Source organism: Gambusia affinis, linkage group LG02 (genome assembly GCF_019740435.1).
Source record: "Gambusia affinis linkage group LG02, SWU_Gaff_1.0, whole genome shotgun sequence".
NCBI lineage: Eukaryota > Metazoa > Chordata > Actinopteri > Cyprinodontiformes > Poeciliidae > Gambusia > Gambusia affinis.
Genome location: NC_057869.1, coordinates 23,151,736 through 23,223,824, shown reverse-complemented (window position 1 = coordinate 23,223,824; position 72,089 = coordinate 23,151,736). Strand labels below are relative to the sequence as shown.

General features: G+C 39.6%; 1 long non-coding RNA gene across 1 annotated transcript; it reads left to right on the top strand.

The window, feature by feature from the left end:
• Positions 1 to 33,443: 33,443 nt before the first annotated feature.
• LOC122841387 lies at positions 33,444 to 55,216 on the top strand. Its single transcript, XR_006372382.1, has 7 exons — positions 33,444 to 33,560; positions 36,441 to 36,518; positions 51,512 to 51,579; positions 52,903 to 52,966; positions 53,563 to 53,648; positions 53,755 to 54,108; positions 54,317 to 55,216. It is a non-coding gene; the product is annotated as an uncharacterized LOC122841387 (long non-coding RNA).
• The last annotated feature ends 16,873 nt before the right edge of the window (positions 55,217 to 72,089 follow it).

Sequence of the window (72,089 nt, the reverse complement as noted above, 5' to 3'; positions counted from 1 at the left end):
TAGAAGGGCTGGGACAATACAGGTCGCCTTTCATTAAACAGTAAAAATGTTCATAGAGACGATGCTACTGGCATTGCACCTTGAGTGTTTTTCTCTTTCTTTTTCAGAAGAGACAGATACCCATTCAGATTGTATGGAGAGTGCATGAGAATAGCTGTTTTCTCAATTTGATCCAGTTAGATCAATGAATAATCATTGATCTAAACTGGTGGTCTGGTTTAGTTCAAAGAGCTGATGCCTGGGGACTTTCAGGTCTATTTCTGTTTCAACACAATTGAACAAAACATTTAAATCTGTAACTCCAGAGTTACCGTTCCACTGTAACCCTGACTCTAGGGTCATTGTCCTGATGAAAGGGAAAACAAAGCACCTTATGTTGTACCATTGGTTCACCAGGAAGTCCAAAGAGCTTTACAGAACATCGAGAAGACGCTACAGTGCAGTTTTTAAAGGCATAAAAGAAACAAACGTATCAAACAGTTCATTTGTTAGATTGTCTGTCAAATGCTTCTGTAAATCAAAATGTTTTCAGTCCAGATTAGTCCAGAGTAGTTTCTTCACATATCAAGTTTTCCGGGTGTTTGTTCGGTTGTGGTCTGAGGCTCATTGAGTAAGCAGGTCTACAGACCTGACAGGTCGAAATGCTTCAAATCAGAAATGTACATTGACCCAAGATTATTCAGTGTTTTCTAGATCAGAGGCAAAACATTGAAATCTCATGGACAGGGACCCAGAGCAGTGAACAAATGAGGAAAACGTCAAAGAATATAAACATGTTTGCTAGGCTCTATGAAGGGTAAAAAAGCTTTACTATCAACTCCTTGGATCTCCACATTTGACTCAAAACAGGACTCCTTGAAAACTTCTTTGCTCAACTTTCAGTCTTTCCAACAGTCCCTCACTTACAGTAAGGACTTTTCTTGCACTGTCTCCATTTTCTCTTTGTTCCTTTGAAACGAGCACCCAAGGTCGGCTGTCTCCTCCTCTGTTAGCGAATAAATGTACTGAGAAACAGCCATTTTGTTGAGAAGGCATTGCCTCCTGCAGCGCCAGATTACAGCTCATTAGTAGTAGCGTCAGAGTGGCAGCCCACACCAAGACACCCCTCTGCTTCTCTCATTGTTTCCTGTTATCCTAGAGCAGCGTGCCACGGTGACAAAAATAGCGTAGGTGGCGATGATGAGGGTTATGTGGTTGGATTGAAGACAAAGGCAGGGAGGCACTTCACAGTTTGTCAGCCGTTGATGAATGTGTGAAAAGGCACTTTTAGGAATGGAACAACACCAAAGTGGAGAAAAATTCAATGGGCAGGTGAAAAAAGTCGGGGTCATTTATTCAACGGGAGCTCCGGTTAATATTATGACGCTGGAGTGTTTTTTATGAACCTTAGTTTTGAGATTTCCCCAGAAAACGGCGGTAGTTTTGTCGGATTTGTGGGGCCATGTAAAGGGCATCAGATGAATAGTCTTTCCTGCTTTGCAGTTCAGCTCTTGGGCATCCGCTAACGTTGTTCTTTTGTCTTTTGTTTGCAAGAATAAAACACATTAAGATCGCTTCTCTCTGTCAGCTGTGCCAGGCACTGCGTGGTAATTGCCGTTGAATGGCTTTGTCTTTCTGCATCACTCTCATTATCTGTTTTTTCATTCTCTTCCTTCCTGCTTCGCAAAAGTTGTAGAACTTGAGCTCATTCCTGCAAGGCTTCAGTGTTCTTAGAAACATGGGATAAGTTTTAGCAAAGTCGCAAAAGAAATCAGATCTTGAAATGAGATTCAACAATGCATGACATCAGTGTTGCTAAGAGAGTAATTTGACCTTTCGTTGTGTAAAATTTCAGAAAATCTATTGCTGAAAACATATTATAATATTCACAGCTACCTCACAATTAGCCTTAATTTAGAATGGCTTTAAATTGAAGCTGCTGTCACAGTGTTTCCTATAGTATCTTGCGCAGACAGGCGACATTTAGAAAAACACGTCATGTAGGTTTAAATGAAGAGGAAAGGAATTTTTATTTGAACAAAAAAATACATCCTGTTATTTATTTTTCATGTGCTCCCGTTCTGAATAATCGGTGTTCAATGGAAATCAACGTTTTCTGCAAAGTCGTGACTGGATATGTCATGTCTCATTTTGTTTCTATAATGGAGAATCAACTGTTCAACTGGGAATTAAACATAGTTTTGTGAGATCAGGTAACGGTATTATCGGGTCGTTGTTTTGGTATTTAATTCTGTGGCAGCAGAGTTAAATGTCTGCTCTTAAAAATCACAGGTGCAGCAGCAGCACATGTGATATTCAAGAGCCAATGTGGTGGAATATTTTGACTTGTTCACTTTAAACTGACTTTTAAAGTGAACAATTTTATGAATAGGAAAGTGGTGTGTGATTTTTTTGTTTTTTCTCTGCCCCTTATGTCAAGTGGCATTAAATTAAAAACTGATATGGTATTCAATACTGTGACTGGACACAACATTTGTTAGCCATTTGCAATTATTTAGACGTTATGATGATGCAAGCCATCCGTCTTTTTTACTCTGATGCATGAGATGCCTCAAAGACTCATGACTGATGCGACGCTGACTCCTTTGAAATTTACTGTATGCTCATATATAATTTTATGTTATCCTTAATTGAAACATTTAGTTGTTTTTAAAGGTTTCAATCATATTTTAATAAATCATATACAACAATATCATAGCAATAAAACTAGAAGAATATATACTATAAGGTCAAATATAATTTTATTTTTTGTGCTGCAGTGTGTAACAATATGTTTTCAGACATTTGTTAAAGCTGTCACCATATCATGATAGCATGTGACCGATAATCTGTGACAAAAAAAAAAAGATCAGACAGATTATTTGATTAGTTATTAAAGGCTTTAAATGAAAAGTAGACTATTTATCTCTTACTGTATGTTCCAGCATTCAGAACATACAGAGGATCTTACTGTGTGTTACACGAAGAGCATACAGTTCATTACACACAGCTGAGGGGAAAGTATGCAGCTGGTCATGATCTGGTTTATGCAGTAGCGCTTTAAAAACAGTGAAAGTTAAGAAAGTCTTAAAGTTTGAATTAAATAACAAAAAATTGTATTAAAACTGTATGTTCACATTGTGCTAGTATAGTATCACAAAAAGACTCTGTATAGCATGAAATTACAAGAAGAACAATTTAGTTGATGCATTGTGTTTATACAGCAATAGTAATTGAAAACAAGGCCACGAGTCAACCTTTGAGAAGGGTTCACTGTGGTGCATCTAACTCCAGCTCCTTAAGGGAAAGCTTTCCATCTTTGCACAGTTGGATGATTTGCTCAACCCCCCCAACCCTATAGCCACCGAGGATCCTACGGACTGAGCAAGCCAGGATGATAACAGTCCTGTGGGCAATTGGGAACAATGAAAACAAAGACAGTGCGTCTTTTTGTCCGCCCACAAACTCGGTCTTGCCTCGAGCTGCTCTCCCTCCACCATCCGTATCCCAACATGGCCTCTGACCTTAATGTGGCGAGCAGAATGGCTGGCAGCTTGTCCACAGCACGGTGGAGCGTGAAGCACGCAATACGTCATTACCGAGATGCTGAGTTTCAGACTGTCAACAGGCATCAAACCCGACATTGCCTTGATTACAATTTTCCATCTTCAACAGTCGGCAGGATGCTGCGGGCGGCTCTCTTCACGCTGCTGCATTCTGTTTTCTGCATTCCTCATGTGATCCGTTTATTTTAAATAAACCGAGCATAAAGTTGATTATTCTACATGTTAATTCAGGAAGAAAAAGCTCAAATAAATCTAATAATTTAGTTTCCACTTGCAGACAAGGGCCATGAAGCGCTCTGCTCGCACCATTTGCCCCTTGGGTCACATTTATTTATAAAAGGATGCATTTCTTTTTCTTTTTGTTTCTCCTCAGGCTGAGCTTAGCTCTCTTTCAGCTTGTGCCTCAGCTGACTGTCAAACGGGGAGCTTTACCCCTGACCGGCTACGAGGCCAACCCATTTGCAACCCTAATGCAGAGAGCAACAATTCTTTGAGGTTTGGGTTTCTTACAGGAGGAGAATTTTTTTTGCGCAAATGCTTCAGGAGCAAGAAGCAGCATCACTTTCCCAATTTTTATGCTGCATTTGTTCATTTCTCTTCTGGCAATCCAACTCGAAGCTATAGCCACCATCCTCTCGGAGCTTTTCTCGGCAGACTCTCCATCTGTGAGGCCCCAAATCCCACACTGTGCGCCGGCATGCCTGGGACCCTCACTCGGTCGCGTCTCCCATCTAAGTATTTCTGTCTTCATTTGTCAAACTTGTCTCTCCATCTCTCCCGCCTGCGTCTGGGACCGACGCTTAGGTGTGAAAGGTCCTGTCACGGCTCACGCGTTTCGTCACACATGCATGCGCTCCGCGTGTGGTTGATAGAGACGAATGCCTTGAGCGTTTGAGCGTTCTCCAAAGTGAGTGCGCTTGACAGACAGTCAATCAGGCTGTGATGAAAGGCAATCCCCACCATGGACGGATCAATTAGTCACTTTCTTAGAAGACAAGCAGAAGAAAAACACCAGTGTTCTCCAGGTAAAAATGATTTGCATTTTAATACACTTTTATCCCCTCCCCCCATTCTTCATGTATGTTTATCTTTCTGTTTTCTCTTCAGCCCTCTCCTCTCTGTGCTTTGAATTTGTCTGTTTGGTTGCTTATCTCTTTCTCCTCTTCCTTCTCTCCCAGGGAGGAAGGTGAAGATCCAACCGATCGAGGCAGATTAATGGCATGAGAGCGCAGCCAGTGAGAAAAGAGAGCTCCACTTGGCTGGATTATTTATGCCGGACTTTGCAGAGAGAGAGAGAAATAAAATGTGTGTCTCAAAGGCATCGGAGATATTCCAAGGCTGGATTTGACAAATAGTCTCAAAAACTAAACGCTTTTGGGGTCTTCAGTGTGCAAACTCCAGCCACCCGTTTGCTGTGTTTAATTTTCAGACATGTGTAGAAGATATAACATGCGGCATGACACGGGGAGGCGAGTCGTTTTTAAAATCTCTATTTTTCTTGTTGTGCCAGCGCGTTTCCTTGTCTCTCATCCAGTCAGTTGAAACTCACATCATCGGCTTTGACTGGAGGAATTAGGACTGGGATGCATGTAGGTCATGCATTGTTTTTTTCTTCTGTTTACTTGCTGAAGCCATTCCCTGAGGTTGCGGAAATGTGGTTCACTCTGAGCTCTCAGTAGAATCGCATTGTCCTTCATGCCCATTTGGACTCAGATTAAAACAGAGAAATCTTTTTTCCCAGAAAACTCCATTTATAGGACTGACTTCCTGCTGAAACCCCACAAACTCACACAGAGGAGATCAGAGAAGGTCATTTTTGTTATTATCGGGAGCGTAATCTAATGACAGAGTTGTTGCTCTGTCTACTGCGTGTTCCTGCCGGTGTTGAGTTGAGCTCAAACGTCACACAAGTGAGCTAAACCGCTGAACAAAAAAGATACAATTTTGAAAATACAAGCAAGTCAACAGATTTGTGTGTGTGTGGGGTGGTGTTTTTTTGTTTCAGATTATTTGAAAAATACAAATGAAGCAAATAATTTTAATCATATTTTGAGGAAGCTAAATTTACGTTACTCTGGATTCAGGCCTGATTGCTGCCTGACATCTAGAACCAACAAATCCTTGCGTTACGGCCTGGGCCTCATGGTCTGGCTTCCAGGTGTTTTTGTTGTCTGCCTTTGTGCTCCTCCCCTTTACAGGTATTGCCAATCTGTTCATTTGGAGCACAGAATATTTCCACCTGGCCGTCTCCACCTTCGGCGTCCACTCTGCCTCTTGAGGTGCTCAGCTTTCCCTCCTCATGCACATTTCAGTTTGTCTTTGTTTTTGCACTTCCTCATGCACTCATTGTGCATGTCGTACTCAGGCATTCACAATCCATTGTAGTTTTTGTTAATCAACATTCATTTTTCTGCACCTTAAACACTGCATGCCTTGTCATAGCACTTGAAATAGAAGATGTCTAACAACTTGCAGTTGCCTGAAATGAAAATACCATGCCCCACTTTTAAGAGATTCATAAACAGGTATGACTGAGTTACATTTCAGACTGACATTTGTTTAAGATGCCATGACACGCCTTAACACTAAATGCTCAAATATGACTGAATTAACAATAATCATCAGAAACAAGAGGGGGGAAAGCCTCCCCTGTTGATGTAAAAGACTAATAAATAGTTATCACAAATGCTTAATGTAAAAAATCATCAGCTGTCACGTATTTTCAAAATCATTGTTTGAAAACCACATTTTTATGCTTACTCGGATTACCTTTGTCTAATATCAAAATTGAAGAAGGTTTATATCTTTTACAATGCGCTCTTACGCATAGATAATGAATAGCCTACAAAAATAAACATTTTATCCAGTATATTTTGTCTTCTACTCCCTCCTGGTTTTCGCTCGTGTTGCCCGCTGATGGTTATCGTGTCTGCCTGTAAGTTTGCTCTTCCTTCATTAAAGCCACTTATCACCGCCTGTTTGCTTCTCTATCTGCCTGCTCCTGTGCCATACTTTAACAAACATGACATTAAGCTGTTTTAGAGCCACAAAACAACAGATGCCAGCCAGAAACAAAAATCCTTTTGAGATGTTAATAATCTATTTCTTCCAGAAGCTGAACGGACTATTCATTATCTGAGGTCTGTGGTCGTTTTGAACTCAACACAGAAAGACATCAAGTCCATTTACATATTTTTTTATTTGTCACAAGTCATATCATTTTGAAGACATTTACCAACATAATTGCATGCTGCATGTTCTCCTAACGTCATAGAGCCCTGGGGAATAAACAGCATTACATCCATTAGACGTTTTGGCCCAGAGCAGTTATTCAGAGAGTGTGCGGTCAGTGCCATTATGATACATGTGTGTGTGGGTTATGATGCGGGTGCCAGGGATTTGTCACATTTTGGTTTTCATCCATCTATCCAGTTTCTGTGCCTGAATATTCATTGTAGGTTGACTGGTGCTTTTCTCTGGCCGTCTTTGGGCAAGAGGTAGTGGACCGAAGGTTGTCCATGGATAGGTTGCATGTTCTTTACACAATTTTTGGGTCCTCTACCCATCTCTGATGTGTGCACACGTAAACCATGCAAAGTCCATTCACACACCCCACTGGTCAGGATTTAAACCCAAGACTGTTTTACTCCAAGACAAAACAGCACCACCTTTCCAAGTTATAAAAACATAAAGTTTCATTTGCCAACATGCATTTCACTGACATACACAAAAACATATGGCTTCTTGTTAGATTTAAAAAGAACAAAAAAAAACCTAAAAAAACACGTGTGGTTAGTTTCTCCAGTGCTGCTGCAGCTGAAACACTCGCACTTCTCCGAAGCTGGCGATTCTTACTTCTTTGCTACTTGTTGACGGGCCCACGTGGTGCTGCCGCTGCCACCAGTTGCCAGAATTTGGATTAACCTACCTAACAATGGTTGAAGGACTGGATCAGTTCCACCACCGAGCCACAGGCAGCAGCTCTGCCTCTTACCCTTCAGAGACTGTGGCCGTCCTCACTGCCCTGCACACATGGATGCATGGCCGCTCTGGGATGACGCTCACCCCCAAGAAACACATTCAAACTGTTAATTAATGCGTCCTTGTTTTTATTGCTTTCTAGTGGCCCACAAGGGAGCTTGTTGGGTCTATGCTTGTGTGCCGTGGCACTTGGAAGCTCATACACACCATCTCATTTGCACACTTAACAAGAGCAGAGTGTGCAAACAGATGAGCTTCAGTGAGTGTAAAAAAGAATAAAATGGGTAATAAAAATGTCAGCACAGAGTAAAAGTGTGTCATTACAGTGCTGTGCACTGAGTATGCGCAGGAAAGTACGTGTGTGCATGTATTTCTGGTCCAATAAAAGTGTAAAATGGACACGTTTGATCCTTTTTCTTCCCACAGCCACTATAACACATACCTTTGTAACTTTTCTCTTTCACGTGGTTTGAGATTTTCACTAATAGATATTTTAAAGTGTGAGCAGACTGGAAGCAAAGTTTTATACAAGCTATAGACATGGCCGTAACTACATATTTTTTAGGTTGATACAAACATCTCACCGGCGCCCCCCACCCTCCCAGGACATAAACTTGTAGAAGTGACCCAAAGAGCCTGTTAGCCTGTGTCTAGAACCTCCTATGAGCTGCAGGTCTGAGGCTTTTTGTTAGCATGTTTTCTATCATTCTTATAGCTTGATAGGAAGCCTTATCCAAACTGGCAACCCACATTAATAAAATGGTGAAATAATATTGACCATAAAACACTATTTATAAAAGATATCTATTTATTTTAATGCCCCTATTAAACTTCACTGTGATTGTTTAGCTTGTGTCTTCCCACTACCGTCTGTATTTTTGCCAGAGATTTTAAGGACTTTAAGGACGGTGTAGTATCGGGTGGACATTTTAAAAAGACACTGGTTGATAGCAGCTCACTGCGGCTGTGTAGTGTCCGCTAGGTAACCATTGTGGAGTCCTCTTTAGGTCCCGCAACAACAATTTAGCTGACCCTAATATTTCGTTAATATTTTGTTTTGGTCATTATTATTACACTTATTGTTGAGATGTGTGTGATCGGTGTGTCTGTCAGACATTTATAGCAATACAGAATAAATCGCGTCCCGTATTGGTTCAAGCTAGCCTGTTATTTTAGGTTAGCTTAAGCTAACCTGAATATTTACAACTCTCTTGTTGATACACTGACATTACTTACCTTCTGTCTTTCAACCACTTTGAAAAGCTCTTCTTCGTCTCTTCAACATCTTTATCTTCCCCCCTCTTCCGTTTTCTGTTTTGTGCCCCGGGGTTTTTTCTGCGCCCCATCTTTAGCTCCCTGTTGTCGAGGCATTACTACAAATTTATAAGGAAAAATCGCGCCTCTCGAAGGGCCGCTGCCCAAGCTACCTGTATGGGAGGGGAGAGCGGCTGGCAGGAAGGGGAGGGGCACCTAATCAGTGCTGTTCCTCTGTTATTGATCATTTCATACACAAACAGCTGTTAAGTACTTAAAATGCTGACTAGAAAAAAATCCCCCTCATCGTTTTGCGCCCCATATAGTGCAGCGCCCCTATGCTGCATGCACTGCATAGCCACCTTTTGCACCACTGACTATAGATGCTACTTCTATCATGCTGCTGGAGAATGCCCATTTCCTGGTGATTAAAAAACCACCAAACAATAGTCAACATCTGAACTACTCACCCGAACTCAGGAGAAAAATGACAGGATTGTTGTCCCATAGTCCAAAGCCTTCACTTTCAGATAGAAGGAAAGAGTGGACTTTATTTTTGGAACCAGTGTTCCCAGAGTCTGGAGGAACACGGCTAGTTTCCTTGAGGTCTAGTGTGGCTTTTCAACAGAAGTGGGTCATTTTGCTGGTGTTGGTTGACTGTGTTCTAACAAGCCCTGAATCAGTGTAGCTGTCTACCAGGAATCTGTAAACGACAAGGCAGAGGTTGTTGCTTCTGGACCAGAACTTCTGAAGGAAACGGCTTAGTTAATCACTTGGAGAGCGTTAAGTTGACCTCTGGTAATAAAGTAAAGACCATCTGTGTTATATTTGACAAAGATATAAATCCCTCATTTAACAAGTTTCTAAGATTTCTTTCTTTTACCTATATAATATTTCAAAAACCTGAAGTATCCTGTCCAGGCACTGAAAAACTATCAGCTGGTCCAAAACACTTCAGCAAGACTTCTGATTGAGTTTTTTTTTTAGGTTCGTATTTCTCCTATTTTAACTTCCTGTCTTCCTTCTCACATATAAAACCATTATTAACAATCAAGCTCCATCATACATCAGAGATCTGATTGCTCCATTTGTTGTTAAGAGAGCACTTTGCTCTCACGCTACAGGTTTGCTGTTGTTTCCTAAAGCAGACTGGGAGGTAGATCCTTTGGTTATCAGGCTCCTGTCCTGTGGAAACAGCTCCCAGTTTTAGTTAGCCAGGCAGACACCCTCTCTACTTTTCCACTTGGGAATCAATAAAGTAGCATAAAGTAAACTATATTCTACTTTTCAGATTAGGCTTAAAACCTTCCTTTTGGATAAAGCTTACAGTCAGAGTGGCTCAGGTTATTCTGAGCTACTCTGTAGTTATGCTGAAATAGACTACAGGAAGACAAACTGACCGCTTTTCCTCACTCTGCTACTTTCTTCCTCTACTTCTTTATAATTTGCATTACTTGGTGCTACTTCAAGAGTTAACCTTATGCTTTCTTTCAGTGATTTTCTCTACAGAGACGAGAAAGAGTGTCCGACACGTCTGGCGTTCTGTTTAGTTGTTATACATTTTATGAACATGGGCTGAGATACTGCTGCCAACAACTAAACTTACCCCTTCTCCTCTAGTAACACTTCACTCTTCTTCGGTACAGAAAGTACTCTTTCTATACTTTCTATATAGTATAGAAAGTTCTTCTGTTATTTTTTCTTTATGTCTTCTCAAACCTCGAGGGACTTTCTGGACAGATACTTTCTTAGGTTACTCATGTTTCCTCCCGGCATGAAAACACAAGCATCCCTGAGACTATAAACTTTAAACTGGCCCTAGTTGGAAAACGTGTCTCTGCGTTGCTGTGTGATGAATTATGATGTGTTCTCATCCACTGACAGCAAGACATGGGCACCAGCATGAACCTTAATGGGATTAAGCGGTTACAGGGAATGAAAGGATTAACGTAAACGACAATTCACCAGCATGTTCACACACAATGCAATAAAAATAAAATCCTTCAGAGATTTTCTTCTGCTTAGAGCCCAATTTCCACAACACATTCAACTCCTGCGAGGACTGCAATGACTTTTGTGGTTACTACAATTCGTCTCTTTTATATTGTGTCAATAATAAGACAGTAGGATTACATTTAATTATTGTTTTTTCAATATTAATCAAAGATAAGTCTGAGAATGAAAACTCCACACCCACCCAGGCCAAGATAAATTAAGAAAAACAAAAAAAATATCTTCGGTTTATGCAGTTTTGCCTGAATTGTGCTAAAGGTCCCGGCATTATAAAAGCTATGCAAGTTGGAGACAATTAATTGGTTTCCCCCACTATAGAAATAGCAGTTAGTTACTGATTTACATTCTGTTTCATGTTGGTTTCAAACAAGAAATAAAGAAGCTCTGCAGTTCTAAAGAAAAAAGTACACAGGGTTATCATTTATGAACCGTGCCGAAACCCAAAATGACTCATGCTCTTGTAAAACAGCCATTTCGAATTAAACTTTTATGAAAGAAATTGCTTTTATTTCAGTGGACTGGATAGAAGTTGGAGCTGTGAGTATTGATATTCACCTCTTTGCCATAAAACTGTGGTATCAAGAGGGAGCAGCTTGAGACCAGATGTCACAGGAAGACACCATTTCCAATTTGTTATTCACTCTTGGAATAGAAACTGCTGGAATTAGAGGTTAATTATGACAGGGAAGGTTTGGGAGGGCGAGAGGGAGAGACAAACGAATGGAGGAGTGTGTCGGGGAAAGTTAATTTTCACCGATGCTCTTGCTGTGTTGTACTGCAGCTGGTGATGAATGATAGACAGAAAGCGCTCAGCTGGAGGAAGGCTGCTAATGGAATTGTCCTGCATCAGTCCAGAGATTTGCGAGCTGCAGATGCTCCGACGTCGAAAAACAAGCCTTAAACATCCCTCCCCCCGCCCGAAACTCGTTTTGATGATTATTGTTAGGATTCATTGTGAAATTGGGGAAAAAATGTAAAAAATGGGAGAAATGTCTTGACTGCATCTTGACTCTTGTTTCATCTCTATCCAGGCTCCCCACAGTACTGCTCTGAAAAAGGAAGTGAGCTTCAAATTGCATTACAGAGGTCATCAGCCGCAGATGAGCTTGATATTGTTAACAAATGACAAATACGGGAGCTGCAACGACGGTGGGTGGAAAATGACTTGAAATGTATGCAGAGTTGATTCAGTTTGAGGTGTAATTTGACACTGATGATGTTCAGCGGAGCATGAGAGCATCCGAGATGAGAATACCTTCTTATAGTGCTCCCTCTTTGCAGAGAGACTGCGGTCGGCTCCCTCTGGGCTTTGCTCAAGTGCACCCTTCAACTGACCGCAGTGCTTTCCTCTACAGGATTTACAGCTGTATTGATTCCCAGTTGTATTTACTGTATTCACAGCTGGCACTATGCACTGTTAGCCTAACTAAGAGCACACATGGCAAGTGAATAAAGTCCTCTTCTATGATGGAGTCGATTATGCCCATCTGATTCCTCCCTTTGCGTTTTGCTCCCTCCTTTTTGTCCTACATTCTGCCTCTGCCTCTTCAGTCAAATGAGTTGTGGCCAGTGGCCGAGCTATGATAGGCAGATCATTACTCTGCGCTGTGTACGCCAGGAGAATCGTCCTGAAGGACAAAGGAGGCGGAGAAGGAGACCAAAAGCAGGAAGGAGAATTGGAAGACAAAGACATCAGGTTATCATAAATAACCCAAAATGAATCCAGTCTCTGGGTGAAGCACGCTACGTATGGTTGCTGCGCCTCCCATCCCCCAGCCGCGCTGTTTTCTTCATTTTCCAGTCTGCAGATAACTTCTTTAGAGGATATTATAGTTCCCTTGCCGTCGGGAAAGCACATTACTCCGTCGGCAAAGCTTTATCCACGGAGTATAGCTTTAGGTTTCTACTTTCCATCTCTCTGTGTGTGAACGTATCTATGATAATGTAATCAGTAGCTCTACCGTTGTGCATGGTGATATCTGCACCTGCATAAATTCTCATTCGCTCGTATGTAAGCTCAAGACCCCGAAACCGGATGAAGGTCGACATTAAAAGCTGAGCTGTTAAGAGAATAATTTCAACTGCTGGCACATAGTTTAATTAATCTCAGTGGACATTTCCGCAAATAAACAACACACACTAGTGTGACATTAACTCCACAGTGTCTTTATGTTCTCAACTAAAACAATTAAAAACAGTGAGTTACAACATCGAGCAGAATAAAACAAACAAAATCTTAATTGTTGGCACCCAGTCTTGGCACTACATCCGAACAAGAGCGTTCAGTAACAATACTTGCATTTTCCCTTGATCCACTTTGACTTTTTTTCAGGAAGTCAAATGTTGAATAATTAGATATATTTTTTTTCTATCTCTAGTTCTGTTTGTTAAACCTGAAAACTCATGTCGTTCTATTCCACAAACATATAAACACATACCATTCTTTTAACACATACAAGTCTTTGAGGTTGGAAGTCCTCTTTCCCATCACCCTAATCCCTTTTCTCCAACATATTTAAGTCAGGCTTCTGGCTGGACTACTCTAAGGAATTAATGTCAACTTTTGTCAGAAGAAACATTCCCCCCAACACCTTGAAAACAAATTAAAAGTCAACTTTAAATCAAAAGCTGCCAGGGGTCTGAAGACCTTCTTCTTATCTTCTGGCTTTTCTTGAGGAGAAAAACCAGAGGAGCCATCTGCCTCCATTTAGTTCTCTCCTCTGCATCTTCTACCCTCACACCAACTAACTTCATGTCTGCTTTCACCACCCATAAATCTCATTTTTGGTCTTTCTCTCTGCCTCCTGTCCTGTGACTCCAACCTCAGTGTCCTTCTGTGGATACACTCATCATGTCATTTGGACACATTCATTCTGTCTTCTGATGACTCATCCTTACTTCTCTTTCTCCGGTACTTACACCCACTTCTCCAGCTTTTCCTCTTCCTGCCCCCCGCTCTCCCTGCAGATTCCAATGCCATCTGCAAACATCATACTTCATGGAGACTCCCGTCTAACCTTATCAGTTGGCTTGTCCATCACCAGAAGTAAACAAAAAGGGGCTTCAAGTCGATCCTTGATGGAGCCCCGTTGTCTTACGGGTCTCGTGAACTGCATCATTCTATCATACTTCCTTTCTGCCATTCCAGACTTCCTCATTCAATACCACAGCTCCTCTCTCAGCACCCTGCCATACCCTCCATCTAAACATTAATGCGTGTACGTTAGAACAGCTTCTTGACTCAGTTTTTTGGGATGTGGATGTTCCTGTAGCCAAGCTAGGCTACAATGATGCACCAAATAGTCATTCTCTACACCAGAGGATCCCAAGTCCTGTCCTCGAGATCTGCTATCCTGCAACTTTGAGGTGCATCTCTGCTTCCACACAGCTGAATCAAATGGGTGGCTCGTAACCAGGCCTCTGCAGAGCAAAAAGAGGCCGATGAGCCATTTGATTCAGGCATCTAAAAGTTGCAGGATAGTAGATTTTGATGGGTGGACTTGGGCGCCCTCCACAACCTGATCGGATTTATACTTTATATGTTACACCTGTTGTGTTGCAATGTTTTAAGCAAAACAATAAGTTATTTTAAAAAGAGAGCTGAAAATCTGTCTTACAGAACATTTCTTCATTTTTTCCTTTTCTTCTCCCTACTTGAAGCCAGATTGCCCTTCACAAGAGGTAATGGAGCCACTCTATCAAACACCTGTACAACCACCCGCATGCCGCCCACCCCCCACTTATTTCCTAATGGGACAATAGCGAATGCGTTTGGTTGAGCTGCATTGCTACAGGAGGGCATTCCATCTTACTGCATCTTTTGTCTAAAACCTGTTGACAAGGTAGCTTACTGTAATCCATAACTAGCGGTGTGAGAACTATACTCACTACCTGTCAATGTGGATTGATGTTCTGCGCTCATTTTTCCAATCCCCGCAGTCATGCTGCGTTGTTCTCCACCTGAATGACCTTGAGAGCCCGGGAGGATTTTTGGAGAGTCGCTGTCTTCACCTGACGAGTGACGTCAACAGAATGGACAGGGCTGCACAGATCAGCCCTTCACAGCTGAGAGGCTTTATCAGCATAAATGACGGGAAGATATTTTTGGGAATGATTCTCCATTTACTCCGTAGAGAAGCCAGCTTTTGCTCCAACTGTCTCTCTGTCTTTCCAAATGTCGTTTTTTTTTCCCTCTCCAAAAAGTGCGCTGAGTGGGGTCACGGCATTGGCAGCGGCAGCTTTGAAGAGGAGAGAGGCCAAGGAGAGTGAGCGCCTCCTGTCTGAATGGGATGTCTCCAATCCCCCCAACTATCTTCTTCCTGCTAATTAACCTGCTGACACCTCCTGACTGTGTATATTTTGGATGGGTTGGAGGGAGGGGATGCAGCAGGTGTGGACGGGAGGAGAGGCTCCAAATGATTTGAACCATAAGCTGTTTTGTGTCTGAACATAGGTTTGCACACCTTGCCGTTACCATGTGGAAAGCAACATGAGGTATCTGTTCATGTTTGTTGACATTTTGGTCATTCAGCAGATTTCGGTTTTGTCCAGCGACAGGAACCAGGTTTTGTTTTGTTTTTTCACATGCAAACCTGTCAGACATTTTATGGAAAATACTGTTTCTAAATTTGTTGTTGGCAAAAATGTTCAACTGTGTTGTTTTTAGAAGCATAAAAACACAGAAAAGCACCTAAAATGCAAGTGTAACAATGACAACATATTACATTTGTATTTACCCCAATTTCATGCACTCACTTTTTGAGTTTGTGCTTTCCTGTTTCAAAATTGTACCTGTAAGCATCCAAGGTTTGCCAGTTTTCCAGAAATGTTTCTGCCTATTTTTCATTGTTAAGCCCAGAATTATTTATACTCTTGACGGATAAAGATTTAAAATATGTACATTTTTCAACCAGTCTTGTTGTTTCTGACAGAAAATGAGACAAATATTACCAATGCATTAGTCATAAAAAAATATATTGTTGAAAAAAATACTATTGGACCATCAGGAATTATGCTATTTTTACAATTGCTCGCCAGCTTTTTGCATGGGCATAGCCACATGTAAGTGATCTATCTCTTTCTCTCCCTCCTCTGTCAGATTCCAGTCTGAACTCTCAAGCTGAATCCGATTTCAGTAACTATTAGCAGGAGTTATTGTATGCATTTTATAGAAAAGCAGCAGTTTATAACTGATAACCAATATCTGACCACTTCATACACTTTGTATTACACTCAGTTTTCCTTTACTCATATTCTGATCCTCATTTGGGGCAGTTGACTCTTATAAAATATGACAGACGATGCCTCCTCTAATCCAGCCACAGTAACTCTGAGTGCTAGGCGTTATATAATATCATCATGATACCACATTCCCTGACTATGAGTAGAGTTTTGAAAAATTACTGTAAATTGCTGGTTGTCAAAGCACCATTTCATAGCCAGAAAAAGTCAGGTATGAACCAATCAAATCTGCAATGGTATGAAATGCAGAAGGGGCTAAATGAAGCTCCATAACGCTTTGATTGAAATACACCAACAAACATAAAAGCAGGCATAGAGCATCCACCTGAAGAGACACTTTTTAAACGGCTGTCATATTAAAGGTGGGACCGAGGGATCTTTATTTTTCAAATGCAAAAGAAAAGTTGCATAAATTTGGAGGTAAATTTAAGGAAGAAGTTCCAAGATGATTTAAATAATTTCTCGGTCAAACTCCACAGAAAAACTGAATGAATATAATGGTCAGAAAATCTTTTTCTTCTTCCTCCTTTTGGTGAAGAAAGTTGACAAACCAGCATTGACTCAGGAAAAGCTACAGTAGAACTTCAAGTCTCTAAATGAACAATAAGGTGTAGCTATCACATACATGTTATATCCTATACAAGGATTAGCTTCATATTTATAAATATATACATAAGGTTGTTTTTTTTTGCCCCCTCCACATGAGAGGGTGGAGCAGCCCAGCGCCCCCTATGGGCCAGCCGCTGCTACTGTCATCATCCTATATTTGCCCTCTGGTCTCAGATGCATTTTATATGTTTCAACTAGTATTGACACGATACCTCCCAAAAAAATGGTGGTATTTTCCCTTCCACCTTAATAAAAGGGTGCCAATCCATTGAAGTGGTATCATGACACAAAAAAATATCTCACATTGTCTGAAAGTTGTTGTCTGCTCCATTGGCTGTCCTTCTTAACGTCAGGACCTAAACCTTCTCCGATCCTGAAGCACTCCTCTACTGGTGCATCCTGAATCTGACTTGCAAACACAACGTAGGGGGGGGACGTGGTGCCGCTGGGGTGCTTAGTGCCTCTGAGTTATAAGCAACATGAATACAGGTGTGTGGATGCCAATAAGAAAACAGCCTTGTTAGCCCAAGAGGCCAAAGGATGCCAAAACTGACTGCGCAGCGTCCAGTCTCAGGTTGCCGAACCTGAAACCAGTAGGTCTAATTTGCAAAGCCAGTCCAAGTTCCACCCTCTTAAACCCCAAACTTATACATCCACTTGCCATGATCCCATTAGTATCAATTCTGACTTTCTCATTTTGTGGAGCGACCGAGCGCGTTTGTTTGTTCGGATGAAAATGGGTTCCTGAAGGTAATTGCATCCGTGTTGCGTTCTGCGTGTTGTTCATTAGTCGAAGGAGTTATAAATGGGAGCTCTCACAGCGTATGTTCACGTCAGGCTCTGCTGCTCCCGCTGCCACCATGGACGACACGTGCATCGCTCACTCCCTCGCAGGAACAGATGAATTTATGGCTGCACCCTGCCAGCGGGAACCAAATGCAGAAGGCAAGGAGGCAGTGGAGTGGGTGAGGGGGGCGTACGGAGTAAAGCAAGAGTAGGGAGACCAAGGCTTTGAAGGCCACGGAGAGATGGAAGAAAGCAGAGGACTAAAGTCACGTTTAGAAATGACGAAGCAGAGAAAAAAACTTTTTGCTGCAGCTGAAGAGGCAGAAAAAGGAGAAGAAGGGGAGGTACAGTGCGGCAGATCAGGCAGACGGACAGAAGAAGTTTCCAGCCCTCCACCCATCAGAGAGCTCAGCTGTTCAGATGTTTGGTTGGCGATAAAGGCAGACAGACAGATTGCAGCCAATGATATGTGTTGGGAATCATCTCAGAGATGGGCTAATGACAGGAGGGGAGAAACAGGCAGATGGCTCCCGTCATGGAAATACGCTTGTAGTACTATCCCAACGGTTTACCCAGAGACTGCCTGAACATTTGGGATTGAGGAGAATAAGAAATTATCAGCAGAATGTGAAGGGAGATTCTGACGGTCATGAAACTGTTGGTTAAGAAAGGAGCTCCTTGTTTTTGGAGGTCTGTAATATTCAGCTTGGTCCTCATTTTCTCGAACATCTACTGTCTTAACATTTTTGTTCCATCACAACATTTCCTTTTATCGGAAAATCTTGCACTGAGATTGAGATTTCTGCGGACATTTTGAATTTAAGGGGACCTAACCCTAATGATGGCGTCAGCAAATGATTCCAAATGATGACTGTAAGTGTGGCAAGCTCTCGCTAGTCTTTACTGTACTTAAAAGGAAATAAAAAATTACACAGCGATTCAAAACAAATAGAAAGTGACGGTCAAAAGACTGTTACACTCAAGGTGCCAGTCTTCTACAGTGAGGAAATGCTTTCATCTTTCATAAACTAATTAGTCAACAACCAATCAAAAGGCACCACGTAATAAGCTTAAACACAATACAACTACAGATGCTTATCTTTTTCAAATAGCAGAGTAACAAATGAAACTCGCGTCAACACAAAATAAAATTTTGTATGAAGTTTCAAAAACTATATATGGCTCCTACAATGACATTTAAAGTTAATGTACAATAAAAAACTGAAGCCAACTGCCATATTTATGCTTTCTTTTCCTCTTGTAATATGCCATAGAGGAACATTAACATGCTCAGTCCAACAAATGGAGGACAAGAAAAGCACAAACTCATTGTAGGTATTTTGCGAACAGTCAGAAAACTTGTGAGTGCAGGTGGGAAGCGAATAACCCCACTGTGGGAGTGAACAATGATGGTCAAAAATCCAGCAGGAGTGGAATTAAGAAAATAGTCCCACAGAGGGCCCATACTCTGTAGTTCTTCACTCTTTGGTACAGCCACTTGTAAGTGATTTGCATGTTAATGGAGCCCTCCACGTTGTGCCTTGCAGCTTCCCTTAAAGGGGCATCGCTGCCAAACCCACATATAAACAGAGCCGTTAATCTTGGCTGAACTTCTGATTTGATTATTCCAATTTATCAGCTCGCGGTTCAAGCATCTTTATGTTCAGTCCATCTTTAAGTTGTGTCACTTAATTATTACAGTGCATATTGCAACCTTCGCTCCACAGAGACAGCAAAATGACCTGGAGCACATTTATAATGAGTCGTTCAAAGAAACAACACAGCCACTTTTTATATATATACATATACATATGTATATATATAGATCTATAGATATATAGAACTCCATGATCTCAACTCCAATAACTAGGCTCACCACAAAACACATGTAGTGACTAAGAGTAGAGCCAATTAGCTGGTGCTTTTTACACACTGAAGAACTTAGAGGTACATCTCGATAAAGTAAAATGTCACCAAACAGTTTTTTATTTAATTTTATTCAACTTAAATGCATCCTGTGGTGTATAACACACCACAGGAATATATTTCATACATTTCTTTCAATTAAACCTTAAGCTTATACATCACAGCTAATAGCAACCAAAAATGTATCACTTTTATTCCTTGTTTTGCATCCTCTACCATTTTTTATATCGGACAAAAATTATCTTCCTAAGTAAATGTAGAAGAACTGTTTCTAGTTTATGCTTTTGTTATTTATTAAGGAAAAATGCAATCCCAAACTTTTAAAATACAAAAGTCTCCAATTGCCGCTCATCATACCTCAGGGACCAAGATGTTATTATTATTATTATTATTATTATTATTATTATTATTATTATTATTATTATTATTATTATTATTATTATTTTTATTATTGATGACTGATTTAAATTTCACAGCACAGCATAATTTTTAATTAAACTAGTAACATCCAGAAATCATTTTTGGATATAAACTATATGAAGTTTTGTTATTCAGTTGGATTATCTAAATTAATTAAATTTTTATGATCCTTAAACATTTTATGGCACTTCAAGCTTTTACACTTTCACAGTAAAAAATGAATCGCTACATCGTCAGCTCTGAATGCTGCCATTGTTTTTTGGACGTGGATTTAATTCTTCAGAAATTCTTATCTTTCTAGTTGGAGCTGTGACATTTCCTAAATTTAAGATGTCTGATGAGGGGGGGGGAAAAACTAATTTTGATGCAAAATCATTAACATCCACATGAAGATTTATTCACAGTTCTGCAGATTTCCACAGATCTTGAGCTTAAACTTAGCATAAAGCTCTAAAGCGAAGCCCTCAGCAGCATCTCAGCTCGTCTTCTACCTTCTTTATAAAGGTAAATTGTCTGAATTCAGGACGTTCTTTAATCTTTCCATACATATCCTCTCAACTCATTACTGTCAAAATTCTTTGAGAAGCATCTAAACAGATAAAATCATATTCATGTGTTTCCTGCTCCACTTGTTTTGACAGTCTGTTTGTTTGCGTCATGGACTGACTGTCCATATCTGCCGAGGGGTTCTGGAGGAGAGGCTTTCAGAGCGGCTGTCAGGACCGCAGCCAAACTGAATGTCCAGTATCAGACTGACAGCCTCCTATGGGAATATTATGTGCGGTCAATTAAGCATGGACAAAAGCAATGCTAAAAGTGAAAGTGCATCAGATTACACCAGAAAATACCAATATGTTTTCTGCTTCATCTAAGCCCAATGTGTCGCTACACTTGTAATTTACACATAGGTATGGGATAAAAGATGTCTACTTCTTTCCCTAAATTACAGTTCTCTAATTTTCTCCATCTCCATTTGACGTTTCTTGTGTATCATGAGCAAGAAGCAGCATTTGGCTCACCGGAGCGTATTTTGCAGAGCGGGATACCCAGTTACAGGAGAGGGCAGCTAATCCATGTTCATTACATTCAAAATGATCTTGAGTGAGTCATTTTTAGTGGTTTATCTTACTAAGTCCTTCCAGTCTGCGTGGGTGGACTAGGAGTCAGGCTGACGTTATAATAGTGGCTTACGCATTCAGCTGATGCTGCTGCTGTACCACAATGAGAAGTGCTTTCTAATGCAACAGGGAAATGGTCATTAGTTTGGCAGCTTCATCATCATTATGGGGCTTAAATAGGTCAGCCATGGACTTTATGGTGGCAAAAGGAGCTCCTGTTTTCTAAGAGGAATAGTGAGAATTTATTACAAGGATTAAAATTACCAAAATGATAGGCGTGGGTTGTTTTTTTTCTTCAGTATTTCAACAAAGTTATCGGTTTTGACATTTTTAAAACCAGTAAAATAAAGCGACCGGCATAGAAATCCCTTCAGAAGTTTGTGAATTCAGTTTATGCAGGTTTTTGTTAATTGTGGCTTTTTATTAATGTATCAATGCTCACAGTCCAAATATTGAGCTGGAACTGTCGACGTTGTCATTAGTTGGTTAGAAAGCCATACTGGCAACATGGTCTGCTTGGATAGTTTTTTTTAGATTCTCAAGGAATCAAAATGCACTATTGCTGTCAAAAAGGCCCAAAATAAACTTAAGGAATGTGGACAGAAACCAGATTATTTTTAGCTTGGTCGCTTTTAAATCACTTAAAATAAACCACTGAAGTCCAAGCTAAAAATCTAGTGCAGTAGGCAAACATTCAGATAAGCCCCCCAGTCTCTTCAGGTCCTCTGCTCTGATTTCACTCCTACAGGCGTCTCTTCAAAACAAGAGCGGAGCACCACTCTTCATGGGCAGAGTGACAGACTCTGTTCTTCCCCTAGCTTCCTCCAGCCGTGACTGAAGCCACTTCTTATTTGCTGCGTCTCATCCTCCTGTATCGCCACAGTTGCTCTTGAGGACGCCGGTGATGTTCTTCTGTTGGTTTGCCAACTCAAGCAAACCAAACCACAAGATTTTACGCTCTGACTCCTCTGACGGTTTCTACGGCATTGGATCGAAATGATTTTAAACCGTACGGAAAATGGGATAGAAAACAAGTTTTCACTTTGATCACGCTGCAGTATTTGTCCCATAGTTAAACATTTGAGTGGTTTGTTGCCATTTTTTTTAGAAATATTTTTTTATGAAAAGTACGAAAAAAATCGCAACAAATACTGCCGAGCAAAACTTTTATAGCACAGATCTCACGGCAGTTTTATACCCATGTATTTCTAGATTGCTCTTTCTTCCCTGAGACAACAAAAGACTATAACAGAGCCACAGTGTGACAAAAAGCCATTTATATGCAACAGCTAGAGCGCACGCCTACAAACTACTCCCCTCTGGTAAGACGCAGCGCGGAATAAAGTATGTTCTCTGAGACAGTAAAGGTTCTGCGGGGGCAAACATAAATTTCATTTCCCTCACCAATCATAGCTTTATTGGAGTCTACCTGTTTGATAATACTCACACCGTGGCTTGTATTGTGATTTTCCTGGCTGAATGGGATACTTTATGGCCTAAACAATAATAGAGGCAAAATATGGATTAGACATAAATTTATCATTCACTGTGAACAGGAGTGTGGAAATGCACATATAAATATGTATTCGTCGTCTCTGCCACGGGGATAAACAGGTCTGTATGTTTAGAAAAATGTTATTATTATTATTCAAGTGTGAGGTTCATCTCAGGGTGTTTCTCTGATAGAAAGTCGACTTCTTTGATGTTGAGACTCAAGATAAAATAACAGTTTGTAGTAGTGAAGCCACAGCTGCTGATCTACATACATACATATATATATGTATATATATATATATATATATATATTTATATATATATATATATATATATATATATATATATATATATGTACTGTATAAATATATGTCTTTTCACTGTCAGTATATTATGCGTTGTTGCTTTTTGTGTTGTTTTAAAGGCAAATGTTTAAGGTTTTGTTAGTACATGGTGTAAAGGTATGTTGGAGATGGTAAATGTTTTCTCTCTTCTGTGTTATGTTGGAATAATGGTAAGCTCCAAGGAATTGTTTTATTCAGAGAGTGCTAAGCTCTCTTCCATATTTTGACTTCAGCAGTTCAGTTCAGGCTTTATTTTGTATGGATTTGTTGCTTGATGTTAGAAGAAAAAAAAAAAAAAGAAAAAAAAAAAAGGATATTCCAGCATACAAACAAACAAAAAGAAAAATCCAAAGGTAATCACTAACCGCATAAAATAATTGAATTCTGGTCTTTCGATCGATCAGTTGTGCTCAGATTTAGAAAATGAAGAACCTGTGCATACAGAGTACTTCTACAAACATTTGGCATGATGCAATGCCAGCATTGCAGTAAAACCAGGTTAGAAATTTCTTCACCACTAATTATTCCACCGTTAACAAAATTATAGGAACGTTGAAGTGATTGGGAATGACAGCAACTCGACCAAGAAGTGGTATAAGGTCACAAGGTGGGATTAGCAGATACAGATGCACATATAGATGCTGTGGCCGTCCACTCAAGAGAAGTGAAGATGGGTTTTCTGGAGGAATAAATCACGCCTTTCTGATTGGCTGGGAAAATGGCACTTTTCTGACTTGACTGTGTCAAAGTTTGGTGCAGAGGGGACTGCGGTGTGGAGCTTCAGAAGTTAGAGTCGGCACCTTAGGTCCTGTGAAAGGAATTTGTAACGCTTCGACTCACCAGGACATTTCCGACAATTTCATGTTCCAACTTTGCGGCAGCAATTCAGAACGACTCAAGCAAGGTAAAAAACCAGGTCCATAGAGACGTGGCTGAGCAAGCGTTCTGTGGAAGAACTCGAATGATCTGCACCCAGTTCTAATCTCAACCCAACAGAACATATTTGAGATAAATTAAAGGGGAGACTGTGAGCTAAGTTTTCTCATCCAGCATCAGTGTCTGACCTCATAAATGTACTTTGGGAAGAATGGAAAAAAATCCTAACCCTTGTGGAAAGCCTTCCCAGAAGAGGTGAAGCTGCGCTACAATGCAGCTTACGGCCATCAGCATGTAAATGTGTGAGAGAATGACTGAACGTTGTGTGAAGTGCTCTGCAAGGACAGGCCAATTAGTAAGTGTGAAGGTGCATGCTCAAACATTTTTGCCAATATAGTTTGTGGGGGCACCACTATTGATTTTGGAGGTGTAAAAGACGTTGTCATCGAATTTCTGCCGCTTGTCCTTTATGTTCTAGGTTTCTTTTACTGCTTCAGATGCTCTTGTCTGTTATTAAAGGGTTTTTGAACGCTTGTGCCTGTAATGCTAAACTGCACACTTGAGAAACAGAGACTTGCTCCAGCGCAAATTAAATTAACATGGCTATGCGAGGGTCTTATATTACAAGACATGCTTTTTGATATCAGTGCTGCCTTCTGAGCAACGAGAGTCTCCTCCTTTGTTTAAGTAATGGGAAGTTTCCTCACGTCGCGTTCAGCAGAGCTGAATATTGAATAGCGGCATGACGGCTGTCTCTGAATGAGCGTTAAGCCAGCAAGCATTGATTACATTTTCCTTCTACAAAATGATTTACACTGTGATACGGTTACAGTACGGGGTGCAGCATCCACATCAATTTGTCATCTTAAAAAAAAAAAAAAAAGACAGTATGGTAAGTGGATGTCATTTCGCCCTTCTGTCTCCAGAGTTGTAAAGAAAGTGCTCCAGGCCAACTCTTTGAAATATCTTCGCAACCGTGCAGGCTTCCACCTCGGCTCATATCTGCCTAAATGATTTCGGCTCAAGGTGTGAAATCCCAGTCTTTGATTTAGCAGAAGGGCACACAGGCACAGATTTCCCTGTGGGCTACCAGTTCACAGATACATATCTCAAGAGGTAGATGTCTTCCTCATTCCCACTTAAGGTTTAATAAGACGGATTGAGGTCAGAGCCAGAGAGCACGGCCACGGATACCAGCCATCAGACACACTCGTGGGAATGCCAAAAGGAAAAAAGGGGGCACAAAGGGGGCGGCAGGAGCATTGGAAGTCCTAGCACGCCACCCTGAGTGAGAGGAATGATGTTCCCTCTGTGGCTGCCCACTCTCGTTCTTGCATGCAGTTAGGGAGCAGCCAGACGATGCCAGTCGGCCATAAAAGCCCCAGCGATTGTGTGTGGAGTACTAACCTAGCAACATGAAAGAAAAAGTAAAGTAGCCAGCTCTTTTCTCTGAGGCTCCCTTTAAGACTGTGTTGCTGGACAATATTGTCCAGTATGACAACTCCCTCTGCACAATGCATCGTGTGAGAGGGGTCTGGGCGAAAAAAGTGCTTTCAAGTCAGCGAAGAGTCAGTGATATGGAGAGCAGGGAGATGGCAAACTAGTTTAAACCAGCAGTTTGGAGAGTGACTGAAGGATGCATCACAGCCAGCCTGTTTTCACAAGCTTTTCTGTTGATGGGACAGATCATAGCTTCTTTTTAAGTAATTGTCTCAATAGCCGGTATTAGTTTTAGTAACACATTTTACTTATTTAAAATAAAAAGTTGTAGCTGCTGTCTAGACAACGGAGGTCTCATAAGGAAACATTGAAACTGGCCTCCAAACTGCAGGACATGAAAAAGCATGCAAAACATCTTGGCTTTAAATTTAAACTGCACTTCGTCGATTAGTTTGGATTTCCTCAAGTTAGATTCTGCAAAACTGATTTAAAACAAACAATAAATTGTCCAAATGGCATGTAAGTATTTTTTAAAACAGTATTTCATCAGAACAGATGTTCTTGTTCCTTTTTTCTATTTTGCTCCAATTGTTGCCAACTGCTTAGCAAGGAAAATAAAGCTGCTGGCCTTTTTAAAAATCAATGGTTATCGCTAATTTGCAATTGAATTTCCTTCTGTTTACTTATGTGTGTGTATTTTTTTTTGTTTGTTTTGTTATTTTTTATTTTTTATTTTTGGAAGGTGGGTCATATTTCAAAACACAACTCTTTAATCCTGGCTTGGGACTTTAAAAAGGTTCCCCGAAGTAGAAGCTCTGGCAAAGTAACTTAAACTTGATTTCCATTTCCGCTTGAAAAACAGTATTGTTCAATTCAACGTTCTCAAACATGTGGGCTCCACTTGAAGAGTGTGCCAACAAGGTTCAGTATGATGATGTGAAGACAGGTACAGGTACCCTAAAACCCTTTTTATTCTTCCATCCACTGAAATGAGAATTCCTGTCTTAAAAATTCAATCAGTGTTTATTTTCTTCCTTCTTAATAATTTACTGCTTATGATTCTCTAATACCTTTTTGCACTAACAGTTATTTTAGACTTCAATGCATTTATCTTCCTGTAGATGCAGGTGAAAGCAGCTGCCCTGCACATTTTTAAACGTTACCCATAAAATGAGTCTCCTTATAGCGACACAGAACCAGCTGATGTTCCCCATAAAAAGAGATGAGCTTATTTGCTTCTGGTGTTGCAGCCGGTGTTTTTGAGCAGCTCTGATTTTCCACACAATACGTGTGTGATTCAATAATAGCTGTATAGAAAGAAATTGACTTTTGTGTGGCTCTTTAGGCTTTCACTCACTGTGCTTTTCACGCCCTGCCAGACGGAGTGGAAAATGGACAAGAAACAAGAGAAAAGGACGAGCCGGATCTTTGTAAAGGTCGCTGTTTTGTTCTTACGGGTTACTGTTCAGGTTTTCCATTCAGCTTACTGTGTCCAGTCGGGGATTCTGAATGTCTGAGAGCAGCTGATCCAGATCTTGTATGTTTTTTGTAGGTAAAAGGGCAAATGTTCACAAAAGCCTTATTGCGACATCCCATCGATGATACAATCCAGGCTAAAGAAGGAGGCTGTACATGACACCAGCTTAGCTTATGCCACGCTGCCGTTAGGAAAATACAAAGTAGAAATGGCAACCAAGCAATCTGCTCCTAACTGAGGGACTGCAGATCGAGCTTGTGGGTTGAAAGATGAGGAAACCTTCTGAGAAGGAGCAGGAAATCATTCACCTGTTTATGTCTAGGAGCTCCCAGGTTGGCTTTCCTCCTTCTGCCATACCCAACGCTTCAGTGTAACCTCACCAATCTCTCTGATTGTCGGTGTGTGTGTGTGTGTTTGCGTGTGTGTGTGTGTGTGTTCGTCTCTGGATGCTCGTAAATCTCTATGAGAGCTACTGTCTGGAGAAAAACCATCGTATCCATCAGGGAAGAGAGAGAAATCCAGCTGTATGTTGTTCCTTATCTTAGTCCACACACACCTGAGAAATTACAATAAATATCCCTCACTACACAGTCAGATGTGAGTAATGATATCAGGAAAGGCCGAGAAACCTTTTTAGTTCTTTAATTAGTCGGTCAAAAGCCCCTCATTAAGGTGTCTGCTTTATTTTACTTTTCTTTTTTTTTTTCTACAATGAATAGTAAAAGTAAAGGCATCATGAATAAGTAATCATCTTTTTATATCTCCTCCCCTTCTTATCCTTTCTTGTTAAAATCCTAATTTGCTTCAAAGAGGCAGAAGGCAAAAATCATTTAAATTATAGACCACCTGGTGATCTATAAGGGAATATTCAACATTTCAAAGGTGATGATCCACCTGGGAACGATGTGTAGAGACGTCTATGCTGCAGTTTTCTAAAAGCAGATTTTGGACATTTTCTCTTGCCATTCTCCTCATTATGTGGTGGCACATGCCAGCCTGTCAGAGATGTTGTTTCAGACTTTGAAGTTTAGATGAGTATACTGGCATGTTTTCTGTCTAATTTATCTTGAAAAGTAGTTTATAGAGATGAGCCTCTGTCACATCACAGTTCTCACGCAGGGAAGATGGAAGCGATGCTTCATTAATGAAGGTTCCTCGACATTCTGCTCAAAGATAAAAAGTAAATAAATTACAAGCATACTTCAGTTAATTTTCATTTTTAAAAAGTGTTTTTTTTAACATAGTCTCCCCACTGAATAAATGTATGTTTCTTTTTTATTTTTCCAGATCATGCTTATGCAATAACATATTTAATTTATTTAAAGGAAGGTGTTTTGGGATTTTTAATAGCTCTAACCAATTTTTTTTCTGACATTATCAGCTAGAAATAAGTATTCCTAAAAACTTTCAGTAAAATATGATTTATTTGGAAAATAAATTTCCCATGTTTGATATTTACCAAGCACAATATTGGATTTTTAAAAATATCTTTATGTTTGATTTTTTTGTTATTGTTGTTTTTGAAGATGAATTGTGTCGTAATCCTGCCACAATCTTATGCTAAATAAAAAAAAACAAAAAAACACTCAATGTGTTTTTAAATTGCCTTTCCTTTCTGTCAGACAAAGTGGCACAATAACCTTTGTCAGCGTTCTGCACACATAGTTCTTAGAGCTAACAAAAGGTGGCAGAAAGTAAGATGGCATTGAAACAATTGAAATCTCTTTTTTTTTTCCAGAACAAAAATAAAAACAAAACAATATGAAAGAAAATTGGAAACAATTACAGAGATTTTGACTTGTAAGGAAAGAGGGCAGAATGAAAAAGTGATTAGCAGAGCAGGTGAAACGGAGCAGAAAGTTGGGAAGTGGAGAGCAGAACCAGAAGACGAGTCAAAAGCGGAGGCTTTGAGTGAGGACCAGGGTGGGTTGTATCAGTGGTGAAGATCAGTGCAGCAGCAGAGGAGTTGGCTGACAGCGTCTTTCATCTCTGAAGAGGGCGTTTGCAGTGCGGCGGCTTCGTTCCCACTCAGGTCCTGACCCATGTTATTACAGAGCAGTTCTCAGCAGATCGCTGAAGTAAATGAAGCCATTGTACTGGATGGTGCACAACCTGATGTTGTTCTAATGAAGACAAAGCCCTGTGTCAGATGCCATCTTGCAACTGTTACATGATTGGAACCACACACGCTCAAGATCAGACAAGGTCACTGTTTTCTCTGTTTTCTAGGCAGATGCAGGATAAACCAGGACAAAATTCATACATCTAGTCTTTTATTTTGACACGTATCATCTGTAGCTGTAGGAGGTTATGAAGCAAATGCTTGCTTGCAACATTTTAATAATAAAATTAGAAATTTAGAAATTAATTTTATTTAATGATTTTTTTTTTAAATGAATTTTAATATTCACTAGCAAGCTATTACTTCACTGCAATTTGCGATTATCCAGGAAAACGAGATGGTGCCTGGTGGTGGGAGTTTGTCCTGTAATTGGCAGGTTGCCCGTTCGAATCCCTTTTGTCCTGGTTGTTGCGTAGTTGAGCAAGACACTTCATCCGCCTCGCCTGCTGGTGGTGCAAGGCAGCCTCACTTCTGCCAGACAGGGCAGCCGTAGCTACAATATTTTGTGGGATTCTGTATTTCAAAAGCCAAATGTTCAAATTCTGAATGACAGGAATATGTTTGTTCTGTTGTTCTCTTGACATCCACACCGGGATGTGTATTTTCAGTGACAGAGATGCTAAAGCTAACAAAGCTAATAAAGAGGGTTTGAGACAGGTGGTGTTGAGGAAAGCAAAGGGTCAGAAAATGTGGGTTAAATAGTATTTGCAATAATCACGCAACCCATAAAGGCTATCCTTTAAACATAAAAATCTGAAAATAATGGGATTCATGGAAAAAGAAACAATGATGCAGTCTTTTGGTAAAAGAGACACTAACGGAATATGTGTGTAATAATGTCATGTCACAAAATCGTTATTTCTGAGCCAACAAACATTTTCTTCTTTTTAAAAATTGCACCAAATTTAACAGCTCACTTAAAAACTGAATTACCTGCTAATTTCAAACCTATTCTAAAAGGAATTTATAAATACTAGAAGTATTCTTGCCGATGTTGCTCTCTATGCTCTTTTTCTGTTTCACATTGCCTACATTTTCAAGTTCACTGGGTTAGATTTACTGACACCTAGTGGCCACGCTTCATACTGCAATAAACTCACACAACGCTTCATTGGACGCCTGATGGCAGCCACCTTATGCTACATCCGCCACAACTCTGAGCAGAGTCAAACAGATATAGAAAATTGACGGCTGGATCTGTGTAAGCAGCTTCGGCTAAAATGTACAAATTTGTTTAAGTAGCAAAATTACACTTTAACGGCCCAAATCCCGTCCCAGTGCCAATGCATGACCTCATACTCCACAAAAACCCTCAACAAGACAAACACTTACACACAGATAAATGTTTGAGCAAAGTCTACAGGGTCCGTCTGGTCGCATCGACTCACCCTTGTGTGCAGTGCAGAAATAACATTTGCTCTCTGCGGCGTTGGTACCACAACACACCTGCAGCCTAGGATCCCCGCAGCCATTAGAACTGCAATAACTGATTCATTCATTAGATTCCTGCTCGCTGTGGCGAGCATCTGGGCTGAGCCGCATAGGTGCAAAATGGGCTGGCAAGTAGCAGCACAACAGGGCTTGGAAGGATTACAGAATTACTGCAATGGTCCAGATTTTTGGTGATAATATTCTCTGTTATGTATTCAGCTGTGCAAAAGACAACTCTTTATCCCAAAAACATTAAAAATCCATAACGTGGTGGGTTTGTAAAATTCTCTTTGTGGGTTCGGATTGGGGTCGAGTGAGAAATATTTTGGCGGCTCTAGTTAGAAGAGAACAGCAAGAAGTTCTTGAAACATTCTGCATTGTAGCAGATGGCAAAGCATTAAAGTTTTACTCAAAAACATGAACACTAAATGTTAACAACAGATAATTTTAAAGATTAGAATAACTCTCTGGCGAAATATTTAAATTGATTTCAGCAAGATTTTTACTTCTAAGATTGTGGTTTTCTTTGGGAATTGCCTGCTTGACATCGTCATGAAAAATGATTTATTTTCAGAATACCACGGTAAAACAAAGGCATGAATAAAACCCTCTGTCGAGATGTGACGTTTCACACACTGTTTTTATTCCAGCAATGCTTAAGTCAAACTGAGGGCATCTCAGCCTGTCACTTTTCAAGTGAGCCAGAGCAACAAACCTTAAAGAAATGGTATCACGTCGTGGTGTTTCCTTTTCAGAAAAATAAACTCAAAGCAGGAGTTAAGACAGATGCAGTCAGGAGAGGTGACCTCAGCTTGGTTTTGTACTGACAAACTAGACTTATTTTCTTCTGGGAAATAAAATGACATAAAGGCCTAACTTTCTCGAATCCTGGTTTTCAGACAACTATGCGTTTTGTTTGTTGTTTGTGGATTTATTTTCTTCAGTCTGTCCATAAACTGAATTACACAAACTAAGATTAATTTCTAGAAGTCATTCTAGATGAGGTCAGATGAATGTCGGATGGATATTTTTAGGTAGGTTTTAGCAAGAGCATATTTAGTCATAAACTGTGACTTCATAACTCAAGAGTATACTATCTGTACTGATGACAGACACCATAAAAATAAGTGTTTTACTGATGTGTTTCCAAATCGCCTAGCTTTCTAAGCCTGTTTGGTTTTAACCAGTTCTGCATTACATTTGGTTAATGTGTTTTGCTGTTTGTATTGTATTGTTTTGGTTGTTTTTTTAACCAAAATATAAACTGTCCAAAGCCTGCTTAGAGTAATGATGCCACAACACCTATGAGACCAGAAAAAGATCAGGAGTTTTTGACCATCATTCGAGGCCATGGTCACAAAGATGCAGATCTCGCTACAATTTGCATCTCAAAGAAACGTTGTCATGCAGCGGAGTAAAAGCGCTGTCTTTTCAATAATAAATCTCAATGCCAGAACTCCAAGCATGTATAATTTTATAGGATTTATCTTACTTTTCTTATGACGAGTCTGGGTAGACATGGGCTAAAGTTCCTCCGACTTGCTCTCTTTGACTCTAAACGTCCATCACACTTCCTGCATAAATTATTTATTTGATCTCCATCATGTATTACATGGCCTATGACAAGATTTGCAACCAACTGTGTTAACTTTTCTCCCACTATATTCATCCATGAATCTTGAAACGCTTTCAAAATCTGTGGTTTATGTAAAAAGGTTTACAATCTTAACAACGATATATTTTTGTATGACGTAGTTCTCTTTTGTTCTACTCCAAAAACGAAAACAGAGTGCTCATTGTGGCACTGTATAAACTGATTCATGTCTTAGTATCACAGTTCCCTGACGCCGTCACACACACACACACACACACACACACACCCAAGTTCCTGACAACCAAAACAACATTTTTTGATGGTTTCTCTTTCTCTGCTCCATCTCTGCTGAGTTGGATTCATGAATCCCAGGACTTTATGGATGATAACTGTGGCCATGCAGCTTTTCACAGATAATATAGAAATACTGCCAGAAGCTTGCAGATTCTCATCAAGCCCCCTGAGCTGAGACGACACATTCATCATTAAGTCAATGTTCTTGGACGAGCTGAAATTTCACACCACCCTTACTTTAATGGATTTGGGTATTAAGGCCTGAAATGAAAAAACAAAACAAAAAAACTGTATCTTATGTTCCGATATTGACAACCTCCAATTTCTTGTTTCAATACGCATGTAAACAACTTCTTTATTGTTTCCATTCAAAGCGATGGCGTTTCTATGTCTTGGCATCAATCCTGGAAATGTTTTCTTTGCAGGATCTATATTTCTCTATTCCCTTAGAGACATTGCATTCATGGTTTTATTTTATTTTATTTTTTGAGCATTTGGTGTTTCTATCCTGCTGACGCACATTTAATTTCTGCTGATCCAGTCAACCCTCCTCCCCCTTATTTGGCATTAATTGAAAAGCTAATGCAAATTTTGGAGCTGCTGAGTTAGGGGTAGGTGACAGTCCGTGCCCTATTACAGCACTCGCAAACTGTTTCTCAACATTAGTGTATTTTTGACATGTTCCTTTGTGTATTCAGAATCTCTTCTGGATGGCAGAGGCACTCTGGTTGTTTTTGTTTGGTTACAGTGAAACGTTAAAGAATTTGGTTTGTAGCCTTCAAAACTTTCTGGAAACCTATTTGCTCCTGAGAGCCAGAAAGACTTTTTAGCAAACCAGAACCTCCGTGAGAGATGGATGACTGAATGGACGGACCACTGATGGGATGATAGGAGGACTTCATGGAAGAAGGATTAGGCAGTTTGGCTGCGACAGATGTCGGAGCAGCAGGTGTCTGGGTGGGTAGAGACCAAGGTTGCTATCGTCAGCTTTCCACAATGATGCTTCTTGACAGCATGGGGAATGGATTTGTAGGAGATTCCTTTCTCTTTCAGTTAGCACCCTTTCTACACAAAGTCACCCACTGTGACAAAAGCCATTGTGTCAATTGAGCAAACTGGATTGTATGAAAATCTGTGAAAAACATTTAATTCAGTCTTGTGCATTTAGAAATTTTTAGGTTTCTGAAGATTTATTTTAACCTTGAAATTGGTCACCTAGATGAAGCCTGAACAAAAAATGCACCGAAGCAAATAATTAACTAATGTAGAGAAGAGGTAGAAAAGTAGTCAAATAAATTAAGTACCAACAGGTACAATTGAATACTGGAATAAGGACAATCAAATATCCTGACAGGAGTCCCCAACCCTAGTTCTGGAGGTCTACAGCCCTGAAAGGTCCCCCTCCTCCTCCGCAGCACACCTGAATCAAATGAATGGCTCATTACCAAGCATTTTGCAAACTTGGTGGCATGCTGAAGACATAACTCAACCATTTTATCCTGCTGCGTCGGAGCAGGGAAGCACCTAAAGATTGTGGCGCAGTAGATCTCAAGGACTAGAGGTGGAGACCTCTGCCCTAAGGGTTTATATGAAAGGTAAGGTTGTCATTACCCACTAGTAATTTGGTACTTTGTTCAGCAAAGTACCTAATATGTGAGTAAGGTTCAGGAATTCAGTGATTGTGATGAAACCAGCACCGAAACATTTCTTCAGACTAATAATCTTAGCCCTCTGGAGCCCAACAAAAACCAAATGTTTGGTCATCTTTCAGCTTATAAGAGCATATTTCTCAATAATTGCAAGACAGTTGGGTACCCGTCTACCTTGTGCATTAAAGTGTCTTGTGAATTCATTGAACCCCAAACTGCTCCCAGTGGCAGCCAACTACATTGCCTGTACCAGTCTGCACTGCATGTAAGTGGGCAAATGGAAGACTAGCTATAGAGCACCCTGTTGAACCTCGTTGCTGCAGACCCTTTACCAAGAAGCTAATGTATCCAGTTCCTGTGCAGGACACATGGAGTAAATAAAAACATCAGTGATTGCCCAAGTTTGGTTGCTGCTCACAAAAAAAAAGACACACAGTGAGGCACATTATGGGAAGAAAACAACCAGCATGTGCCGCTGATGATGATGAACGTTCCTCAGAGTGCAGTCAATATCTTCCATTTCTACTTTTCATTTATCCCAAACTCTCAGTTTTCTATTAAAAGTCAAGTTTGATGCTGCCTCCATTATGCTCACATGTTCTCAGAAGATAGGTGTATGGAAGAAACAACTGCATTTGTAGTTAAAGGTACTTATCAAGAAACTTTTAAAACTACATCACAAACCTATTCTCATCCCCACCCTCCCAATGACATCAGTCCACTCTTTTAGGGCTTTTCCACCAAAGTCGGTCCAGTGTTTAACCAGGCCTGGTGCTAGGACTACTTCTGAAGTACTTCATAGACACAGGAGGAGAGCTTCTAAAACCAGATGAGGATCAGGCAAAGACCGTCTTTAAAAGACAAACAGGTCAGATAACAGTCCTCAGGAGCACATCAGGTAGATAGAAAAGAAAAAGCTTGAAAGTTGTGTTGGGAATTGACGACAGACGATCTTGCAACCATAAGGTGGAAGACACGGGCATAAACAGCCAAGAACACAGGTGAAAACAATTAAGCCTTCAGGCAGATGATGGGGTGTGGAAGGGCAAAGCAGTGAGCTGACATGAGACGTGGCAGAAACAGAATAGATTGTGACACGATGTCTAGATTCCCTGTTGGACCTGTTACCTCTGCGGCCTGAACTTAGAAAGGCAGCAGGGAAAAGGATGGATAAATATATTTATCCATGTGGTTTTATGTGGAATGCATAAAACCACTTTTTCAAATTGATGATTAAATTATAGTCAAAGAAGCTCTCTTCCTAATTTTCTGTATTACTGTTTTCAACTTCTAGTTCTCTTCCTTACAATTGCCCTTCATTTTTGCATAAATACATTTTAGTGTTTGTATTCAAATCTCATTCTACATTCATTAGATATTGCTGAACCGAAACATGAGATCCAAGTGAAGGAGCAATTTATTCCAAATTTAGTGATACCAAGCATCATTAATGGAAATTACTATTCTAATTGACAAATGACGATCTGCCGGTAATGAAATTATAGGGTGAAAAGCGAAAGAGATACTTTAGGAAAGAAGAATAAGGCGGTGTTTCTGGTAATACCCGTTTTTATCATGAGAGATAATAGGCGAACTCTAATTGGAGTGTTGATGAGGACGCTACAATAGGGCCTCCCTTGAGAAGGGATTTCTAGGCTCTATCATTTAAAGATAGGCCCGCCATTTCACACAGATTTTAATTGAAATCCTGTGGAAAAAAAGAAGCAAGAATACTTAATAGCTTTTGCCCGAGCACTCAACCAATCAGAGATAGAGGCACCCTTTGACTTGGGTAATTATTTCAGACTTTAATTCTTGCACCCAGAGAGTGATTGCGCTTGTTCTCGACTCAGAAGCCACTGTCAAAGACGTCATGTTTAGAGGATTTTGAGGCAGGAGGCCGTGCCTGGTGGAATCATGTTTAACGAAAGTTAATTTTTTGCTTTTATTTGAGCTGATTTGATTGAAGGACGTCCACCAAGCTGGGAGCAGGAAATATTCAAGGAGGCTGTGGCTTTTCACTGACAGAGGCTACATGGAAGATAGATGACAGTGATTTATTTCTGGATATGTAATTTCATCACAGCTCCTCTCCAGCAGAGGAAGTACAGTGTAACCATGATGAGGATATTAATATATGAAGATTATTTGCTGAGTTTTAGCCAGTGGTTATATTGACAGAAAAAAAAACTACTTCTTTGCTTCCAACTGTATAGTTCAATATTGTGATATGATATTGTTTGCTGCAGTCATTATAGCAACAGGTATAAATATGACAAGTTTCCAGCTGCCTTTGACTAAAGAACCTGAAGTTTAATTATGGTTTTGACACTCTGGCAGGAGAGCCATGGAGGAAAATAAGGACAAATTGTTTGATTACAAACTTCTTACATGTATTCATTTATTTTGTGCAGATTTTTCCAAAATCAGTTTATACCCGTGTCTGTTTTGAGTTTAGGGTTACTGTCGGCACCACAGTTCTGACTGGGTGATACGTGAACAACTTGCAAATCCATAAACACGGGCAGGAAACGTCTGCAGTCCTCCAACTTTTTCCAAGTTACATCCAGAATCACAAACGAAACAAAACACTTTTGGGACCATCGAAGGAAACCAGAGTGTCAGCAGAAAACCCAAACTCTATTTGGGGAACATGCGAGTATCGGACAATAACAATGGCTGGGCACAGGACTTTATATGGACCTTAAGTAACGTTGATTGGCCAATTACATCATGGCAGCATTATCTTCCTAAAAGTAAAATGTTCAAAATATTGAAAATATTGAAAATAATGTGCTTTGTATTAATATGATTTTTCCTCCGTAGGAATGTCCACCACTTTCCAGTAGCATTACCAGTCCACAACCTTCTCATCGCTGGTCTTCATGCAGCTTTACTTAGCAGGTTGGTAAAAATACAGAATAGGCCTCCAGTGGATTTTTAGGCATCTTAAAATCACCATAGGAGCTCCAAGGTGATCATTTCTAACTGAGCTAAGTCTTCATAGGCGTCAAAGTCTAAGAGACAGAACATCTTATAACTGAACAGAAAGAGGCTGATAAAGTCCAACTACTTTTACAATCCATCCGTCTGTTGTGTTGCACTTATCTGGCACAGACACATCACCTGAAAAATGCAGAGAGAAGTCTGTAAAGTTCCCACACACACACTCCTTTCAGTTGAGTAAACTCTGAGTTCCAGTGCACAAAAAATACAAATGGCATCAGGGATATGAAGAAGCCTAGGTGGAGTCCAACACCCATTGGGAGCAAATTTTCTTGGTATGCAAGGAATAGATTGCTTGCAAGAGCCACGTCTGTCACTTAAAGAACCCCCAACAAAATACCTTGAGTACATGGTTATAAGGATTTTCTGAAACACAGATAAAGCAGGGCATCAAATGTGCCTCTCTGATGGTAAAGATGCGGCACGTGGTTCCACAGCCAGAAGGAAGCCACACTGGAGCCTCCAGGATCTCATTTAAATTCATTACAATTCAGCTTACTTACATAGTGCCAAACCTCAGTGCCAGCTTTTGTGTGAAATCCTTTGCATTGCCACCAAGGAGCTTTTTAAGTACAATGGAAGCTTCTGCCAAAGTGATGAACTTAGCTTCTTCTAGAATCAATCATGCTGTATATAGGTGCTCGAAATATCAGATATCAATCTTGAAATAAATTACAATTCCTTTAAGTCAAGTAGATTTTTTTTCTCTTGTTTATTTGCTCTAACAAGCTTGTGCACATTTTGCAAAATTTGTTCTGTTTTGGTGCATTTGCCAATTTGACTTGGAACAATGTACCAAGTTATGTATTTGAAATGCCTTCATTGAGGTTTTCCACCATGAACACATTCACACATCTGAATCAATGTGCCTACTGTACACTCACAATGTGTTGCTCCATCTCTGAAGGGGCCAATTAAGCCTTCAGTTAACTCTGCATGTCTATCTTTTGCTTCTCTCTGTGGTGTTTGTGTTCGGTAGTTATTGTTCTTTTGTTTTCCGCTCTCTTCGGTCCTATTCGCATGGAGTTTTGGAAAACAGAAAGTGTCCAGTTGCTTATCTGTCTCTGACTGAAGGTGGGAATTTGTCTTTCTCTGCCACATCCAGCCTGTCAGGAGTTTGTTGTCTAAACCGGACAGCTCGCCTAAGACAGACACAACACAATAACTCTCTGAGAAAGAACCCTTCTCTGCCAGAGGCACTGGGACGGTCAGCTTTCCCATTTATTGTAAAAAGACTGAAAAAAAAGGTGTGCTAGTGACATTTTAATGAACATTGTTGCGTAGAGTTTTTTACAGAGGACAACATTTTTAATTGACATTTTCTGCGACATATTTGTGTGGCAGAAGAATTACGGTACTGTTGACCTTTAGAGAACTATGACTCTATTGCTGACCACTATTGTGTATATGTACTAAGACTGCACACTTTGAGTCAGTCTGATGTCGAAAGCCATTATGTGAATATATTGATCATGCTAATGAAGCAAAAAAGCTAGCTAAGTATGCAGACGGGAAGGTCAACCAGTGGCACGATTGACAAGTAAGTGCCAAGGACAGGACGGATAGAGATTGATTGAGTGTGTCAGTGTTTTTGTGTGTTTTGTGTGTTGTAAACCAAAGACACGTAGAACATGGGTTTTAGATAAGGTTTGTGGTCTTGTTTGTAAAAAAACAAGGCTACTGTTGGTAACTTTACGCAAACATTGTTTTAATTAACTGCAACTTTTTTGCTCTGAGGGAAAAGTCAGTAGTTTAATGTTGCTTGATGTGTGATGAATGCTGTCACCTTGTGGCGTCCCTGCTGAGATGGGGCGCGTGCAAGAATTTATCTCCACGCAGACAAAATGTAAAGCAGCAGCCAGAAAATGTCAGAACTGGGAATAGTGAACAGACGGCAGAGTGCTTCCATGGCGGCCGGGCGTCTTTTGTACATGAGTATTGGGAGTGAATGTCAGAGGGAAGAAGTGTTCTTCCCCCTTGCCACAGATAAATCACATTGATCAGGCACACTATACAATGAGCCATGAGGTACGATGGAGGAGTGCCATACATCTGCTGTTGCTTTCCTTCACAGGGGTACATTATCCTCCTGGAGCTGTGGAAACTTACTCCAACACCTGAATGATATTCCAGAAAAGTGTTTATAGGCATGCAGCTTTTAAGTAAATTTTTTTTTTCTTGGTGACAAATAAGACTGTTGTTTGTTCTTTTAATTACTCTTAAAAATATGGAGCACAAGATGCTTAAAATAGTCAGTTTTAGAATAATTTCCACACTATTCGATTGGCTTCACAGGAGCTCAGAACATTCTTTATGTCTTTTAAAATTAAACTACTAATGTGCCAGGTCTGAATCTCGTTTTTATGTGATGCCACTGCATGAGTAAAAGGGAAAAACGCTGAGTGGAAGACGAGGGAGCAGTGGGTTGGTAGATTCCTGCTGACTTGCAACATGAACAATGGAAGGCTCGGCGCTGAGAACAACTCATCACTTTACAAAACACACACTGGGCTGTGTTCACACCTGCAGCTTGGCTTCACTGGGTCAGACCAAAGTGTGGGGAAAGACGGCTCATTGTTGATGCTCACTTTTAGTTTACTTGGTGTTCGCACTAACTTATGACTAATGGATTTCTGCAAACAGCAGATGGATAGAGAAGTAACACATTGGACACTAATGTGTGGCGTGGCACTTAAAGCCAAACAAAACAAACACAATTAAATTCACCAGTTAAAAAAAAAGAGAAACATTCCCAAAAGGCATTACTGTGAAGACAGCTTTCTCATACATTTATACCTCCCAGCCTGTTCTACTGTCTGATGGTGGAGCCTTTGAGATTTCCTATGAGAAATGCTGTCATCTGCATCTTACCTGTCTGCAAAGATCCTTTGCTTACAGATCTGATTTCTGTGACAATAAAACTTCAATTCAAAGGATACAAAAATCGGTAGATAAATAAAACAAGATCATGCACACAACAAAGACACAAAATACGACATTGATTATTCTAGTGAAAAATTAGTCCAGGATGTAGTACAGGACTTAGTCACAGGACAAGTGGTTATAACTGGGACACCAGAGAAGTGCTATCGTAACTCTTAAAGTAGTGGTAATACTGTTTTATGTCTCGTCATATATGCTCTTGTATGGGTCTAAACATGACAGAATAAAGTGTATTTAGTGAAACATAATTTCATTTCATGTTGTTTGATACACTCCCAGTCTAAATAGTGCTGGTATACTGGGATCAGTGGAGTGGAGTTTATAGCATTCTGTTGTGTCTGCTTAATCATTTTTTCACAATATTATGGGACTAACTAACAGTCTGAGATTTAAATTTCCATAATGTGAGAGCGCCGCTAAATGGTTAAGTTGATGTCAGATGAAATAATCAAAGTAGGTCAAGTGCAATAATTTTGCATATCCAGGTTAGTAAACCATTTCCATATCTGCATATCTGCATGAAATCATGTTGCATTATTTGAGTCACCACTGTGATGCTGAGTTGCAGTTGCATTAATTCTGTTGCATTGGGGAAAAAGTTAAACCTGCAGCGCCATGCCGAAGGATTTTTAGAGCTGTCCAATAAAAATCTGTGGCAGGCTGGCTTACAGGAGATCAAAATGTGTCTTAAGTGAGTCGAAAAGGTGAGGTGGGAGTGTTAATTTCCACAGAGATCCCCAAGGCCATTAAAATAATAATCAGATACCCAATAGTGTAACAGCCCATCCAATTTACCAAATAGTAAATTATTAGGATGTGATGGATGCTAGGGGAAATGTAATGGCCTATCGTAGATTATATCCAAGCAGTCCTTTGTGATTGCAATTTTTACACACTCTAAAGTTGCAGTGATTATTGTGACTCGACATATTGTGCGGAACTACATTTGTGTATTTTCAGTGTTCATTGCTACTGCAAAACCTACTTCTTTCTTGATGCAGGAAACCTGTCCAAGGTCTAAATAGAACTAATGGATAGCAAATGACACAGCTCACAGTATTCAGAGTGTTCCCCATCCCAACTCTACTCCCCAGTTAGATGGCTGCACAGACCCTCTGTCATCACTACACTACATCTGTGAGACACAGCATTTAAAAAAAAATTTTCTCTGAGTTAATTGTTACAGGGCTGTCGTTACCACATTTGGTACAATCTTCAGCTTCCTTTAAACACTACAGATTAATTCCTGGCCACTATCTAGTTTTCACATTTAACGAGAACATCAAACTTTGTTGTGATATTTAGCTACACATAATGAAGAGCAGATGGGATTTTGCTCAAATCTGATGGAGCCAATTGTAGTGGAATCAAGTCTGTGAGTTTCTTTTTCTCTTACTTCTAATAAATAATTGAAAGGCCTCTCATGCCGACAGAAACATTGCCTTAAGTTTCTGTTAAGTTAAACATTCTTAGTTTGTCTAGTGCACTATTCTGTGCACTCAAAGCTGAATTCGAATGAAGGAGATGTAGAAAGAGGAGCCGATGGGATGTGGGGAATCTGAGGGAAAGCCTGACAGTGTGTGGTACCCTGAGGGACTCCATCTATCTTTTATTCATACTAATTAGCTTTCTAACTAAATTAACTTCCTACCCCTTAATTTGCAGAGAAAGACATTTCTAATGCGCACACACCCTGACTATAAATTCATGCATACACAACCAAAAGAATCTTAATTTATGCATATACATGTGTGAAAATGGGCCAGTACTCTAATTATGTATAACAGCAGCCCATTATTGTTTTTCCACTCCCAGTTTGCCTTGATTTACAAATACAACTATGAGCGTATGAAGTTTTTTTTTTTTAATGTACTACATGACTACTTAATTATCCTTTCTAATCATATGTGAAATACTTTCTACATGAGATGAAAGGTCATAAGGTATAGCAATGACAGTTCATTTGTTCGATTTCAGTTTGTTATCTAGGCACTCTAAAAAATGTCATTGCATAAAAATAAGGAAACTTTCTCCCATTTACTAGGATTCCTCTGGTATGATTTCTACTGGGCCAATCAGTGAACAGAAGAAGTTGTGAACGATGACTGCAATTTTCTGTGCTGCTGTAGAGTTGCCTCTAGTTCCTCTAGCAGAGGAAGCTTGGCACTTCTTTCCAGAGGACAGTTGTTTACATCACATGCAATTTCCGGTAAGCTTTATATTCTCAAACTAGTGCATTACAATGGCATGGAACCAGGCCCACTAAGGGGCCCCCTCATTGGAGATGATTTTTATTTTTCTTAGCAATAATTTCTATGTCATTATAATATCAAAAACACACAATTTCACTATAAAGTGATTTGTTTTTACAATAATATATATTTGATAATGTATGTAGAAATTATTATTTTATTGATGGAAAGAAAAGAAATTGCTCTTGGGGCCCCTGGTGGCCACGGTAGGTACCGCACGCTTTGCGGTAACATGAACTAACATGAGCGCATCCAAACGTCCAAAGCTCCGGTCAGAAGTTAAGTAAGCAAAACAATGTCTCATAAAAGGACTTCTCCTTCAGGGAGGGAGAGAAGAGGAAGAATAGAAAAAGGCCAAGATAAAGTTTGTTTTAACGAGCCTTGGCAATGTAATGTAATGTAAAAAATTTGTAAAGCTGCTAATAGAAAATTAGCTTGAACGGTCCAGTTCAACAGCCAAACATTTATGCTAGCGTCTTTGTGTTTGTGTGAAACCGAGTTTAAACTTTAAACGAGTTGATTCTCCTATTTGGCTCTGTATATTTCTGAGGTATTTTTGGCTTCGAAACGCCGTGTTTGATAACGTTTGATAACAATAATTAAAACTTCTCAATGTTTGACATTGTCTAGCAAAAAGTTTTTACGTGAGGCTACATGGCTGCTACATGGATGAGCTACTCTATAGTTGGGGATTTGTTGTTCGCTGCTGAATCATTTTGTGGCTAAAACAAACATTATTTTTACGTCAACTATGTGAAACTAATGTTAAAATCATTTGAAGGCTCAGAATCAGTCCAGTACCGGTACCGGTCCACATTCTGAGGGGAGAAAGACTCACCTGGTATAAATTACATTTTTAGCTATTGGCGTAAACGCTTAAGAGAAATAAATTTAATCACAGAATGTCATGAATATGTGTGTAGAGCTGCACCGATTGCAGTTTTCTGGCCGATCCCCGGTTAGAGCCTGACCTGCCAATTTTGATTTTGGCTGATATAATTTTTTTTGTCTGAAATGTTGCTAAATATAGCAAGAAAGTCGGTGAGTTGACAACAGTGGGGTGAATATTGTTAACTGTAAACGTTCAGACCTGACCTGGTGGGTCTGTCAGTCACTCCTCTCACTGCAGAGCAGAAGAGGACAGAGATGATTTATAAACCTTTGCTGACGAAGATTAGATTAGGGGATAAGATCAGCTTCACATGTAAGTATCAGCAGATCACGATCCACCAAAATTAAGGAAATCAGCACCCAGAAATCAACTGGTCAATAAATCAGTTGGCCAATAAATGTATCTTATATTATACATGTATATAATGTAAACAGCGCTGCCAGAGATGCAATAAGTTTATAGCAGGTGTATGAATGATCCAATGATCAGACTGCTGATTGCAGCCAGTCCACATTGTTAGCAGAACTAAAGGGCTAAAAACCACATTTCGCTTAGGGCCCCATGGAGTCTTGGGCCGGCCCTGGGTAGGACAGAGAGCAGCTTTTTACCAGACTACCTCTGCCCAGTCACAAAGTCTTACTTTAGTTCGTCTTAAGGAAAAAATGAAGGCTCTTCAATGAACAGAGGAAGCTGTGATAAACTGAGACCTTTGGAGTAAGGAGAAACAAGGGAAAGGTCATTGCGGTGGATGGAAGAATGGCAGTCTTTGCAGTTTTGCCAGTTGAATAAACAAAAAGGGTGGCATTGGCTGCTCGGCCTGCGGTGGCCAGTGTGTCTTCTTTATTGCTCTCTCTCATAGGACAATGCTGCAGCATCAGTTCAGTGACGGGCTCAGAGACTCCTTTAGAGGACTCTGTCATTCAAAGAGTCTTTCTGCAGAAAAATAAATAACCACAGTCATTGATTACACAGACGGTAGACTGAAAATTTACTTTGGATCCAGGGTTAATTTGAAGATGCACTACCTAACTTTTCCACCAGCAAAGAAGGGGAAACTGGACAATCAGTGATCGCGTGATCACTTTGTAAACGGAGATTAATGCAGTGCATTCTGGGATTGATAGTCGTCATACCAATCTCTTTCTTTGTATGTACCACAGTCCTCCATGGCTTGGGTCCAACACATGAAGCCACTAAGACTTAACATATTGAACCTACAGAATTACTCACTGATTTATGATGTAAAAAAAAAAAAAAATAGCAGCTTAAAAAGCATTGAATAAAGAAAACCTTTGTGAAGTTTGTATCCACATTTTCCCTGTCCTATGATTTAGCAACTAAGTCAGATGTACCACAGCACATTGTTCTTGCATTCCAGCCACAAGGCAAGCTCAGAACTACACTAGACAGTCCTTGTGCTGCCACCAGATGTATTAAGTGCAGGTTAAATAAAATGGTATCACTACATCCTGTCCACAAGACGACCATGCTGAACTTTGAAAAAACAAGGATAAGAAACCCAGTTTTTGAGTCAGTAATCTGACTTCAGAAGATGTTCTAGTTCTTTTTTTTTTTTTATCGCATAAGCATTAGGCTAACTTTTTGTGTTGTCTATATCTATTAATATGGGCACAAATTGTTTGTTTTGGTTAATATGGCATTCAATGAATGGCAGCAACTCAGTAACACTACTAACATCTGTTCTTTTCAAGCATATTTGTTAAGACTTGTTTTCCTTATTTGCTCCATTTTAAGTTAAATAAGGATGTTTTAGTGGTCCTTATTTTCACTTGGGTGTTCATTAAGCAAAACCCTGTCATAAATTAAAATGTTTTCCTATACAGATGGCAAGTACAATGATTTATTCCAAGCACTCCTATTTTTTAATTTTTTTTTTACAGGCACCTTTTTTGGAAACACACCATTTGGTGAAAGTGTGGACGGCGTTTGTAGGCATGTGTTTGCCTGTGCGCTCCATACAGGTGAATAATTCACAGCTTTGCTGACTCTATAGAAATTTAATGAGGCTCTGTCAGAGTGAGGAGTAGCGGAAAGTTTCAGTGGGATCAATAAAACAGATTTCATTCTCAATCTGCTTTATTGATGACTTCTGCTGACCAGGAAAAAGATGTCTCAGACCCATACTCCAGACCTCTTTTTGTAAAGTACCAGCCAGTTTTCAGATTTTAGATTCATTCTTTTTCAAGTGAAAACTGTCAAAAACAATGTATGGAAAAATGAAGTTTGAAAAGTGCAAGCTTTATATAGACATCTTGGGAAAACTTTTTACTTTATCATGATGCTTCAGTATTCTGAGCTGTTTAAACTGGGGAAACCGCTTCACAGATTTAATGAGCAACAAAGGCAAATGTAGAGGTCAGTGCTTTGACCAAGGACAAACGCAGGTCACGCAGTGAACATGTTCACAAAGTACTAACAGCACAAAATCATTAGAAACTTCTTAACTTCTGTAGTGAATTTACAGAAGTCAATTTCACACAACCTTTCCATGCCATTCACTAGACTCGAGAGCTTTATCTTTCACCAAAAGTTGTGCATCAGTTATACTTTTATATTTTGAAAATACTTTTGAAAATTTAAGGCTAGAATAATTATAGAAATACTGCAAATTAAAGATGTTTGACTTGGTTATGCAACACAAGGTTTTCTGTTTCTGGTGCTGTTTTCATGTGGAAATCCTTTGGGTTCATACCAGCTTTTTTCACTCCCGTTGGACTGCAATTAAGCTGGTTGGAGTGATGTGATGCCAGAGGCCTTAGTACGAGCTACATCACACAGGTCCACAGAGAAATAACACAACTTACCTCTCTCAAGCTCTCTGTCTTACTCAACCTGCCATTAGACCCTCTGATTTCTTTTTTCTTTCTGTCTCATACTTTCCTCTCTTTTTGTCGCTGGTCTTTCGCTCGGCTTTCAGTTGTTTTTTCCTTCGTCCCTGTCTCACACTCGCTGCTTCTTCTATTTTGTTGACGTTGTTTTCCTAGCTGACTAATTTAAATAAACTGCCAGGGTTTAAATGAATTATTGATCATGGTGCAGGCTTTTAGAGGAAGACTAAGGTCCTATTAATCGTGTTGTGCATTGGATTACAGTTATCTTTTAATTAGTCAACGAAAAAAGCTGGACTGAATCCTTACTACACAGCATCCTGCCATAGCTAATTTAGTGAAACGCAAAGTAAACTGAAAATTAAATGAATGTGTTCTTGGACGGGTTTGTACATTTGCAAGATGCAATGTGTCAAAAATAAATAAGCAAAGCTTTTCTTTGGGCTACTATTTAATAGTGTTTTTCACACAATAACAATGAACTCACACCTTTGTCTGAATAAGGCCTCAGATGGATGTGTTTGTTTTATAGTCTGAACTATAAGAAGAAAAATAATAATGGAAAAAAGACAATTACAACATTATGCTCTTTCGTATTCTCCCTACATAAATTTCTGGCATATAAAATGCTTCCATTGTCAAATACAGCATCATGTTCATGCGTTAGATTTTCCTCTTACTGAATGTCATGGTTTGTTTCAGGACATGATGAATATGGCAGCTTTGGCGTCTTAACTACAGATAGCACACAGAGCGTTTTAGGCTTCAGAGGATTTCAGGATCACTGCCTAATAAAGATCTTTTACATTTTAATCTGCACAGGTTTTCCAATTTTCCAAAAGGATGTTCGGTCACCTAGTTCACTTCCCTTAATTTATTCAATGACTACAGATTAATTTCCCTTTGCCATTGATTTTTAGCTCTTGCAGTATATGGACTCTATTGATCCACACCGCTCTGTCCTTTCTTCATCTTCTGCCTTATCTGATGCAAACCTCCTTATGATGGCAGAGGAGGCCATACAAACGAGGACAGACCAAGAACAGGAAGAGGTATGCATGGCTTGGCAGAACAAGAACAAGCATGTGCAAAGAAAAGCAAAAATCCAAGACTATTATGTCATTTTGTCTACACCTAAAGAAATTGTAAATGAAATCTTTTTATTCAACCCTCCAGTGTTTGTAGCATGATGCTCAGAAGGAGCGCGGCAAATGTCATGGTGGGACAGCGGAGAAGCTGCGGGGTTGTCCCGTTAGACCGTCAATTTCTGAAACCCCACAAAAACAAAAACGCACACACTCAAAAAAAAAAAACAACTCAGCAACAAACCTCTAGGGTCTAATTGCTCAAGGGTTAAAGTACAATTCGGTCATATTGCTATGAACATGTAGAAAAGTGAATAAATCCACACAGCAGTGGCAGACAGCTACTCACCTGGGGACACAGTCATCCCCAAAACTATGAGCTGCATTGTGGGTCCAAGCAAAAGTAGAAAAAAACAGACCTACTTATCTGCAAAACCTTGCACACTACCATGAAAGATGTTTGGGAAATGCAACGCTTACACTTAAAAGTGTCAGTAACAGATGTTACACAGACATATAGATAATTTTAATGGGGTTCAAATAACAGCAGAAGATCCTGTCAAACATGTTTAGCTTAATAAATAATGTTTGCGACCCACGTTTTCATTTTTTTACAACTGTTGCAGGTACTTGATTAAATTTCCATTTGGTAGTCTTCTACAACTAAATTTTCAGACTGCATTTAATGTGAAGTTCTAGTTCAAACTAAAATAAGATACAGATGCTTCTGGTTATTACGACAGAAGCTACAAATATCCTGTATTCAACAGGGTAACATTCTCATCAAGCCAGCCATGCTGTAGCTGATACTGAGATTAGTTTCTGTGCATGTAGGCAGCATTTGTGTGTGTGTGTGTGTGTGCGTGTGTGTGTGTGTGTGTGTGGGTGTGTGTGACAGACTCAGACCCCATACAGTCAAATAGAAGCTCTCATCTAATGGGAAACTTATCTCTCTTGAACACACGCTGACCGTAACTGACCTTCACCACCTGCTAATTGGCATAGGCAGGTTTTAGCTTTTACAAGACTGCTGTCAAGTGTGTGCATGCCCAAATGTGCATGTGTGTCTTACATTTCAAGAGGAGAAGTTGAGGAAACGTCTGCCCTTGCGTCCTTTTCCAATTACCTCATTTAACCCTTTTGGGACCTTTTTCCCCGCCTCCTCCGCCCAAGAGCACCACTTACAGTGAAGTATCATATTCCTCTTGTTAGCCTGTCACTCCTACCAGTTATAAACACTCCAGTTTCCTGTCTGTTTTCATTATTTCAACAGTTTTATTGTGAGTTTTGAGGGCACTTGTATGACAAAGTTGGGTATAAGTTGTAAGAAGGAATTGTTGTCGAAATAGAAACTAAAAGGATCGTGACACAAGTAAAAATCCTGCGGGTTTTTTTGGAAGCTGTCTCCAGTTCTCTAAAACTTTTTCAGGATTCTAGCATATTAGTTCAATACAATAGTTTACTGTGGATCTACCACAGCTTTTCCAAGAGGGATGATGGATGGATGGATGGATGGATGGATGGATTCGTAATTAGATTAATGGATATATTTATAGAAATGAGCGCAGAGAATAAAATCTGTAAGAATAAATATATATTCATACTTTTTCAAACATGGAAAAATCCTTAATGAAAGCAAAGTCACCAATATTAGAGCTTCTCTCTAAGAAGCAAATGTTAAAGGATGAGTGAAGTAAAAACCCTCTTCTTCCCTGTGGCTTCAGAAACAAGCTTGAAAAAATCAGTTTTTACTCGACTTCGTTTATAAAGAATACCAAAATAATAATAATAAAAAAAGATTTCCTGACCTTCAGGATGTTGTCTTTGCATCGTTGCGTGTTAAAGCAAGCTGTCAGTAAAATCCTTGAATAGCCTAATTTATCTCATGCCACTAATGTCTGTCAAGTGCGGTTCTTTGCATTAGAATAAACCCGTCACATTTAACATTTCCAGCGGTAAGAACATTAATCATTGTGGTGGAGTGGCCTTAGATCTGATTGCTTTAACTGCTTCCCCTTCAGAAAGAAAAGAAGCAACGATCAAAGTCGGCGCAACCCAGCTTGCCACATCGTGTCTCCCTATAATAGGAGAAAGACAACATTACACATCGCTTCCTCATTCTCTGAATTATTCAGTCGCACCTCAGGCTATTGTCTATTGATGTTTCTGGATTTATCCAATCTACGACTGACAATCCTGACACTAGCTGCGTCTAGCACATCCGCCCATACCAGCACTCCTAATCATCACTATTTTATTGTGTGGATGTGTCGGCTTTAATATTCATAGTGAGCAAAGCGCTACAAAGTTGGCTGTGCGGTGATTTCATTTGATATTTTTCCCAGATGTTGTAAAACATCACTGAGCGATTAGCATACTCCAGTTGGAAGTAATGTAATAATAATTTCATGAGGCCACATTTGGGTATTATGGGGCATTAGGCGAAATACTGTGGCTACTGGCTAAATATATGTTCCATTTACATTTGCAAACAGCAGCTGATTGAAAGTCTTAAAAGCTTTAGTGATTTAAATTATCCACACAATTCTGATTAACCCTCCCAAAAAAAAAAAAATACTCCACTTCTCCAGCTTTAGGCACTATTTTATTTTCAGTGTAACACTTAATGGAATGAAAGTAGTTTGACTAAGTCGTTAATATTGTTTCCAGACCACTTGGTTTCCAATCTCAAATTTGTTGCTTAATGTTCACCAAAAGCCCAATCTTGCTATTTAGTACAAACAGAAGAGTAGTTTAATTTTTGTCCTTTCTAGCAGCTTACTGAGCTCAGCCCACTGAGCTGCTCACACACTGGAAGAGGACTGCACACATGAAAGCAGAGACTGAACCTAAACATTTAAACGTGGGAGCTCGCCCTTCTGCCGTCATGTTTTCTACCTAGCTGGCCGTTGCTTCAGTGAGTAAGAGCAGCTGTCTCTCAGCAGGTGCGAAGCCCACACACACACTACAGACAGGAAATAACAGCTTCACCTGGGCCAGCACTCACCTGTGCTGCATCCTGACTCTGTGTCCGCTTCCCTGTGGGAGGGAGAAAGTCTCCAAACCTCAAACCACACAACCTCTATTTTTTTGTTCTTTTTCTGCCTCCTCTCCCTGATGTTTTGCTCTTTACCTTAGTTTTTGATTAACTAAATATTTTTATTTATTTTTTCTACAGTTATTCAACAGGTTTCCTTTCTGCCGGGTCAGCAGACAGTGTGAAACACAGCATAATGGTTTAGGCTCACATCGATGCAGCTCTGAGTCTGTGCCTTTCTGTTTGAGCTCAAGGAAATGCCAGCTGGATGCTGCCTGGATTTTGAATAAACAATCGGTCGGTCGCTTGTCCTGTTGACCTCATGTTCTAAAGCACAAACAGAAAACAACGCTGGCAAGGAGAAATATTGTATTGTTGCGGAGAAACTAAATGTTGATGCATCTTATTCAAAGTTTGATGAATATGTGTTACTTAATTTGCATCCCACATCTAGAGGTCTCGGTGCATCGACTTCCTGAATTGCTTTGTTTGTTTTTGCTCAGCTTTTTTTTGTTTGTGAATAAGCACATAAACAGCCGTCTCTAATAAAGTGGCTACTGAGTGTATATATTATACTTTTAAAACCAGGACGGAGGCTTTCAGCCTAAAAAAAGATTTTAACAAATCCCCCAATGTTCCAGATGAGTGTGAATGAACTAAATGTCCAGCTGACATTGTCTTAGCCAGGCATCATTGACTATCTAATGTAATTATGTTCTCAAATTGCCATAAATACAATAACTGCCTGCCTAAGCTATTTTAAGCATGTGGGGGAAAAGGCATGTAAAACCAAAACATATACCTCCTGTAATGATTTAGAAGCTTGTCTAGCTCATGTCACTCACTTTCTGTCGTTGGATATTTTGGTGCACAATTCTGATGTATCGCATCACTTCAACTGCAAAGGTTTATTTGCATACTCACTGAGGAATTGGAAAGCTGTCACATCTACTATTTGTTCTGGTAAATAGTCGCACCTACAGCAACAATGGCCTAGATCTGCATGACGTCTTCAAAAGAGGAGAGTGTAAACATTAAAAACAGACATTTGTTTTCCTTAAATGATAAAAAAAATTGTCATTTTTTTCTAGCTGCAACCAATAATCTTACTGTCACCTGAGGAGATACAAAATGCATATATTTATAGAGATTAAACTGCTGTTATGCAGCCAATAAAACAATGTTTTATTTATAATGCACAGCCTCCACTGTTTGTTTAACAGACTGAGCTACAGTTCGGCCCTTAAGGCTGCAGATGATGAGCTCTAGCAGTCTGTCAGCGACCTTTCTTAGCTTTCTTCCTGATCAAAGTCTTCACTCAGCATCACCCGCAGGTCCCAACCCTCGGTCCTTTACACTCGATGCGCTGAAGAACAAAGGACGTACAGAGGAGGAAGGAGAAAGTGAGGCTGAAAAAAGAAGAGAACAGGGATAGATAGGCCTGGGAGGTCACGTTTGATGAGAACTTTGAATCTCCTGCAGATGCACAATGAGAAAGGTCGGCTCAGCTCATCCGATACAGAAACGTGAAGGAGGCTGGTAGAGGACAAAAGACTGGGTGGAAACGATCTGAAGACTCATGAAGAGGAGGAGGAGGAAGAAGGGGAGGAGGAGGGAGGCTGAGACTGAAGGGGAACCTCATCGGACAGGCGAAGCAGCTTCAATTAAGATTGGTCAACAGATAAAGAGCTTCACATGTTTGTGTGGGAGAGTGTGACGACCTCAATCATTGTGGATGATTAAAGTGAGCAGTGAATGTGTCCTCTGTGTTATTGTGAGTCCATACATATGCATCAGCTTATGTATGCAACTGTTTTTGTGTTTGTATTTTAGAGCCCAGACGAACGTCAGCATGCACGTGTTACAATTACTGTGCGTAACCTGAGAGCATCCATACTAAAGTAAGGAAAGTGCATGAACAGTTTGAGTTTTTTATCTTGTTAGCCATTTTTGCTTCCAGTCACTGTTTAGGTAAGTTAATGCTAAAGAATAAAAAAAAGTGTCAATATGTTGTAGCTTAGAAATAATCATCCATCCTCCTGGAAGGTTTAGATTTTTGTCACAAGAAATATTATATCGGCCAAAATAAAAGACCATTTACAAGCAAGAGCTTATTTGAAAACACAAGTCAAATTTTCTGTTTTTGTTGGTGCTTCAACACAAAATTGTTGGTAAAGTATTTTTTATACCCTTCTTAAAAATAAAGAGAAAAGGTTTGGGGTTACAGCAATCAAACGCTTCATACCGTGACTCGCACCCGTTCTCAAACGAACATTGCATACACAATCTCCACAACTTCCTGTACAACCACAGGCTTGGAACTCAAAGCTTTTCTAAACCCACAGTATTGGCAAAATGTCACTGGCAGAAAATGCAAGCGACTATATTAGTGAAGATGGACAGAAATTATACATTTGATAGTTTTTATTATTCGAGCATACAGATGCTGCAAAGGAATTTTGACTCGTACCTACGTCCAGATCAACTTGGACCCAAAATTATTCACATGTCCAGCAGACCAATCCTTTTTGGTTGTTAGAAAAACCTTGAATCTTAGCCAAGGACAGGGTAGTAGAGTATCATCACCCTCACTGTGGCTCAGCTTTTGTGACTCTCCTATGTCCGTCTATTGTTGTCTCTGTCCTTGTCTGTCTTTGTCTGATGTTCTTTTGTCTTGTATGGTGCTAAGTATAACCACAGTTTCAAGATCAGAAAGGTAAACAGTCAGAGTCAGGTACATTGTGAAAACAGTCTTATTGACTTTGAGGCGGGGCTTCATGTGTTTCTGATATTGCTATTGGGATGAAATGATTTTGCATCTCACATAATCCCAGTGAGAAGACTTGCATTTGTAACATGTGAAAGCTGATTTCCAAATGGTGATTTAGGGCTTTACCTAATCTATTTATTTAAGCCTTAATAACAGTTTACATTTTACATAATTAAAGGAGAATCTTTAAGGAGTTTGTGTCCATCTGATGGGATGTAATTTCAAACTACCCATCCCCCGGTACCTATTGTGCCTGAAATATGCCGAGCACGACATGCCCTACAGCGAATTCTCGAGCTCAGCCAGCTTGGAAAGTTGGCAGGAGTATCAGGCAATGAACAAAATCCTCCCTGTGACATCCACCTGCTAAGCTATTCTGTTCGATTTTGACCCCACGGTTTGTGAGCTCTTCTTTAATTGAAGGTACTCTGTTGATCTTTCTTTGTCTTGACAGTTCCAGATGTTGCTTTACCATCTAAGAAGACTCCAGGGAGCAGTTTGGAGATCCAGACAGACAGGTATGTGATGACCTTAAGCCTCATGAAGAGGAAAGTATATGAGAGCCAATAAAACTAGGCCTGCTGTCAAAGCATGTAGCATAAGCATGACAGGACTGGGATTCATTCAAAAGAAAAAGTGACAACTTTTCTCTTTATTTTATCAGATGCATCTCTATAAAATGTAAACGCATTAAAACCAAAATGATTCACTTATCGGCCTTCAAACACATGAATTTGAGTGACATTTCATCCTTTTTACATAGGGTCTAAAATGATGTTGGCTTTGCAGCTTATCATTTCAAGCTGCAGCACCACCTCTTTTAGGAATTGAGGGATTTAGGAAGACAGATTTTTATATATAAAAATGAGAATATGCCAATGAATTGATCTTTGCCTTGGCAACGCAGAAGACGGAACATAGAATATAACAATAAATAGTGAGTTGAAATTTTAAGGTTTGTAATAGTTTTTAAGACTCTATGGTAGACTGTATTAACAGCATTCTGGCACTGGGATCGAGGCATTCATATACTGTAAATCAACGCCATAATCTAGCAATTACAAAAGTAGTTTCTCAGCTGACATTGCATTAAATTAAAATCCTTTTTATTAAGGAACTAAGCCACCATGCCCAACACCTGACAGTCCCACTCCATAGTCCCCTCTGCACTAAACTTTAGAGCTGACACAATACACTCAGGTAAGTACCATTCTCCTGATACCTGCCAAACTCAGACGCCTTCATTGCATTGCTAGACAGAGTGGGATGCTTTGAAACTCTAGAGAATATGTTTCCACTCTTCTAGAGTCCAGTGGCGATGCATTGAGGCTTGGATGCATCGGAAACCCATTTGATAAAGCTGTGTGCACTATTGCCGAGCCAATCTGAATTCTTGAACATATGAAGCTTGAAGGTCTGAAATGAGACTCTCTGGAAAGATGGTGACCTCTATGCACCTCAACACCCTTTGACTTCACTAACGAGGAAATTTCCAACTGGACTTCCTGGACAGGTGGTATCCTGTCATGGTACACGCTGGAAATGCCTAAGCTCCGGAGAGCGACTCATTCTTCCACAACTGTTAATAGAAGCGGTCTGCATATCGGTGCTGGATTTTATAAACCTGTAGCCGTGAAAGTGAATTAAATGATTTGGATGGGTAAGCAAATATCTTTGGTAATGTAGTGTATTATCCTTCTTTTACTGCTGTCATCTCGGAACAAATCGTATTAAGTTAATAATTGAGTGTTACATTTTCTCTCTTTGTGACAGCTCTCAGATCATTTCAAGTTTCTCCTCCTGTAACTTTAATTTCCCCTTTCTTCTGCTTCATTCCACACTATCCTCTGTCCTCTACGTCTCAGCAGCTCTCAGAGGTTATATTCTCCATTCTTCAAGGCTCACTGCTCACAGCGAGGGATCTGTTCTCACCGCCCACCAGTCTGGGACCTTGAAGACCTGTAACGATGGGCTGCTAGCATGGCTTTATCCTCTTAGACTGAATGAAAGCGGATAGGATACGAAACACAAATATGCCTTAAGGATTTTATTGGAGATTTTCAGTGTTTTTCCTTGTGTGGATAAATAAGATATAATTCCTTTCTGACCTGTGGTGGGCCACAACTAAACAGCTTGTGTGTTTTAATGTTTCCATTAAAGATTGTGTGGTTTTTACTATGAAATAATTATCAGTGTTAAATATAAATAAATTGCATTTAAAACAAGCTAACCATTCTGTGGTGGAAACGGCACAGCAAACAAATACAACAATTTTAGCTGCTTTCAATTCAGATGTTGGGCGAAAAAGCCGCAGAGTAGCTACACAGTCCGGGTTAACAGAATTAGCATTGCATCCTTAACAGAGCAGTGGTGTCTATTTCTCTGCGCTACAGTCAGTGTTTGATTCTCCTCAGATTCAGAGCTCAATGGTCTGTGATGAAACATGTTTACTGATGAACACTATACACTACTGTGAGCCACTAATTTAATCAGAAATGAACTGATTAAAGGGCCACACCATATCCCCCAGAAGAGTCAGGAGTAATAATAAATAGTTTAGAAGTAACACTTTAATTTTGTGTTAAGTGTTACAATAATGTTGGTTATCAAAATCAGAACTGCTCAGAGATTTTCTAGTTGAATTTCAACTTGTGGTCACATTTTTTTTTTTAGTTCTGAGAGGAAACTCACAAGATCCTCACAAATAGAAGATGGCTTAACATGTAATCTTGTGTCACTAAAATGGCTTTATCTGGCACTTATTTATGTCCTTACAACAGACAAAATAAAACATTTCTATAATTTTTTGGAAATGTTCTCTCGTTGGTCTGAAGAGGCTTTGTAAACATTCCTCAAGGTTGGAATATTACCTGTGTGACATCTGATATTGAAATGATGGTCCAGGATCTTTTATGTTTATTTATTGTTGCGGGAAAGGGTTTTTATGAAAACCATAAACCATTAAAAAAAATCTGACCATTTTTGAGATTGTATAACATTTTATAAGCATTTTATGAGACTGTTTTCTGACTTTCGTCCCCCATCCTGTGACCTTCTTGTTGCAGCTGTGTTTGAAGCCTGTGTACAAATTAGAATTGTGTGATTGGTTAGAGTTGGGCCCTGCGACAGACTGGCGACCTGTCCAGGGTGAACCCCGCCTCTCGCCCGGAACGTAGCTGGAGATGAACCAGCAACCCTCCCGACTCCTCTAAGGGACAAGGGTAAACAGAAAATGGATGGATGGATAGTTAAGAGTTGGAAGTGATTGTGTTTCCTCACTGATTGTGTTTCAGTTCATTGCATTTTTTCAGAATCGTTGCTTGTCCATTCGCACAGCTGTGTTACAGTTTTAAATTCACATGGAGGCATTTCTGAGTTCTCTGGAGGCCAGTAAACGCAAGCTTTGAATGGAGAAAGGGACCAAAATATTGCTAAGAAAAATATAAATAAAATGAAACCTTTAATGGATGGGGTTTCAGCTCTGCTCAGCCTCAATGCCCGATCAACCTCCAATCCACAGGGCTCTTTCATCTCGCAGAGCAGCCCTGTCTCACCTCAGGGTCGGCTCTCACCTCCATCACTCAGCCTTGTTAGCCATTCACACTTGGCCTGTGAAATCACACTCTCTTCACAGGGGCTCTTCACCATGCCACACTCTTCCTCTCTCTTTCCTGGCCTCCCCCGGTCCCTCTGAGTTCTGACTGACTAAACAATGTTTCCATCTCTCCATCGCCTGTAGCAAACAGATGGGGCACTGCCACTCTCTGCCTGTCGTCATTGTCGCTCTCCATCTAACCTTGTCGCTTCTTCTATGGTATAAATCTCTCACTGTAAGCTCTCTCACTCACATCTAAATGCTGTTACTGCTCTGGTTCAGTCCCAGTTTTACTGTCAACAGCAGCTTCTTTGATTTGCCTATATAGCATTTTAGTGCATGCCTGCAGAGATGTAGACCAGAGCCAACTTTATTCTTTCTTTTTTTCCAAAAATATTAATATGTTGCATTTTCTGTTAATTCAGTGTGTCAATGAAACTGCAAACGCAAACTTACTCTTAGTTTGTTTATCTGCAAAGTTAAATGAGGCAACAGAGAAAACTGTTTATTCAAAATAAATTTGCATATACTTCTGTCAAAGCACGACCAAAAAAATAGCTTCGTGCTTAAATACAGACAGAATTTTCTATATATAGCCCTGTCTAAAATATTCATTACAGACTAAGAAGGCTAAAATTGCTGGAGTTAGTAATTGTTGTGTTAATAAATGTATTAAGAACAAATAAAAATGCTGCAACTTGGATTAAAAGTACAAGAATATCTAGTACGTTTATTAGCTAATAGTTTATGAATAGTCTTAAAAAGTGCTTTAAGCCACCAAAGGTTTTGTCATTTATTTTGGGTAAAAATCACGGGTTATTTGCCGCGTCTTTGTTTGAAACTAAAAAAAAAAAGAAAAAAGCGTTCTTTACACAGCCTAAGTTGTAGCGCTGTCTGCCTTGTATTTTCTTTTATTGCATTGGTTGACGTAAACCAAATGGTCAATCATACGTGTGAGGGCGGGACCTAAGTGAGGCAGGTGAAAGGTCATTTTAGCCTGCCTAAGATTCTACTGACAAGCTGTGCTAAAAAGAGACTGATAGAGCTAAGCTAAGGGGAAACGGTCATGAAATACTCGTGGACGCAGAGTCTATATTCTTGGTTTGGTCTGTTTAAGATGAGTGAGTACCGGCTGCAAATGATTTCTGTGCATTAATAAAACGCTGGAAGTGCGTGAATATGGTGCTAATCTCGAGTTAGCATTCAGCATTTTTGCTCGAGCCATTGCTAAATCTATGTAGAGTAGCCAGATATATCAAGCTAAACAGAGACTGCCATCACACAGTGGACCAAGAGGAATTATCTGGACTCCTCTGCCGTTTCTTGAAAGGTCGTGTTTTGCCAGTCAACTCCATGTAGCTTGTGATGTGAGCCAAACTCCAAATCATCTGTTCAGTGCTACAGGCGTGAGGACAAGGCCTCATCCATCCCTCACACTTTCTACCAACTTAAAGGATTTGTGAGTAAACTACAGCATGTTCATTTCTTTTCTGCTTGGTTTCAGGTGAGCGACCAATTGTGTTTTTGGGTCACAACGAACACAACCCATGTATCAGACCTGCAACGAGTTTTCTTATGTCCGTAAAAGACCTTGTTATTTAAAGGTTCTGAACTGACTTTAAAGGGGAACCATTGTGTAGGACTGTGATATTCAACATTTTTGTTTTTTGTTGGGACTAATACTCCTTGATATTCCATCTGTGTTGAAACAAATCTAAACTATCATTTGTTTTTGTTTTTTTATTTTATGTCCTAATAATACATTTTATTTACTAAATTCTACTTTTGATGTTAAACCTTTTTTGGGTTGCATCCTAAATGTATTGCTACAGATATACACTAGGTTTAAAAGATTACATTTTTTATTCTTAGTGACTACTTTCAAAATAAAGTAGCTCTTATGTTTTTCTGCTTATTTGAGTCACCACTTAATTTGAAAATCATAAATACGTGTAAAAGATTACAACCGATTAGTATTTATTTCTCCTTTACCAGTAATTGCTTATTAGTGAGACGTTAGTGTCCTCGGACCTTGGCATCACTTTGACCAAGGGTTATTATATACTGGCATTAGGTGCTATGTATATAATATTGTTGTAATAAATATTCTAGTCTTGTTCCTAGTATTGTTGTGGTCAGTCATAATTTATTTTGCCTCATAATTTATTTTACCACATGGACTGAACTGTTGTGGTATTCCGATCTAGGCTAATAACAGCACAGCATCTATAATATTTTTTTCTAGTTTATTTTTTATTTTCTCTACATTTTAATTTTAATTCTTCTCTAAGAACTAAATAAGCTATTTGTCGATATGTGCTCATGGTTTAATAACTGTTTACAAAATTTCTTTGAATTTTGAAGGGCGGGGATAATTTGATTCATGTCGCATATTCCATGCATGTCAACCGCGGGATCTTTTACACACAATTTGAAAACTAAAATATTCAGTTTATCTATAATAAACCCATGGTCAACTCTACCATAATGAAATTTGGTCCTGCAATAAGAGGTCATGACGGCTGTTGTTTCATCAGTCGACTCACTTAAATGGAGATCAGAACCAAAATGGAAGCAGGATATAACATAAGATATTCAGAACATACAATCAAAGTAGAGAGAGATGTGACTATCTTGTAATTATCTCAGTAATTAATGCCAAGAGAAAAAGTTGGTTTAGTACGAACTGATTTGTTTACAGGTATAATTTTGGAGTGGATAGAAATTGGAAAAGCTTATTTTGAAATTACATCTGTTTATGTACAAAGAACCGTTCACAAAATATCGGCTTCTAGGAATGGGCAAAATGGTTCAATCCAAAATAACTCGGTTAAAAATTTGCACATTGCTTTTAGAAATCTTGTAAACCGTATAAAAAAAACTGCATTCTGTGCCAACTTTTTAGGCATGTCTGCTTTCCAAAACGATGCATAAATAATCTTGCTAAACGGCTGGCTGGCTCACAACAGTTGGATGGGATAACTCACATTTGTGAATCTGTTTAAGTGTGACTAATTACTGTGATGCTGATGATTTGGTTTTAAACTGTTCCAAAGCTCAACCAAACCAGCAGTTGTGGCATTTAGGAACACACAATATGGAGATAGACTGCTCGCTTATTCATTTTAAGCCAACAAGTTATTGCCTGGAGAAATTTTGGTGCCAAGATCTGAAGAGAGATTTTTTTTTTTTTTTTTTGGTTGTGGAGTAAGGAGGGAGGTGGGGGAGGCAGAATCTAATCAGCCTCCTACACACTTCACACTGCAGTCAAGCCAACACAGCTCCGAGACTGATGGTGTAGCCGTGCAGTGCAGTGCAGTGCTGGGCCGTGTTGTGCTGCGCGATGCTGTGAGGGATAATGATCCGTGGCTGTGTAAGCCATTAGTGAGTAAGTAGTTATGTTGGAAACCCCGTATCCCTGGCGCCTGCTGTCACTTTGATAAATACGCAACACCTAGGTGCCCTCGCAGAAAACAGCTCTAAGCTTCTATTTAGTTTTAAGTTCCTCAAAATGTACGAATGCTCCTAAATAGTTTTGCTTGTTTGGTGCTTAAAATGAATCTTTGCTGGCATCTCTTGCGATAACGTTTCAGCAGGTTCATGCCAATCAGCTCGAAAGATTGCATTGTGCTGGGGTTTCAGTTGGCGTTGCTGGGATTGCATGGTCCTGCAAGGCTGAACTGCAAACCACGTGACCCGACATCAGTAGCTCAGGCACACATTCCTGCGAACAGAAAGACAAGCCTGCATGTGCATGTTTCCCAGTGAGTCCTCTTCAAAAGCTGATTTGTTTGGGTCACCTCAGCAAACCCACCACAGACATTAGAAGAAGACTTCCTGCTAAGCCGTCTCTTTCTAGTCTGCTTATTTTCACCTCATTTCACACCAGTATGAGATGAACTCTTATAAAAAAAATTAAAAAAAAGCCCAATTCACGGTCGACTGGGCAAAAGTTGTTTTTTCTTTTTTTTTTTTAAGAATACATTAGTAGATTCAAATCTTGAATTCCCTCCATTGTGATACTAGTAGCGAGCCCTCACTGCCATATGGCCCGCCCTCATTCACTTTGTTTGTGGGTGTTTGCTACATAGCATATGCATACGTTTATTCACGGTGAGTGTTTGTTTTTCGGTAGGGAAGCTCTGTCCCACATTCAGATTAACAGCCCTGATTCAGACATGGAAAGGAGATGTGGCAGCTTTTTGTCCACATGAAAGGGTGGAGGGAAAGAGGCTTTTTCATGGTCTGAGTCCACTTTGAATCGGACTGCAGATTCTGCCTAAGCGGATCTGATCCAAGTGCCATTGTACTGTGAGGTTCCTTAGATCAAACTCCCTTTCTCATTACTTTTTTATAATTATCTAAATCTTTGTTGTCAAAATTTTCCCCCTGTGGCTAAAAAATGTAAATACTTCAACAGGATTGTCAAATTAATGACAAGTAAATTTGCCTTCTTTTGATTTTCTCATTCAAGGAAAATTTATGGGTCAGTTAATGTGAAGAAATCGTCCTTCTTTAAGTCAATGAATATGGAGTGAAATGCATTGTGCAAATTCAGTTGTGGGAATTTTGTTGGGCTTGCTTTATTTTGGATGTCCACACACAAAACAGAAGACAGTTTCACAATAAAGTCCCTGAAAGAAAAGATCTGGAACCTTTTCCAATTGTGCTAGTAGGTTAATCCCCCCCCCAGTCCTAGACTGGTTTCTATGCAAAGCTCACACTGGAAACGCTGGTCTGGCAATGAGCTTTACTGGCTTGCTGAGCCTCTCTCAGTTAAGACTGTCACTACTGTGGCCAAGTAACTGTTCTGACAGAGTGGAGATACCAGCTCCGCTTTCAGGATTGAGCCAAGACCACAGTTTTGTCTCCATGTGACAGTGAGCGGAAAAGACAGACCTCTTATTAATACTAATCTCCGGATTAGGAAAAGCAGCTTTAGGCCTTGAAGTCATTCTCTCCAATCAGCATCATTGTCTACAACAAATATGATCTGCAACTTCTCGTTCAATCTGCATCGGGGCAAACAGATAGGGAGGTGTTGCAAAATCAGAGGAGCGATTGGGCCTGAAAAGTTGGCTTGGGGCTGGATTTTCTTCAACAGCAATACATGAACAAAAAGAGGCCACAAGGGAGGGGAGCACCGTTTTTTTTTTTTTTTTAAGTTCTTCTTCAACTAAGTTTGTATGATCACAGATCTTTTGTGTTCAGTTAATCTCATAATCTATCAAATGACCTTCACTAATCAAGTGCTAAAGTAGACTTTCAAGCAATGGCGTTGGCATTTCAGCATGCTTGCCAAATCACTAAAAGCTTTATAATGAACTTCAACATCCCTTTTGGAAGGCCAACTTTTCATGCTAGATCTCAGTCATTTATATTTTATGTTTTATACATTTCTCCCCCGTTGATCACTGGAGTCATAAAAGATGTGAATAATACAAGATCTCAGAAATGTTCTGGCCAATATAACTGATCGCCTGCAGTGATAGCACATTCCTTAATATTCCAGGACACAAGCTTGTGTGTGCGTGTTGGCGTGCGTGGGTGTGCGTGTGTGTGTGTGTGTGTAGGCACTGTAAGCAAGAGAATAAGAGAAGAGGAAAGGGCTTGAGAGATGGAGGGTGGTTTTTCCTGGAGGCTTAGTGCTTTCTGGATTCCTAGAAATAGAATTTTGATCTTTTGAATGTGATTAAACTTCACTTTGTTCGCATATGATGGAAGGGAAATTTTAGCAATCCAAAGAAGCAAGGGTGCAGAAATCGTGTGGTAGTAGGTGTTTATGTGCTTCTATGTACGCGTAGGCCCCCCCTATGTCTTTCTTTGTGTGTATGTGTGAGTGCAGTATGCGTGTTCACCTCAGCCAGATTCCCTGGGGTTTACAGATGGTAACCCAACAGGCCAGCTATACACAAACAGACAGAGACACACAGTAACACCAGCACACACACACCTCCAGAGCCAACCTGGAGTCAGGGCCTTGTATCCTGGAGGTGATCCATGCCAGATTATGGCTCTTTTGCACAGCATGACACTTCAAGATGTCCCACTCCCTCTCTGATCTCAATCTGGATAATGCCTTCCTTCCCTTGCAGCTTTAGAGAGAATGCCAATTTATAAGCTAGACTGCATACTTCTGATGAGGGTAGGTTTTTAGAAAATTACGCTCAATATCAATTGATATTTTGCTTTCATATGTGAAATCTTGAACATCACAGACATAGTCATAAAATACATGATAATTGCTGCTATCTGCATTGTCCTCTCAAAGTCAATGCCCTCTAATGGTCACAGTGTCAGTGAGAGGCCAAGGAGGAGCAACAGTGACTTTATACAGGGGAACTAAGAGCATGTACACCTAGAAGAGGTCACACTAAATCTACTGAATGTTTGGCCACCCTGGCTTTATTTAAGGTCTCACGTTTCCTCAGAATTGGTCCTAACCTCTGTCTGTCCTCAGCAAACATGTTTTTCTTTCATCCAGAGCAGGTTCTGTTCTTCCTTCTTTGTTCCCCCTGCCCCATTTTTCATTTCTTGTAAATTTCCTTCTGTTCTCCGTTCCTTACATGTTTTTTTTCTTCTTTTTATTCCCTTTTCCCTAATTTATTTCCCTGGCTGTGTCTTTTTTCCTTTCTATATTTATTTCTTATTTCCTGCCTTACTTGTGTCCTACAGCTACTGCTTATGTGATTGATCCCCTTTCTTCCTTTCCTTCCTTGTGACCTTCATTCCTTCTTATTGCCCAAAACGTTGTCAATATGTTAGGAGGTCAAACCTTTACCAGTCATCAATAACCTTACAGTATATTGTATGGTTTTATTGTGGCATAAAGAGCAACCAACATGGCAGTGAAAGATAGGGTTTTTTTATTTTTTATTTGACAAAGTATTATATTTTTTAATCAACTGACAGCAGTGGTGTCTGGTCATCAGCTGATGCTTCAAGACACAATGCGAAGGTTTCCTTATAAAAATCTGTTTATTTAGATTCATGTCACCAATCAAAACATGCAAACTGACAAGGTATATTGGGGTAATATATCTTGTCTGATGTGTGCTCCTCTTTAATGTGGTCTTTTAAAAAGTCAGGCTGATGTCTGTGGCCAAAAAACCCCTCTGCCTAAGGTACTCTCTTTCATTTCTCCAAACAAGATCTAACCTTTTTAGCACCAATTCATTTCTCTCTACCACAGAGATATTGTGAAAAGAAACGTTTTATAATGCTATCTGATCTTCTACACCATTATAAAGATGTTTTCACGTACAAACTGCTTTAAAAATTGGTGGGAGATTGTTCCAAGACAGTCTTCGCTTTTTTTTCTTAACGTCAGTCAGTTTTATTTATATTAGATTCTATAATAACAAGCACTTCACCACAGTGCTGTACAGTTGACCCCGGCCTATTCAAAGTACGGTTTTCACGGATTCACCCGTTTGCAGATTTTTCGGTGGAACGTAAATCTTGCTATAGAAAATTTGCCCATTCACCCCAGGGTACATAGTGCTCCACAACAATTCAACAATGTAGAGCCTCTTGGCAAGACATGATGAATGAAACGGCTCGACAGTGGTGGAAGGACTATGTCCAATGTAAGCCAGGATTCGCCATAAATGTAATCTATTTAAAGACTAAGAAATTGTTTCCTTGTGATCCTCAAATTTGTACAATAAAATCTAAATACAATTAGATCAGTTTATCAAAAGCAATACGGCATGCACAGGCGCATACACGGGCCACTGTGAGCTCTCAGCAAAAATAAACCGAGGGTCAAAATTAAATATTCATTCTCTGCAGTAAGGTAGAGGAGAGTACAGCCCAGGGACTTGTGTCCTGTGAAGGAGAGAGCGTTTGGGTCCTTAGTCCTTACAGTGTGTGTGACAGGACTGACCCTCATATCACCTCAGACTTTTACACTCACCATCATCTGGCATGAGAAAGGCGGCACTCCACCGTGGTGCAATAACCGAACAGCCTTACCTCTGACCCAGTCTGCAGCCGAATGCATAACAGTGACACCAATGACAAGAGGAGGTAGTAACTAAACAAGGAACAAAATGTAATTTTGGGCTAAAAAAACACCTCTGTAGACATTTTTACGCTCATGGATCCCAGCTGCTGCCATCAATCACTGCTCTCAGTCACTGTGCATGTAACTTACATTTAAAAGAAATCTTAAGTGCTGAATATGCTCCTGTACCATTATGTATTTAAGACACACCTCACTTTATATTTCACAGAAGACGAACAAAACGAGGGGAAAAGAAACGCCCCTGAAAACATCAATAGTTAACCATGCAATCATGGGCCACTGTGGAATTTTCTGGCATGAAGGTTTTCCATTTTGATCATAGTTTCTCTCACATTTGCCATTCTTGCTTCCGTCCCACGACACTTCCTCTGTCCAGCTTTCTGCAAAAACAGAAAGGGCTGAACTAGAAAAGAAGTGGGGCATGGAGCTAACCCGACTGCCTAGCCAGGCATTCCTTATTTCTGTGGCTTTTGATGCTGACTGGTATAAAAAATGTATGGCTTGGCACAGAATGCAGCTACTTAAGGTGGACTATTTGATGTGCCTGTAGTGTGTGTCCTTTTCTTCAAGAGACTGTATTTCTGTTTAATACATACATAGATAATGATGAGACCTATGAGGTAGAAGTGAAAACATTCTCCCTGCATTCTCCCTCTCCATTTACAGTACATATACCAACCATCATAGATGAACAGGTTTATGTCCCTAGGTTGAAGATCTGGTAAAATTAGGTCATCCAGGATGCGTGGAACATGCAATAACACAGCAGTCCATTTGTTTGTGGTAAAAATAAATAAATAAATAAAAAAGCCACACATTAGCTGATCTCATCAGAACAAAGTGCAATCCAAAAGACCACAGTGCATTTTTACCAGCTGGTAAAGTAGATCATAAAACAACAAACAAAGTGAATCAACACTCTTCCTGCGGCATGAAGTGCTACTGTCTGTAAACTGACTTCACTTTTATCTCAACAGAAGCTTTCTTCCATTCTGGTAAATCTCACACTTATCTATCAACAATTTCTCAAGGTGACTTGAAATGCTAAGTGGTTTCACTACTAAATATTACAAGCTTGGATTCAGCCAACGTCAACATCCAAGTCCATGGTGTCTCAATATTTCAGAGCAATTTACGACTCATCTTTTTAAATTAAACTCCCCCTCACAATTGTGTCTACAGGGAGATCAGTTGAGAGACGGCAGTTTGGGTAACCCTGTCACACTGGGATTAAATTAAAGAGCAAAATCTAATACATGCAACAAGCATGAGTTTGGAATAGAGAGCTACATACACATATAAGTATGCTTCAATTAAGTAAGCATGAAAAGAGGGACTAAAATGGTCACAATTATAGTGTAATCAACAGTACTGAAACAGCTTCAGCAAAAGTGCAGGACAATTGGCTTAATAAATGTAAAAATGAAGTGAAAGAAATCTGACAAATGCTTGTAATTCAGTAACAGAATCAAGTTTCAGAAATGTAAATTGGAGTTAATATTTGTCCTTTCTGTTAATTATAGACTAGGCATGGGCAATTCAGTGTGATGAGCAAGGGTTACTCAATCAGGACATTAGTGCAAAGATTAAAAGCTATCATGACGTGTCTTGTAGTTGGAGCAAAGATAAAAGCAAAGTCTTAGGCAAGGGTTGGAATAAAGAGACTTTAATAAACAAACATATACTTGTATATTTGTAGGAAGGGATGCAGAACTAGGAACTGGTAGGCAGTCAAAAGGCTGAGAGCCATGAGGCAACAGGAAGTAATGGAGTAACCTGAGAGTCGCAGAGGATGAGGAGCTTTAATACTGGTTGATTAAGTGACAGGTGGCTTAATGGGAACAGGGTGCAGCTGTGGGAGAACAGACAGCCAGGCTGAGGGAAGGACTGACAGCCGGGTACCAATCTCTTAGTTTCCACACCGTGACTGTGGTTTTTATGACTGGAACAACTGACTTTGTTATTCTTTTAAGGAAGAGCAAAGTACATAGCATCACCTGGTCTTTCTTCTGAAATCTTATGAAAATATATTAATCTGAGAACTGTGTGAATTTTGTGATTTTAAAACTTCTTTTTTTCATCCTTATTTGATAATGATGACAGCAGCAGCTCTATTTTTAAAGTCTAGTCTGAATAATCTTTAGCAGGTTGCAGGAATCTCTGTCAACATTAACAGCCTTTAATTGACAATGAACAATTCACTTCCTGTAATGCTGATTAAATTACCAGTGGGACCCTTGGTTTACATTTTGCCACTCAGGGAGCAGAGACATGCTATGCAGAAAAGAGGCTTCGTGTAGATCCTCTGTTGCAAATATATAAACCTTTTTCAACAAATGGCAGCTATTTCAAGAGGCTTGAGGCAAAATCAAAAATGTTTTCCTGCCATTTTCAAATTACGCACGTGCTTTATTTGAGGCTTTAAATAGAAAAGCCTGGACATAATGTCATATGTGTCTTTTGGCAACACAGAGCTGCTTCTATTGAATCCTGACCTTTTAAAGTGAGCAAAGTAAAATTAAAGACAGGACTGACCAAAAGGGTAAAGTAGAGTTTTATAGCTTGATGCATGGTGGGTCAACGTTTGCAGTCCCTCTTCATGAAGTATGCCTGACAGGCTTCGTAGCAGCTGGCTAATGCCGTCATCAGTGTCACTTTAAATGATCAAACCATCTAAGTCAAAACCGGCTCACTGCACTGTGGAAAATGAGAAAATTTCTCATTGTGAGCCCCAAAGGACGCACATAACCTTGTTTACATTTACTGCTAATATTGTACAGATGAGCATGAAAAAACACAGAATCGGTGTTTTGATTCCTGCCTCGATACTAACGGCTTTCTGTAACTGACCCTGGTCACTGTAAACTGCTACTTCAATGTTTCCCATCTCACTAGATATTATTGTAAAACACTTTATGTGGTTTAAATATGAGTAAGTTAATCCAAATGATGAACTCAATACTCTTTTTATGTTGTGAATAAACCAGAAAGTTGGCAAATCTGCCAGTTTCCCTTTAATTCACCGCATGCGGAGGTGAGTGAATCCTCTCACCCCATAATGTTATTGGTTCATTGCTGCAATAGTTGACTCCCGGTGGCATTGATTCTTTCGAGGTGCTGCACATTTGACATATGGTACTCATCTGTCAACTTTTTTTGACACATTTAAAAATTTCTGCTTATGCCCAGTTCGATGGGAGAAGTAAAAATCTTGCCAAAAACACGAGTAGAACATTCATTGAATGTGCACAAACGGCAGCAAAATGTCTGACACAGTTGCACACAAGCAGCTATGTCTTCTGGCAGGTTAATCAAGCCAGTTGCAATGATTGAGTCACACCTCCTTTAGCTGGAAGCCAGTGATATGGCTGTGTTTGCCAGTTATCTGGGCTAATATAAGCTCCCAACCCCCAATTCTGATTAAACAGCCGCAGAATAACACCTTTACTAAGCACCATACCCTCAGACTGCCTCAGGCTGTCACTGTGGTAATTATAGCATGCTTTTGCAATTTTCAAATCTTTGCTGTCTAATTTCTTAATACCCATAGCCGATACATAATTTTGGCTCTAAGATGTAATTGTTTAGAAAAAAGGTTAAAAAAAAGAAAAAAAAAATCAAACAAGAGACTGGTACTTTTTCTCAGTCTGTAATATGGAGTCACTGTATGAAATAAAAGGCAACTGAGAGAAGTATTGAAGTCCTGTTTGCCCTGCAGTGATACCAAAGACACTTAAACATGGCATTCGTCTTTTTCTGATACCTCCCTGCCTTATGCGTCTGCAGCAGAGGTCGCTGACCCAGCCTAAGCCCTGTCTTTTTACTGCTCTCCACTCTCTTCACCTCTTCTCTTTTGCTGTGAAATAGTGTTGAGGAAATAAAGAGCAAACACAAGTGTGTTAGTGTCACTCAAGCTTCCTGGAACGGCAAGTTCAAATTTCTCAGCTGAAAAATAAAAGAAAAATACAGTACAGTAAAAAAAAAAAAAAAAAAGGGACAAAAATTCAATCTATTGAAAAACTCTCTGGAGATAATATCACTGCTCAAGCCAGCTACTGATCTTTTTGAGATAAGCAGCCACTGATCTTTTTGAGATAAACTGGTGTTGCACAATTGACAGGCTGGTGGTAGGAAATGCTAAGGCAGGGATTCATTAGAAAACATGCGCTTCCACCAGCAACGCTTGGCATCAGTAGACACAGCCAATTATTAGCAGACCAAGGCTGGCAGTTCAGGACTCAAGCCATCATTTACATCCCTGGGAGAAAATGTGTGTATTAACAAACAATAACACTGATAGTGGCAAAGTACAGAGAGTGGACTGACTTGCCAGTTCACATCTTTACAAATACGTTTTGTTAGTGCCGGAAAAAAATAGGGAATCATCAATTAACCCCACTTTTATTCACGTGAAGATGAAGTGTCCAAGTTCTTTTTTATTAAATTAAGCTTTAAAATATTTTACTCCTGACAATTATTGTAATGTCTGATTTAAGTTGCTATACAGTGCATTATTCCAAATTGTATTTTTTTCATCACTTTCCTCAAAATTAGTATGCGAGTATAGACTTTTGAGGAAAGAGATTAATTCAATTCAATTTGGAATATGGCTGCAACTTTCAGAAATGTGGAAAAAGTGAAGTGCTGTCAGTACTTTCTGGATGTACTGTACATATAATACTAGGACGGGGTGTATGGGTCTAAATATACTTTATACTAAGTGTGCTACACCACAAGAAAAAACTTCAACCTCGTACAGCTCTGCTACGACAGACTGACAGTGTTAAATTTGGTTTAAATGTTGAGAGTCAGAATATAATAACTGATGCATGGAAGTAAGTATATATATTTTTTTTTGTGAAGACAAAAAAAGAAAAAAGATATAGGAAGATTATTACTTCATCCACCCCCACAAAACTGATCCTCTTCAGTGACGAGATGAAAAATCCACAAAATAATTGTGACTATGATTGACACTTGCAATAATTCAACCAGGGAAATTTATCAGTGCTTTACATTGCCTTTGTGTGTATGTTTGTGCATATGAGAGACAGGCGCTAGCAGCATAAAGCTCAAATTAAAACCTAGCACATTGATTCTGACAGAACCAGTCAAACTAGGACTGAAACACTGACTGTGTAGAAAAGGTAAGCTGTCTGTATCGTGCATATGATTGAAAATAACAGCTATTCGGCTCAGGCCGTGGACCCAGAGAATCACTGTTGTCTGTTTGTGTCTTTGTATGCTTTCGTTACTATACATCTATTGTTACTTCAATCCCTGCTCTATCTATAGACGAGGCAGGGGTTTACCTGATTTGCCTTCCTCCTCATTCAATTTTAACTAAAAACCAGACAATAAAATGTAATGAAAACTTTTCAGGGTGCTTGTTTTGTCGGGGTTTTAAACTGTATGGGATACAAGTAAAGCACAATCTTCATTGATTGGTGGACCACAATTTATTTTGTCAAAGTGAAAGAAAAAAATCAGACAATAACCTTTTGTCTTTTACTGCTAGACAGCTCAGACTGCAGGTTTTAGCTTCTGCTCTCTAAAAAAGGGCATCCCAAATGAACAGGAGGAGACCTGCTGAGCGAACAACTTGAGCAAAGTTAGAGGGAAAGCAAGGTCAAAAAAGTCTGAGTGACCAACTTAGTGTCCATACTCTTCTTTATGTACTAGTAGAAGCATTTTGTTTATCAGTCACCTCAGGGCTTTAATTATCTAACAGTGACATAACGAAAAGTCACATAAAGCTGATTTATATAATGTTACAGGAACAGACTCACTTTCAAAGTAGATAGAGACCGATGCTGTTCTTCTTTATGGTTCAAAGAATTGCTTCAATGGGATATGCATTTGTTCCTGCCGAGAAACCAGCTACGATAACGTGCTGTAGAATGCATTAAGCATTAAATATTAAGTTTGGATTTGCAGTATATTTTAATGGCCAGTTACTATTTTATATGGGTTTGAATTATTTTTTAATTATTATTTATGAATTTATTAAATACAGGGATTTATTAACATGTGACTGTGGGTTGATTTGTTCGAATAATTAAAGGTTCTCTCTTCTACTTGACTTAAGAAATGAGAATACTATAGTGTTGTAGCCATTTATTGTGGTTTATGAAGGAGCTGGATTAGATGAAGGATGTCAAACTCCAGACCTCAAGGACCAGTGTTCTTGCTGCAACTTTTAGATGTATCCTTTGTACAAAACATTTGAACTAAAAAACTGAATTACCTTCCTAACCTGAAGTCAAGTTCTCCCCTTCTAATGACTGAATTATTTGGTTTAGGTTTGTTGAGACTAAGACTGAAACCTTTGTTTCTATTGTTCTTTCTGAAAAATATTTACCTTTCCAATAGGCGTGGATTCATTGATGAATGAATTTGCATGGCTGAGATCGGTATATTTTAGTTTTTTACACAGGTATTGATTGAGGATGGTATTTAGTTTTTAATGATAATTCAGTTAAAAGGCTGCATGATATTTGTGAAAGTGGTGCATTTTTTATGTGCATTTGATTTTGTGGGTGTCCATCTGCATCAAGAAGACGACTGAATGGACCAGCTTTGATTATATTTAGAATCGTCTCCACAGACAAAAGCTTTGACGTGGAGCCTCATTGCATGTTTTCTGAAATGCAGACATAGCAGTCAGATTGGAGAAAATGTAAAGTAAGAAAAAAAAAATCAATTCCTTCCTTTTCATAAAAACTTCAGCATTTTTTCACAACCCACTGCCTCCGATCGCTAGCGCTCCCGGTCTTTTATGTCCCCAGATTCACGTCTTTCATTCCAAAATTCACAGAATGAGATAAAAGTGGTCTATGAGAAACCATGAAATAGTAAGAAGGTAGTAAGCATAAGAGGATAATTATAGAGCCCAGATGGCAGCTCCTAACTGATAGTCCAAATTATCAGTAATGGGGACCGTTTGGAATCAGAGCGGAAAGAGGTGAAATCTCACCATGACACCCAGCTTGTTGCTGCAGAGCAGACCAACAGCCTCTGATTGGGGGGAATTGGTTATAAATTACCAGCACACTGCCAGCTTCAACCAATCATGTGTCAGAGGTTAATAAACCACATGTCACTAAATTCAAGACAAATACATGGAAACGCAGTCATTTGGAGTAATTTTACTTTCTCATCATCGTTGTAGGCAAACACAATTGAATTTTAGAATGTGTTGTAGATACAAACGAATGCGTGTTAGCGGTTCTATTGCCCAGCACTACAGGACATTGCATCGCGCAAGTTGTCATATTTTTAACAGCAAAATTGAAAATAATACATTTGTGTAAAAGTCAGATTTTCAAGAACAGTTTTGTGCATAAGATAATTATTTGTTCAAGTTCTGATTAAGAAAGAATGTAAAAGGAATTCACGTGTATTTCTCAGTTCCCTTTGAATAGTTAAACCACCTGTAATCTGTGACAGCTGTTACCAGAATCTTTAAATCAAATAATATTTAATTATTTGTGATGTGGAAACAAGAGTCCATAAACGAGAGCAGTGTTGATGTCTTGCAAGAAGGATGAGGTAGGATATCCCAAAAAGAAGAATGAGACAGGTTTGTCCTAAAACTCTATTTATAGATTAATAGTTGAAGTAATAATTACTGAGATAGTAGTTCTTGAGAAAGGCAATTTTGAAGCTGTGAATGAGGCCATGAGTAGATTTATTTGGTAGTTATTTTTCATTTTTGAGGCTGCATCTTTTTTTTTCTTTTTTTTTTAACGTTAGGTACATTTCTTCTTTTGGTTCTGACTTCACTTTGTTGCTCCTGGCTGGTCAATAGGAATTGATTCGAGTTGTATAATCCACACATTACTGAAACGGTGATATCCACAGGGGGACATGAAACATTCCTAGGATTTCATTGTGTGGGCTGCTATACATGGCAGCATGCCAGAGCATAGAGACCACAGACAGATCCCACACAAACACAGGTCAACACAGACATTTGACTCCTCTATCCTCTGGATTGTCCTCTGAAGCTTACTTC